The 60,948-nt window shown below is 40.8% G+C and overlaps 5 protein-coding genes across 5 annotated transcripts in view; 3 read left to right on the top strand and 2 right to left on the bottom strand.

Annotated features, from left to right (window-relative positions):
• Window positions 1-4,258: 4,258 nt before the first annotated feature.
• Window positions 4,259-5,827, bottom strand: LOC135715494 (probable cytochrome P450 6a14). The gene is made up of 2 exons (XM_065238759.1): window positions 4,735-5,827; window positions 4,259-4,681 (listed from the first exon to the last, which is right to left on the bottom strand). Exons 1-2 carry the CDS (start codon window positions 5,798-5,800, stop codon window positions 4,260-4,262), a joined length of 1,488 nt encoding a protein of 495 aa, XP_065094831.1. The 5' UTR covers window positions 5,801-5,827; the 3' UTR covers window position 4,259.
• A 3,654-nt stretch (window positions 5,828-9,481) lies between these two features.
• Window positions 9,482-11,078, top strand: LOC135715489 (probable cytochrome P450 6a19). Its single transcript, XM_065238754.1, has 2 exons — window positions 9,482-10,577; window positions 10,637-11,078. The coding sequence occupies exons 1-2, from the start codon at window positions 9,494-9,496 to the stop codon at window positions 11,050-11,052; spliced, it is 1,500 nt and encodes a 499-aa protein (XP_065094826.1). The 5' UTR covers window positions 9,482-9,493; the 3' UTR covers window positions 11,053-11,078.
• A 12,465-nt stretch (window positions 11,079-23,543) lies between these two features.
• On the top strand, window positions 23,544-25,101 carry LOC135715490 (probable cytochrome P450 6a13). The gene is made up of 2 exons (XM_065238755.1): window positions 23,544-24,610; window positions 24,671-25,101. Exons 1-2 carry the CDS (start codon window positions 23,551-23,553, stop codon window positions 25,084-25,086), a joined length of 1,476 nt encoding a protein of 491 aa, XP_065094827.1. The 5' UTR covers window positions 23,544-23,550; the 3' UTR covers window positions 25,087-25,101.
• A 9,995-nt stretch (window positions 25,102-35,096) lies between these two features.
• Window positions 35,097-36,737, bottom strand: LOC135715483 (cytochrome P450 6a8-like). The gene is made up of 2 exons (XM_065238748.1): window positions 35,605-36,737; window positions 35,097-35,542 (listed from the first exon to the last, which is right to left on the bottom strand). The coding sequence occupies exons 1-2, from the start codon at window positions 36,698-36,700 to the stop codon at window positions 35,127-35,129; spliced, it is 1,512 nt and encodes a 503-aa protein (XP_065094820.1). The 5' UTR covers window positions 36,701-36,737; the 3' UTR covers window positions 35,097-35,126.
• Window positions 36,738-60,623: 23,886 nt separating this feature from the next.
• The window catches only part of LOC135715486 (uncharacterized), a 15,129-nt gene continuing 14,804 nt past the window's right edge, over window positions 60,624-60,948 (top strand). The window contains exon 1 of the mRNA XM_065238750.1: window positions 60,624-60,948. This exon is cut by the window's right edge and continues 780 nt beyond it. Within this exon, the coding sequence (XP_065094822.1) occupies window positions 60,636-60,948 (313 nt within the window). The 5' untranslated portion in view covers window positions 60,624-60,635.

The raw sequence follows: 60,948 nt of genomic DNA, 5'->3' as shown, positions 1-60,948 counted from the left end.
TCAGTCATACTATCGGTAATGTAGGATGTGAGGCATAGCAGATTTTTGGTTGTAGAGCGACCGCCAGTAAACCCGTGTTGATCAGCACTCAGATACTGCTTGCTGTGAGAGAGCAACGGTTCCATAATAACAAGCTCGAATAGTTTCGAAACAGCACTCAGCGATGTAATTCCACGATAGTTATCCACGGCTCGTTTGCTTCCCTTTTTGTGGATAGGAAACATGTGTGCAAATTTCCAGGAGGATGGAAATATACCACTGGAGAGGGACATACGGAATAGACGGTGAAGTGGAGTTAACAAGCAAGCAATATGTTTCTTCAAAAACACGGACGGAACTCCATCGGGTTGAGCTGCGTTGCAGCGTTAGAAATCATCTCAACGTTGACATCAATTGCACCCAGCGTTTGACCATTTAGTGGGATGTTCCCGGATGCGAGGGAAACATGGTCGTCAGTTAGTCTCTCATCAGTGAACACACTGGCAAAATTGACAGAAAAAAGGCGGCAAATATCCTGCGGAGTGGAAGCGACTTCACTGTTCAAATCCATTGACGATGGGAGGTCAGATTCTCTGCGTTGCTCGTTCACGTAGTTCCAGAAGGATTTCGGGTGTAGGTAAGGTTAAGCTGAATACCTCGTTGAAATCGCAGAAAGCATCGACGACTGGTTCGCTGATACTCGTGATTAAGCCTCACGTTGTGATGTTTCAGAGGAAGCGTGCGATACTTCGTAAATCTTCTCAATGCTGCTCTCTTGGTAGACTTCAACCTACGCAGCTCAATCGTCTGCCAGGGAGGGTGAAAGTCTTTGCGGTGAATTCTTTTCGGGACGTGTCTGTCAATGACATAAGCCAAGACATGAGAAAAAGTTTGCGCAGCGGCCTCAACGTCGTCATGATCGAGAATGTTCTCCCAGTCCATGTTTGACAACACATCTACAATGCTTCGATGGTCGGCCTTTCGAAAGTCATAAGAAACCGCAGCAGGAAGACTATCGAAATCACGATGAGGGTGGTGCGGAACAAGCTTAACTAGTGGACAAGGTGCTGTGGAAATGAACGGAGCATTGTCCTTAGTGCTCACGAAGCAGAGGTCCAAACTACGGTTGTTCTCGTTGACTACGTAGTTAATTTGAGAAAGCGTTGCTACGCTATAGTTATCGAGAAGGCCGATAGCTCCTGCATGAAATACAGAACGTTCTGGATCTGGATAGAGGAAGCCGCTATGGGATGGTCTCCACGAAATGCCTGCTAGGTTGAAGTCCCCAAAAATGAATAGCTCATCAATTGGAGTCGCTCTTTCCATTACTGTGAAGACTGAATAACAGTGAGTTTCGATGAGTTCAAGATCACGAACTCGATCTGGAGGCATGTACAATGCGCACAAAAATAATGTGCGATCGCCCAGTTTAATGGCTGTCCAAACCTGTTCCACACCGTTCCACGATTCATTTTCGATTGCACTCGCCTCCAATCGGGAACGGACAGCCACAAGAACGCCACCACCAGTAGATTTTCGGCTGTTGTTTGGATTCCGATCGCAACGAAAAACCTCATAATCGGATCCGAACACCTGGCTGGAAAGCGTTCGCGAATCGAGCCACGTCTCGCATAGGACAATCACGATGTCCTGCTTGCGGCTTACAATCGAACGTCTGTTCTCCCTGGAAATCACGGAAGCATCAGGCAGCGAATGAATATTAACAATACCATGCGGATACTCGCCATAGTGACTGGGTTGGAAGACCCCCTCTCCACATCCGACTACAGGTCCGGAACGACTATGGTGAGCGGCGGCAGCAAATGGCGGCAGCACGTTCCGGGCTCCGAGGTACGAGAGATGATTCGGCGTGTGTTAGCAGATATGCAAAATTTTCGAGGGACAATCCATTCGTCCCACATAAATTAGAGATTTTTTGCTTTTTTTCCAAACGTACTGGAAAAAATCTTACCTTAATTCGAAGTGTTTCTGGTTAACTGACAATATGAATACCACATCATTGCGAGAATTTGTATGTACCACTTCAATACTGTTATGCATTTGACCACAAACGTTTGGTTGCTGGGTACATTATCAAAAAACTTTGGGGGGGGGACGTGGCTGGCAGCAAGGCGAGCGAACGTTCAATGAAAATTAAGTCATAAACAACAATAATTTATGATAGTCCTGAAAAGAACCATTTTGTCGTGATGGTTGAGTAAAGCCATAGAAGGTCCCGAAGAAACGTACTCAAATTTTTTGCTCAGCTCTACTATCTTCGGTCCCAAGCTAATCGATGCACCGCTCGAAACATAGGAGAATCCACGAACCCCTCATTTTATCTGTCAAACTTTCATAGCGAATCAAAACAAACATAGTGTAGTACTAGAATTTCAACTAAAATGGGGTACGTTAATCGATTTGCTTGGGACCAATAGGCTAGTCAAGTAGTGAGAAAAATTTTAAAACGTTAGTTTCCACCGGTTGGTAAAGCTGAGCTATTTGGGTGTTCAACACGGATGAGGCCTTGCGAGCTGTATGTTGTTTGGGACGAGGGTGACGCGCTTGGCATAGATGGCCCACAGCGACTCATGAAGAGCTACTGAATCCGATCAGTAGCGGTGCGGCTGCTTTGGTTAATGGACGCTCATGTGGGCTGCAGCTCGCTGCTTGCGGACAGCTTTTCGTTGTACAGTGGCGAACAATGTTCCAATCGATTAGCTTGTTTAGAATTCAAATCCATCCGCTATTGACAGAGTTATAAGTTGTCAAAACCTGACCACTTTTCGTAACGTGGTCGATTTTGATTTTTTGAATGTGCACCCCAATATGTTGCCGAGAGACGTAATCCTACGTGAAAAATCTGCATAAAAGTAATGAAAATTATTTTAAAAAAAGTCTAAAATGTTTACTAAAAGATGGTGCTCTACGATTTTGGTCAATTATAAAGTGTCTATTGTGTCCAATACTAGAAAAAGTTAGCACATGTTCTAAGCTTTCAAACAAAAAGTTTAAAAATCTTAATAACGTTTTTTTTTTTAGTTTTCATCAGTTTTTTTTTATATTTGTGACAAATTATAGCCTTCGGCTAAAAACAACTTAAGTAATGTAAAAAAAAAATTGTACATTTATCTGAAAAGCCAATCCAGTTTCCTACAACTTAGTCTCAGATAACATTTCGATTATTGAGCCGTTTTCGTGCTATGATTTATTGAAAAATATCTATTACGCGATTGTGGATAATTAAGCAATTGTCAAAATGACCGAATTCAAGCACAAACTTGGTAAATTTCCCCTATTGAACAATTATGTTTCATAGAACTCGAAGAGGGTGAAACAACTCGATTCGTCAGTTGGCGTGGATTTGCTCGTCTGTACCAACAGGTCACACGTATCATCAACCTTTACCTTTACCGAACATTTAATTGCAGAGATATGATCAAATCAATTGAATATACCAGACCTTCTCTACACACTGTAAGCGATAAAAAAGTTCATTTTCATCTAATTATATTGAACTAAAAAAAAACTATCATATAAACCACTCACCAAAACTTCCGTGTGATGACAAAAGTACGCAAATGCCACCATGGTAAATTTTTACTTTTCATCATATTTAAGTTCTGCATCCATAATGACACCGAAAAACACTCAACACTTGTACAAAATTTGGATTCAAGCATGCAATAAAAACGTCTTACTTTTTCGGAGAATCAGTGAAACATTTTCACTGTTTCTACATATAAGTTACTTTCACTATGCATAAGCGCTGAAACATCACATCCTATTTTAAACATCGTGGTTCATATTTTTAGCTTTGTCTAGATCATACGAAACAGTTCCAGTAAAAGTTTTGAAAATTTTCGGAATAATCACGATATTAAACAGAACAAACTTTTTCTGAACGATTCACAAAATAGATTTACGTCACATTGTCATCTTAAGGCAGAAAAGCTCCCAACATGTTCTTTTTTTTTTTTTTTTTTTTTCAAGTGGTATGTCATCGATCATCAAACGCAGATTGTTCCGTCGTTTTCATTAACGGCAATTACATTTATTCTCATCGGTACCCACTAAATACACTACACCCAAATCAAACGACAAGCAGCATTTTTCAAAACAACACATTCTTATCTTATACGCAATTTTCATGCCTCCACGTTGCATATCTCTCTCTCTCTTACAAACCCGTAATGGAAACTAACATTCCCCGGTATAGTATACGTTACAACCTGCAATTAGCTCCAGCACCAGATGACACCCACCAGCGGCGCCTCAATTCAACTCACTATCTTCTCCACTTGCAACCACAGTCCACCTTCGGACGAGAGAACCGGGCTTCGGGGGGAGATTTTCACCGGCACCGGCGTCTTGCTGGACAATGTAAAGCGGTAGTCCTTCAGCAGATACGCCAACCCAACCCGAGCCTGCATCATTCCGAAGCGCAAACCGATGCAATTACGGGGACCTTCGCCGAACGGTATGAAGCAGTACGGGTTCCGTTTGGCCACCTGGTCCTTTGTGAAACGATCCGGGTCGTACCGTTCCGGATCGGAGTAGTATTCCGGATCGTGGTGAAGGGCGTAAACGGGGATGATTAGAGTGGTTCCTTGCGGCAGGATGACGCTGCTGTTGGGAAGTTTGTAGTCCTTGGATACGGAACGAGTCAGGCTGGATACCACGGGGTATTTGCGAAGGGATTCTGAAAGCGAAAAGGGTTCAATTGAGGTATTAATTGCAATGAATTTCTCTTACCGTTGATGCACTGGTCGATGTAGTGCATATCCTGCATTGCTTCGTAGGTCAAGGATCCATGCTTCTTGATTGAGTCTAAGACATTTTTGCGTGCCTTGTCTTGAAGTTCGGCACTCTGTGCTAGCTCGTACAAACAATACGACATCGTGGTGGAAGACGTTTCGAAACCAGCCAAGAAAAACACGAACGCCTGGGCAGCAATTTGCTCGATTGTTAAAGCCTCCATTCCATTTGCAGTATCGTCATTCTTTAGCTTCATCAGCAAACTCATAAAGTCGTTGCGTTCAATTTTGTTCTCCTCCCGAAATTTGACAGTGTCTTTCACTGCGTTCATGAAAAACTCCGAAACTTCCGTATCAACAAGAGAGATGCGAAGCGTGCGGGCCAAGGAACGGAACTGCTGCGCTAGCACGGCTTTTATAAACCTTCCGTTGGCAAACGAGAATATCTTCTTGCCCATTCGTCTGAACTGAGCGTCCGGATCGTGCAAACTGTTGCACTCCAACCCAAATGCGCAGCTACCAATCACATCGGTTGTGAATCGTGCAAGAATCTCCTTCATCTCGATTTCACCGTTGGTTGCAACTTCCTTACTCATGAGCTTTTGGAACTCGTCAGCCACTCCAATGATGGTCGGGAACATCATTTTCATCTTCCCCGAAGTGAACGTCGGAGTCAACTTGGCCCGCAGATTCTTCCACTTGGTACCCTCCATCGTGAAGAGATGTGCAGAAAGGGGATCGTCTTTTTCGTTGTAGTAAACCGATCGATCATGGAAGTACTGGAAATCTTTCACCAAAGCAGTCTTGATGAACTCCAAATCCAATGCTATGGCTACCGGGTTGATAAAGAAAAAGATACCACCGACTGGCCCTTGTCCCTTAAGTTCCTGGTAGCAGCTTTGCATTTGGGCCGAAAGATGCTTCGTACGTCCCATTCCACGGATGTTACCCGCCGGGAAGCTTGGTTCCACGTACGGAATTCCTCGATCTTTCCAGTAGGAATACCGCTTGCGCACCCAGACCACCGCCAAGGTCATCGCCAATGCGATTAGATAGAACCACATTTTGATTACACCTGGTTGCTTGTTTACCGGAATTTCAATTTGAACTGATGGCTCTCTCAGGTGAACAAGTGAATATATTGCGCCATCCGTAGAGCTATTACCCTCGCATACCTCTATGATGTCAGTCTGGGTAAGCGTAAATTCGTCATAAAATGATTCCGCGACATTTGGAGATGTACCAAAAGCATTGAGGCGTCCACGCACACACACCCCTTTCGTTAAACTCTTGACGGTGTGGCTGAAAAACATAAGAATGATAACAGAAGTATGCCTCCTCAATCTCGGATAATGGATAATGGTGGTTGACATTTTCCTTCAAAATCTGGTTAAAACCGGTTGAGGTAGGTACTATCAATGAAGGAAAATAATTGCGTCTGTTGAATGAATCAATCCAGGGTGATTTAATGTATAGACTGAAATTTTGCAAATCATTCGACAGGCGAAGTTCGTTATCGTATCGCTGCGATATGAACGAGATCAACTGATGTGTACAGAGGCCGGTTTATTTCCTCAGGCGGTTGAAATTGGTGAGAATTCAAAACTCAAATTAAGACGCCAAGTGCCAGCTTTTGATCAGGGAATGGGATCTGGGATCTGGGATCATAGAAATGGTGAAGGGCCGAATACAGTGCGGAATAAGTAGTATGAATAACGGCGCCGGTGGTGTAGTGGTAAGCGTGATTACCTCTCACCCCAGCAGGCCTGGGTTCAATCCCAGTCGGCGCCGCCGGGATGTTCTGAGGCATAACATCTCTGATCACGCCTTCCTTCGGATGGGAAGTGGGCCTTTACGATACCTTTAAGGAACGGGCAACGTAGGATCTCATAAGAGACGAGCCCAGACAGACAGACAGACAGACAGACAGACAGACAGACAGACAGACAGACAGACAGACAGACAGACAGACAGACAGACAGACAGACAGACAGACAGACAGACAGACAGACAGACAGACAGACAGACAGACAGACAGACAGACAGACAGACAGACAGACAGACAGACAGACAGACAGACAGACAGACAGACAGACAGACAGACAGACAGACAGACAGACAGACAGACAGACAGACAGACAGACAGACAGACAGACAGACAGACAGACAGACAGACAGACAGACAGACAGACAGACAGACAGACAGACAGACAGACAGACAGACAGACAGACAGACAGACAGACAGACAGACAGACAGACAGACAGACAGACAGACAGACAGACAGACAGACAGACAGACAGACAGACAGACAGACAGACAGACAGACAGACAGACAGACAGACAGACAGACAGACAGACAGACAGACAGACAGACAGACAGACAGACAGACAGACAGACAGACAGACAGACAGACAGACAGACAGACAGACAGACAGACAGACAGACAGACAGACAGACAGACAGACAGACAGACAGACAGACAGACAGACAGACAGACAGACAGACAGACAGACAGACAGACAGACAGACAGACAGACAGACAGACAGACAGACAGACAGACAGACAGACAGACAGACAGACAGACAGACAGACAGACAGACAGACAGACAGACAGACAGACAGACAGACAGACAGACAGACAGACAGACAGACAGACAGACAGACAGACAGACAGACAGACAGACAGACAGACAGACAGACAGACAGACAGACAGACAGACAGACAGACAGACAGACAGACAGACAGACAGACAGACAGACAGACAGACAGACAGACAGACAGACAGACAGACAGACAGACAGACAGACAGACAGACAGACAGACAGACAGACAGACAGACAGACAGACAGACAGACAGACAGACAGACAGACAGACAGACAGACAGACAGACAGACAGACAGACAGACAGACAGACAGACAGACAGACAGACAGACAGACAGACAGACAGACAGACAGACAGACAGACAGACAGACAGACAGACAGACAGACAGACAGACAGACAGACAGACAGACAGACAGACAGACAGACAGACAGACAGACAGACAGACAGACAGACAGACAGACAGACAGACAGACAGACAGACAGACAGACAGACAGACAGACAGACAGACAGACAGACAGACAGACAGACAGACAGACAGACAGACAGACAGACAGACAGACAGACAGACAGACAGACAGACAGACAGACAGACAGACAGACAGACAGACAGACAGACAGACAGACAGACAGACAGACAGACAGACAGACAGACAGACAGACAGACAGACAGACAGACAGACAGACAGACAGACAGACAGACAGACAGACAGACAGACAGACAGACAGACAGACAGACAGACAGACAGACAGACAGACAGACAGACAGACAGACAGACAGACAGACAGACAGACAGACAGACAGACAGACAGACAGACAGACAGACAGACAGACAGACAGACAGACAGACAGACAGACAGACAGACAGACAGACAGACAGACAGACAGACAGACAGACAGACAGACAGACAGACAGACAGACAGACAGACAGACAGACAGACAGACAGACAGACAGACAGACAGACAGACAGACAGACAGACAGACAGACAGACAGACAGACAGACAGACAGACAGACAGACAGACAGACAGACAGACAGACAGACAGACAGACAGACAGACAGACAGACAGACAGACAGACAGACAGACAGACAGACAGACAGACAGACAGACAGACAGACAGACAGACAGACAGACAGACAGACAGACAGACAGACAGACAGACAGACAGACAGACAGACAGACAGACAGACAGACAGACAGACAGACAGACAGACAGACAGACAGACAGACAGACAGACAGACAGACAGACAGACAGACAGACAGACAGACAGACAGACAGACAGACAGACAGACAGACAGACAGACAGACAGACAGACAGACAGACAGACAGACAGACAGACAGACAGACAGACAGACAGACAGACAGACAGACAGACAGACAGACAGACAGACAGACAGACAGACAGACAGACAGACAGACAGACAGACAGACAGACAGACAGACAGACAGACAGACAGACAGACAGACAGACAGACAGACAGACAGACAGACAGACAGACAGACAGACAGACAGACAGACAGACAGACAGACAGACAGACAGACAGACAGACAGACAGACAGACAGACAGACAGACAGACAGACAGACAGACAGACAGACAGACAGACAGACAGACAGACAGACAGACAGACAGACAGACAGACAGACAGACAGACAGACAGACAGACAGACAGACAGACAGACAGACAGACAGACAGACATATGTTGAAATACCATGTTTACAACTAAGTTCAATATAATTACTGTTTTCAACTAAGTTCAATATAATTACTGTTTTGTAACGAATAGAAGCCACTTGTTTTCAGCGTGAAATGACGATTCATACCCAACACAAATTGCAAACCCACCATTACAAGGCATGAAATCTCCGTTATCAGTTGAAACTGAGTCACCACCAAACACCTTCCTCCTCCAATGCTTCTGAACTGCGACGGAGTGACACACCCGCCAGATAATAACAATCTCTATTTGGCACTATATGTACAATCAGCGAATAGTTATCTGAAACCCACTTCGGCTTCATATTTCACCCCCACCGACGGGTGTGATAAAAGAGCTCGTTCAATTAGCACATTCGTCACATTAGGACAGCACCAGCGCCGAGTGAGCTACGTTAATCCACAGTCGCAACAGCAAAAGCATGTGGTTCTACCTACTATTGACCGTGGTCACGTTGACCTACTTCTGGGTCAACCGGAGATTTTCCTACTGGAAGCAACGAGGTGTACCGTACATTGAGCCCACCTTCCCGTACGGAAATCTGAATGGCTTGAACAAATACCATTTTGGAAAGATGGCTCAGGAGGTGTACTCAACATTGAAGGCCACTACGGGAGCCAAGTTGGGAGGAATGTTCTTCTTCGTTAACCCGGCGGTGATAATTCTGGATTTGGACTTTGCCAAAGATGTGTTTGTGAAGGACTTTCAATACTTTCACGATCGAGGAGTATACAGCAACGAAAAGGCGGATCCAATTACGACCCATTTGGTCACGATGGAGGGCACCAAGTGGAAGAATCTAAGGACCAAGCTGACGCCAACATTCACTTCCGGTAAGATGAAAATGATGTTCCCTACGATAACCGCAGTAGCTGAAGAGTTCCGGAATTGTATGGAGAACGAGGTGGCAAAGGGAGGTGAAATCGAGATGAAGGATTTTTTGGCACGATTCACGACGGATGTGATTGGAAGCTGTGCTTTTGGGCTGGAGTGTAACAGTTTGAAAGATCCTAAGGCGAAGTTTAGGGAAATGGGAAGAAAAATCTTGAGCACAACTCCGATGGGGTTCCTGCGGAGGATTCTGAGTATAACGTTTAGAGATTTGGCCAAGGTGCTTGGAGTGAGGCTTTCCGATCCGGAGGTGGCTAACTTTTTTATGAATGCAGTGCGAGACACGATCGAGTACCGTGAGCGGACGAATGTCCAGCGAAATGACTTCATGGACTTGCTGATCAAGTTGAAGAATGCGGTGCCCATCGAGGAAGGGGGTTCGAGTCAGCAGGGAGGATTGACGTTCAACGAGATCGCAGCACAATCGTTTGTATTCTTCGTTGCTGGCTTCGAAACGTCCTCCACGGCGATGTCTTTCTGTTTGTATGAGCTGGCCATAAACCAAGAACTTCAGGACAAAGCTCGGCAAAATGTAGAAGAATTGTTTGCCAAACATGGCTCAATGAGCTACGAAGCGGTGCACGAAATGAGATACATCGAAAATTGTATAAATGGTAAGTTGAAAACAGTCATTTCGATATGAAAAAAATAAATTAAATTATCATTTCCGCAGAATCTCTCCGCAAGTACCCGCCTTTGCCAAACATCCTACGGAACGTAACCAAGCCGTACCACGTCCCGGATATGAACGTCACCCTGGAACAAGGCTACCGCGTACTCCTGCCGGTGTATGCCATCCACCACGATTCGCAGTACTATCCGGAACCGGAAAAGTTCGACCCGGATCGGTTCAGCCCGGAAGCAACGACCAAACGTCACCAGATGGCATTCGTTCCCTTCGGTGAAGGTCCCCGAATGTGCATAGGTCTTCGCTTTGGAATGATGCAAGCCCGTGTTGGATTGGCGTACCTGTTGAAATATTTCCGCTTTACCTTGTCGTCGAAAACGCCAAGTCCGTTGAAGATTATGGCAAACAGTACGATTCTCGCTTCCGAAGGGGGGCTGTGGCTGAATATTGAGAAGCTGTAGAATGGATGGGAGTGAGGTGTTGCAATTTTGCGCGATGGGCAATACTAGAGTCATGGGTCAGCATTACTAGATTCATGGGTCGGATGAGTCTAGTACTGCTCAACGGATGCTGACTTGTTCTCGAAATCTTTCAAGTGAAAGGAAGGCTTTTGATAGAGTTTTCAGTTAGGTTGTAAGATACGATAAGGATTATAGTAAGATAATAAACAAAGGTTTACAATTAATATCGGTTGCATTTCCAGTGTTTTTTTTTTTATAAATCTTTCGAATTCCTTGTTTTTGATTTTTTTATTCAGGATGCTTGTTCAACAAAAAAAAAACTAAGTCTCATCATAAAGACAACACAGCTAGAAGACTGGCAAATAATCAGATATTTATTTCTTCCAGCGTGAATGAGTGAGCGATTACAAAGTTGATCGATATAGAGCACTTCCACTTCTTTGCATAATTGATAAATATAGTCAATCATTCACATTTGAGCTACAATTTATCCGCTTTGAATCTCGCAATAAACTTCAAAATGGCGTATTCGAAATGTTTCACCAAACTATAACTTGAACATGTCACTTCGAATAATTTACGCGGTAAAATAAATCATGAAATTTTGGGATAAAAATTTAAAACAATGATTGTTTGCAAAATTGTCCAGCTAGTCAACACACATCTTGCGCTGCAGTGCCGCTTCAAAACAGAATGTAACGGAATGGTAAAGAAGATGACGTTAAGTGGACCTGTCAATTTACAATTTAGGAAATGGACAGTAAAAGCTTAATGTGAACAATAGCACAAAATATATAGTTCGGTGTAGACTTATTTGATAGTTAATAGTTACTCAGTGAATTAAAATTGTTAGTATTATTGAAATGAGTTGTATGATAATTAAGATTCTAATGATCTTATCTATGAACTAATTACTGGCCCTTATAACCGATGTCACTTCACGGTGAAAACGAAGTGAAGTGACCACTTGTCACTAATGGTGAAGTGATTGCCAAGTCAATCAAATGGGAATCACTTCACCGTAAGTGATAAGTTGTACTTGTCGCTTCACTTCGTTTTCACCGGGAAGTGACACTCGTAAGAAGGGCCACTATAAATTAACTGAACATAGATACTAAACGAACAACAAACATACAGACTACAGAGTGAACCGAACACGTTAAAAGGAATAAAATTTGTAAATGAAGTAACGAAGTCATACCTTAATATTAACTAAAAATAAAACACTTCTAGCTAAAATCAAACCTAACGCAAATTTGGAGTTTGCTATATACATCACCGAAATTTTGAAGAGCGATTTTCACTCCTGTGACAACAGTGATTTAAACTTAAATATCAAAAAAATAACCTCATTCAAAAGCTTCTAAAAACTTCAATCTTCGGTTAAATTTTCTAGCTTCACACTTAAAAATTTAAAAAAAAATCATAGAGCGCTCTCAAGTGTATTTTCAATGAAAACACAGAGTACATACATACATTTATTTGTACAACATCACATTTAAGATAAGACATAATCAACAATAGTACGCCACAATACTCGGTTTGCGGCTGCCGCTCTCCATCCTCGGTCATGCCCAATGCTCGCTAGATCACACTCTACCTGGTCCGCCCATCGTGCTCTCTGCGCTCCACGCCTTCTTGTGCCAACCGGATCAGTAGCGAACACCAACTTTGCAGGGTTGTTGTCCGGCATTCTTGCAACATGCCCTGCCCACCGCATCCTTCCGGCTTTGGTCACCTTCTGGATGCTGGGTTCACCGTAGAGTGCAGCGAGCTCGTGGTTCATTCTTCGCCGCCACTCACCGTTCTCCTGCACACCGCCGAAGATTGTCCTTAGCACACGTCGCTCGAAAACTCCGAGTGCTTGCAGGTCCTCCTGGAGCATAGTCCATGTCTCGTGTCCATAGAGGACCACCGCGGTGCACCGGTCTTATTAGCGTTCTGTACATGGTACATTTGGTGCGGGGTGAATCTTTTTTGACCGTAGTTTCTTCTGGAGCCCGTAGTAGGCACGACTTCCACTGATGATGCGCCTTCGTATTTCACGACTCACATTGTTGTCAGCCGTCATTAAGGATCCAAGGTAAACGAATTCCTCCACTACCTCGAAAGTATCCCCGTCTATCGTGACATTACTTCCTAGACGAATCCTGTCATGTTCGGTTCCGCCTACTAACCTGTACTTTGTTTTTGACGCACTCACCACCAGTCCGACCTTTGCTGCTTCGTGTTTTAGGCGGGTGTATAGTTCTGCCACCGTTCCAAATGTTCTTGCGATAATGTCCATGTCGTCCGCAAAGCACACAAATTGACCGGATTTCGTGAAAATCGTACCCCGGCTGTTGAGCCCGGCTCGTCGCATTACACTTTCTAGAGCAATGTTGAAGAGTAGGCATGAGAGTCCGTCACCTTGTCGCAGTCCCCGGCGAGATTCGAATGAACTGGATAGTTCACCCGAAACCCTTACGCAGTTTTGAACACCGTCCATCGTTGCTTTGATAAGTCTGATCAGCTTCCCAGGAAAGCCGTTCTCGTCCATGATTTTCCATAGCTCTGAACGGTCGATACTGTCGTATGCTGCCTTAAAGTCGATGAACAAATGATGCGTTGGGGCCTGGTATTCACGGCATTTCTGGAGGATTTGCCGTACGGTGAAGATCTGGTCCGTTGTCGATCGGCCGTCAATGAAGCCGGCTTGATAACTTCCCACGAACTCGGTCATTTTAGGTGATAGACGACGGAAGATGATCTGGGATAGCACTTTGTTGGCGGCATTCAAAATGGTGATCGCTCTGAAGTTCTCACATTCCAAATGGTCGCCTTTCTTCTGAATGGGGCAGATTACCCCCTCCTTCCACTCCTCCGGTAGCTGTTCTGTTTCCCAGATCCTGACTATCATCCGGTGCAGGCAGGTGGCTGTAGAGTTAATAATATCAGTTATGGCTACCTCCCTGGAGGAGAGCACGAAGAAGAGAGAGAGAGTAGTAACTCGAGAGAGGAAAGAGCTAGGAGAACAACGAAGTAGTATACTGGGGGCAGGAGAGTTGCTATCACCGTGGTGTACGGACGTGTAATAAAGTGTGGATATTGAACGTATAATAATTGTTAGTTGTGATTATTTGAGAAAGCCATTCCCTGTCTTCCCTTTGGATTCTACAATTGGCGCAGCCGGTAGCATCGAAAAAGGTGAGTTTCTTTGGAAAATAGGTTTTTTTTTCCTTTAGATCCATGAAATTGGACTGAGACACTGGAAAGAAAATGGCGGCTTGTAATTGTGCGTCACTAAATTAAACTATTTTGAGTAGGAAATTATAGCGAGCCCGGTTGAAGCTCATAGTTGCGATTGTATAAATGATTGATTGAAAATGAGTGAGTTTTTTTTTTCATGAGTTCATAGTGAAATAGTTCCTAGACCAGTGGTAAAAGCTGTAGACCAGGTAGAACAAAATGAATTTGTGAGTGTGATGACTACAGAAACGAAGAGGAACGAAAAAGTGCCAGCCCATATGACGCGCACGATGATGATTGCTAGTCCAGCGAAGATGGCTGTAGAGCAAGAAAAAGAGAGCGAGAGTCGAAGCGCTCAGATGCGATGATTGCTAGTCCAGTGTTGATGGCTGAAGAGCATAGGAAAAAATGAAGAAGTGCGAGTCCGTACGAAGTGTAGCATCGTGATAATTGCTAGACCAGCGATGATTGCTGTAGAGTAAGAAAAAGAAAACGAGCCCTGTTGAAGCGCTCAGATGTGATGATTGCTAGTCCAGCGATGATTGCTGTAGAGTAAAAAAAAAAAGAGAGTGAGCCCTGTTGCAGCACTCAGATGTGATGATTGCTAGTCCAGCGTTGATGGCTGAAGAGCATGGAAAAAACGAAAGTGTGTATCCGTACGAAGTAGGTACACCATCGTGATGATTGCTAGTCCAGTGAAGATGACTGTAGAGGAAAGAAAACAGAGCGAGCCCTGTTGAAGCGCTCATATGTGATGATTGCTAGTGCAGCGTTGATGGCTGAAGTGTGTGTGGCAAAAAAAAACGAAGAAGTGTGAGTTCGTGCGGAGTGCACCATCATTATGATTGCTAGTCCAGCGATGATGGCTGTAGAGCAAGGAAAATAGAGCGAGTCCTGTTCAAGTGCTCAGATGTGATGATTGCTAGTCCAGCGATGATGGCTGAAGGGCATGAAAAAGTGAAATTTGTGAGAGTTCCTCCTAAGTCTATATATTCATTACTAGAGTTGCGATGTTTTCAAACTCATGTTGGAAATTAGAATCAATAAATGAAAGAGAGTATCCCTATGCAGAACCGCATGATACATAATGCAATGACTGCTGATGACTCAAATACAACCAGATAGCAGTGTGTATAGGAACCCACGAAGCTCATTAAAATTATGCTTGGTATGCGTGTGTGTGTGTGTGAGATAAATGCAAATGTGATGCGTAAATTGATGATTGTGAGTTTAACGACAGGGCAAATACAAATGATTCTGTGACATACATTCAGAGTTGCGTGTGGAAAAGATTGAAATAAAATTATTTGGATGTGTGTGTATTTATGCTGCAGTATCACGCCGTGAGCGTATGCAGGTGAGGAAATACAGAATTAATTCAAACTGAAATATCATCGATGAGGATGGAGTCTACATGTACGGATCTTTTGTTATGATAGATGTATTTATATTGCAAACTTATTATTTTGAGATTAAAAATCACATATACTATGGGAATTTAGGATATCAAGTTAAATCGAGAATTAAATGAACTTTTGTAGTAGTAATTGGTGGCATTATCTGATTCATATTACAGACAAACACAATGGACAAAACATTTTGGCCACTGGAGCCATTCAATGATGCAGTTGATTCCCAAGGCTTACAAAAAGAATGGGAAGAATGGCGTAGAGCTTTCAACCTTTTGTTGGAGTTGAGAAGCGTTTCTTCTCAACACGAAAAATTGATTTTGCTTTTGACTCTCGGTGGTCGGGGACTCCAACGGATTTATTACAATCTTGGGGCCGTACAGAGTGAAATTCATCCGGAACCAGTAAAGGTTCCGTACCTGCCTGTGGAGACTCCTGAATATGACAACGCTATCAAGCGATTGGATAAGTTTTTTGTTGGGAAGCGGAATGATCGAGTACAGCTTGAATTGTTCAGATCATTGAAACAGTCAAGTGACGAGTCATTCAATAATTTTGTTTTGAAACTCCGCATGCAAGCGGCTCGCTGTGATTTCAAAGATCGTGAGGAAACCGAAATCTTGCAGCAAATTACCATGGGTGCCCGAGACGAAAAGGTCAGAGATAAGGGTCTAGAAAACATGATGAACTTGGACGAATTAACCAACTATGCGTTTAACCGGGAAGTATTGGTGAAGCAGAAAGAAAAATCTAAGGCATTCAGAGAGGAAGAAACCAGAAGCACAGTAGCGACAGTGAAGCAAGAGTGGAATCGAGGATCAAATTTCCGGGGAATGAATCGTCGACCCTTTAAATTTGCTTCTGGGCGTAGTGTACCGGGAAGAGGGTACGTTAGAAGTTATGGCTCTGGATGTGGTCGCTGCGGTTCACTCAATCATGATGATGATTCACGTAACTGTTCTGCTAGAAACGCTCGCTGCAATCGATGTGGGAAAACTGGTCATTATGCTAGGAAGTGTAAAGCTACACAAAAGCCGCAGTCGAAGGATCGGTATGTCTGGAAGCGCTCAGTGGAGGAAGCCAATTCTTTGGGTCCGGAAGGTGAATGGATTGAAGATCTGCCTCGTCGTCCAGAATCGGAAGATATCTCTAAGGTAGAGTGATTATTTCTTAATTTTATTCATTTGATATTACTTTGTTTTATTCTTGTTGAAACGTATGTTATTTTGAGGGATCGTAGAATCGTTTTTTTTTTGCTTATATAACTCAATAAAATGACTGATTTTCAAATAACTTCAATAGGTAACAGAGCAACCATCGAATACTGGTGTAATAAAATGTTTCATTGATAAGGTTGCGGTTGACTTTCTTATTGATTCCGGAGCGGCCATTAATACAGTAACTGAGGAAGTCTGGAACTTATTGAAAACGAACGAAGCTGCTATTTTCAAAAAGAAATTTCAATGTGATCGCCAGTTTAAAGCTTATGCGAGTGATCAACCACTCCGCGTTTCGATGATATTTGAAGCATGGATTTCCATAAATTCTTCAAAACCGAAGAGTTACGCAGAATTTTTTGTCATAGAAGGAGCCAGGAAGTGTCTTTTGAGCAAGCACACTGCCGAGACCTTGAAGGTTCTTAAGGTTGGGCTAGACATTCAGCACATTGAACCAGCTACAGAGCCGTTTCCAAAGTTTCCGCATATACAACTGAAGCTTTCAATTGATAAAAGGGTACCTCCCAGGAAAATTGCTTACCTAAGAATACCTGGTCCAATGGAAGAAAAAGTCGATGAGAAAATTTTGGAAATGCTTCGCAGTGACGTTATTGAGCCTGTGGACGGACCACCAGAGTGGATTTCTCCGATGGTGGTTGTTCCTAAGGGATGTAATGATGTTCGACTGTGCATAAATATGAAGTAACCCAATGAAGCGATCCAAAGGGAGCATTACCCCTTGCCGGTGATCGAAACGTTTTTGAATAAGCTCCGAGGATCAACGGTGTTTTCAAGATTGGATATCATGTCTGCATTCCATCATGTTGAGCTGCATCCGGAATCACGAGGAATCACCACGTTTATGACAAGTAGGGGATTGATGCGATTTAAAAGGCTTATGTTTGGCATAAACTGCGCCCCAGAAATTTATCAGAGGATTATGACGGAAATGTTGGCAGGAATTGAAGGTGTAATCGTGTACATTGACGATATTGTAGTATCAGGTAGAACTCGTGAGGAGCACGATTCAAGGCTGGAGGAAGTTTTGTCAGTACTGAAGAACAACAGTGCTAGATTAAACGAGAGCAAGTGCATTATTGGTGTTGAAGAACTTGAGATTCTAGGGTTCAAAGTTAGCTCATCAGGAATAAGTCCGTCAGATGACAAAATCTCTGCCATTAAACATTTTCGGCAACCCGAGACAAAAGAAGAAGTCAGAAGTTTCTTGGGACTTATCAATTTTGTTGGTCATTTCATTCCTAATCTGTCGACACGTACGGAACCCCTGCGACAATTTGTTCGTGGTGATGTTATTGAATTTGGTAACAGTCAGCTGGCAGCCTTCGATGATTTGAGGAACGAGTTGTCTTCCAACGTTCGAAAGTTAGGATTTTATGATCCTAAAGATGTTACTGAGCTTTATGTGGATGCTTCATCTGTGGGTTTGGGATCAGTGTTGGTTCAAAGAGATAAATCAAATATCCCTAGGATCATATCATTTGCTTCAAAAGGTTTGACTGCTACCGAAAGGATTTATCCCCAGACTCAGAGAGAAGCCCTAGCAGTAGTTTGGGCAGTTGAGAAATTTTACCTTTACCTGTTTGGCCTTCGGTTTAAGATTTTCACGGACCACAAGACATTGGAATATATCTATGGAGGAAAGTACCGAGATGGAAGAAGGGCATGTTCAAGAGCGGAAGGTTGGGCGTTGAGGCTACAACCATATGATTTTGAAATAAAACATATTCCTGGTTTCGAAAACATTTCGGACATTCTTTCAAGATTGTGTGATCAATCGAATGATGCTTTTGACGAAGACTCAGAGCATTTTTTGTTAGCGGTTGGAGATGAACTTATGGCTATCACGTTGGATGAAATCAAAGTCGCAACGAAAAATGACCAGGTTCTCCAAGCAGTTATCAATGCTCTTGAGACCGGAAACTGGCCTAATGAACTAATTCGTTATCAGGCCTTTGATAAAGAGCTTGGTGAGAAAGATGGCATTGTTGTTAGGGACGACAGAATAGTGCTTCCGGCCATGTTGAGGCAAAGGGCATTAGAAATCGCTCATAGGGGTCATCCAGGAGTAGTTACAATGCGTAGAATCTTACGAGAGAGAATATGGTGGCCGTGCATGGACAAGGATGTCGGCACTATGATTCAAGAGTGTGCAGGATGTGCAGCCGTAAGTAGACAACATCCACCAGAACCCATGCTGCGGAAAGAGATGCCAGATCGTGCTTGGCAAGAGGTTGCCATTGATTTTTTTTCCGCCAAGGATTGCACAACGTTCCTTGTTCTCGTGGATTATTTCAGCAGATATCTTAAAGTTGTAGAAATGAAAGGTACCAACGCCAGAAAAACTATTGATGCTCTTGAAACAATCTTCAATGAACAATCGTATCCGGAAACTATCCGAAGCGACAACGGACCACCGTTTTCAGGTGAGGAATTTGCAGAGTACTGCCGAAGTAAAAACATCAGGTTGGTCCGTACAATCCCATATTGGCCTCAGATGAATGGGTTAGTAGAAAGGCAGAATCAAGGGATTCTCAGAGCTCTACGGATTGCGAAGGCGACTAATACTGATTGGCGTAGGGCGGTTAAGGATTACGTCCACATGTATAACACGAGTCCTCATTCTATCACAGATAAAGCTCCCATGGAGTTACTCATGGGACGGCCGGTAAAGGATCTATTGCCAAGTTTGAGAACGGATGCAAACTGGAATCGTGAAGAAAGTGTTCGGGAAAATGATGCAATCAAAAAGTTAAAAGGAAAACTTTACGCTGATGGTAGAAGACATGCAAGGACATCCGAAATTAACATTGGTGATGTAGTGATGTTGAGAAACTACGAAACTGGAAAGCTGGAGCCAAAATTTCGTCTTGAGAAGTTCACCGTCATAAAGAAAACCGGAAATGATACTATTGTTGTAAATGAAGATGGTGTAATGTATCGCCGATCTGTTACCCACTTGAAAAAATGGCCTGCTTCGAACGTCGGTGTTCCAGACTCTTTGGCAGGTTCAAACAAGTCTACCGATGAAGGAGAAACATCACAGCCGAGGAGGATTGAAAAACGGGTTGCAGAGGAGTCGGTGGGTGGAGATAAGACATCAGAACAGTTGAAACGTCCTATTCGTAACAGAAAGCTGCCGGAAAGATTTAGATAGAAGATATGTCTATTTTTTTTGTTTTCATTCTGCTTACGATCAATAAATTGTTACAGTTCATATCGGACAAGGTGAGGGATGTAGAGTTAATAATATCAGTTATGGCTACCTCCCTGGAGGAGAGCACGAAGAAGAGAGAGAGAGTAGTAACTCGAGAGAGGAAAGAGCTAGGAGAACAACGAAGTAGTATACTGGGGGCAGGAGAGTTGCTATCACCGTGGTGTACGGACGTGTAATAAAGTGTGGATATTGAACGTATAATAATTGTTAGTTGTGATTATTTGAGAAAGCCATTCCCTGTCTTCCCTTTGGATTCTACAGTGGCCAACTTTTCTGGGCCCATTTTGATGAGTTCGGCTGCGATACCATCCTTACCAGCTGCTTTGTTGTTTTTGAGCTGCTGAATGGAGTCCTTAACTTCCCTCGGCGTGGGAGTTGGGTCAGTTCTGTTCTCTGCTGCACTGACGTAGTCGTTTCCTCCATTTCGCTGGTCTCCCGTGCCTACGTTCTCCTCGCCATTCAGGTGCGCATCGAAGTGCTGCTTCCACCTTTCAATCACCTCACGTCCGTCCGTCAAGAGGCTCCCGTCCTTATCCACATTTCGGCTCGCGGCACGAAGCCGTTGCGGGATGCGTTGAGCTTCTGGTAGACCTTCCGTGTTTCTTGGGAACGACACAGCAGTTCAATTTCCTCGCACTCCGCTTCTTCCAGGCGGCGTTTTTTTCTCCCGAAAGATGCGAGTCTGCTGTTTCCGCTTCTGTTTATACCGTTCCACGTTCTGTCGGGTTCCATGCTGCAGCATTACCGCCCGCGTTGCGTTCTTCTCCTCCAAAATTGCTCTGCACTTCTCGTCGAACCATTCATTCCGTCGACTTCTTTCCACGTACTCTCGGCTGCGTCGGTGATGGCTGCTTTTACTGTACTCCAGCAGTCCTCTAGAGGGGGCACATCGAGCTCGCCCTCCTGACAACGCTGCCTCGAGATTCTGCGCGTATGCTAAGGCGACATCCGATTGCTTCAGTCGCTCTAGGTTGTACCGTGGCGGGCGTCGGTACCGTACATTGTTGATGACGGAAAGTTTTGGGCGCAGTTTGACCATCACCAGGTAGTGGTCAGAGTCGATGTTAGCGCCACGATAGGTCCTGACGTCGATAATGTCGGAGAAGTGCCGTGTATCAATCAGAACGTGGTCGATTTGCGATTCCGTCTGCTGTGGTGATCTCCAGGTTGTAACGATAGGGGAGGCTGTGTTGGAAGAAGGTGCTACGTATGGCCATGTTCTTGGAGGCGGCGAAATCGATGAGTCGTAGGCCGTTCCCGTCCGTCAGCTGGTGGGCGCTGAACTTTCCAATCGTCGGTCTGAATTCCTCCTCCTGGACTACCTGAGCGTTCAGGTCTCCTATGATGATCTTGACGTCGTGGCTTGGGCAGCGATGCCGAATCCGCGGTCCTTCATTAGATTGGCGAGTATTCGGGTGCTCCCGATGAAATTGAGGGATCGACAGTTCCACGTGCCGAGTTTCCAATCGCAAGTCCTATTTCGTCGCTGGGGTCGCTGCCGTTGGTCTCGGTTCGTATTCCTCTGTTGCTGATTTTCCGTTGCAATGTTTTTTTACGGCTGGCTCGCAGGGCCTGACACCAACCCCCTAACTTTCCGGAGGACCAGGGTGCACAGTTGTGCTTAGAGTCCTTCACTGGCACTCGGACGTAGATCAGCCGCATGTGAACAGACGCTGTTGTGAGCCGCTCCTCCTGGAGAACAGACGCTCAGGCTTGCCGAAGCAAACCCCCCCCCCCTTCCCTCTCAACCTATGACCAAAGTTCCCACCGGGGTTGGTTACCCGATCTTCCCTAAGGTTGCTCACAGTTCCCGGCCGGTACCACGGGGAAGTAGGGATAGGAGTTGCTGGGAAGAGGCTAGTGATCTCAATGGGATCTGTATTGCGCATTACCCAGCATTAGCCGACCAATTCACGAAAACACACAGTGTACGGTGCGAAAATTTTAAAATTTGAATTTTGAGATCAATAGCACTAAACAATCTATGTTAAGATGGGATAACTGATTATTCAATTGGATTTAACGTAATAATTCGATATTAAATAGCAATTTAAAAGTCACAAAAGAGCAGTCCAACCCTGTCCATATTTATTATTCAGTTCAAAAGTCATCGCTGAGCGACACTGCCGATAATCGCATATCAGTCCCACCTATGCTTGATTGCCAATTCATATGGAACACTTATGTGAATATGGGCAGTGCAGTCTCTTGTCAATCCTACCTTCTTGTACCCTTCTTATTGTTAAAAAGGAAAAAGATAACAAGTTTTGCTGCATTCAAAGAGCACAGTGCCATATAATTACCTCAGGCGAACGCAAAACCCACATAGCCACGCAACGACGGCATGGGTTGATTTCTTTTCTTCGAGATAACATGTAGGGCAAGAACGTTGGACGGGGTAAGACGCACCACAGCCAGTTCTATATGAAATTCTCAAGCTTCTTGCGAATATTCAGTACAGAAAAGACTTTATAATTGTGAAATGGTTTGTAGCTCCCAAACATACGAATCGTCACAACAATAGATAAACAGAAACATCTCGTTCGGTGGGGCTTTTCACGATCTAATTTTGAAAGTAACAAATTTAAGGATTTTCAAATGTAAAAACGATGATTTCTTGCGTTTGATGAAACTTTTTGCATTCATAAGGTTGCATTTCTATTGATTTATCTGTCTATTAATCATGTTTTTAGATTCTCATGTGATTTGATGTAATGCATTATGGGTTTGTATCGTTTTTTAGCATCATCAGGCCTGTGCTTACCGGACTTGAAGTAAGCTCCTTTGTTTACTGAAACATGACCATGTGCAATACGTTTTGATGAAAAGCAGCTTTTATTTTAAACCAGCGTTAACAACGATCGATACCGCTGCAGGAACCGAGACACCGACTGCTGTTCCAGACTCAGAATCACAGAGGTAATTTCTGAAATCGCTAATACTCTCACCGACCGCTTTGTGCTTACGTCATCGCCAGTTCAAATTCAACCACCTAATTATGAAACAGTGCATGCAGCGATCAATCGCCAACCTCTGCTTATAAGCACAGAAAGCAGCTCGCAATTCCCGGTAACAGGTTCAGGCCTACGCCTGATTTCACTCTACTACCTGATATTCATGCACCGAAGCCTCATACCTGTGTACTACCAAAACGTGGGTGGTATATGCGTGCTAAGACCAACGATTTTTTCTTGGTTGCAGCATCGAGTTACAACAATTACCGCTGTGATCGCAGTCAATCAATTTCAACGAGGCGGAGGACATCTCCTGCTCATGTTGAGCTACGACTTTTATTGCTGGGGTGGCGGTCTTACCCCGTCCTCCCCTACCAACTGCCCTGGTCTCCAAGATGCACTCGACTGCAGCTCAGTCGTACCGTTGCGCTCTGGCAGTGCAAATTGATTAAGCGATGATTATCCTCTACTTGCTCACGGTGATCGCGTTGGCCTACTGTTGGGTCAAACGAAGGTATTCCTACTGGAAGCTACGTGGAGTTCCTTGCGTTGAGCCCTCTTTCCCGCTGGGAAATCTGGGACAGCTCGGCAGAAAGCACGTTGGTCTCATAAATCAGGATGTTTACGAGCAACTTAAAGCCTCCGGCAAAAAGTTCTGCGGAATGTTCTTCTTTCTACGCCCCATGGCACTGGTTTTGGATTTGGACTTTGTTAGGAATGTGATGGTGAAGGATTTCCAGTACTTCCACGATCGAGGATTGTACTACAACGACGAGGTAGAACCGATCAATTCCCATTTGGTTTCACTGGAAGGTACCCGGTGGAAGAATCTGCGGGCGAAACTGACGCCAACGTTCACCACCGGAAAGATGAAGATGATGTTCCCCACGATAACGGCCGTGGCCGACGAGTTTGTCAAGTGTTTAACGACTGCCGCGCTGAACGGGAGGGAGGTTGAAATGAAAGACTTCCTGGCACGGTACACGACAGATGTGATTGGAAATTGTGCTTTTGGTTTGGATTGTAACAGTTTGAAGGATCCTGAAGCGGAGTTTCGAGTGATGGGAAGAAAGGCAGTGATACCGACCAGATCGCAGTTTCTACGACGAATGTTCAGTTCGTCTTTTAGGGCTCTTGCTGGGATGTTAAGAGTTCGGACTATCGATGTAGATGTTTCGGAATTCTTCATGAATGCGGTTCGTCATACCATCGAGTATCGGGAAAAGCACAATGTTCAGAGAAATGATTTCATGAATTTGCTGATGCAGTTGAAGTTAGGACCATCTGAGCAAAACGAATTGACGTTTAATGAAATTGCAGCCCAAGCATTCGTCTTTTTCCTAGCCGGTTTCGAGACGTCATCTAGCACATTGTCCTACTGCCTGTACGAACTGGCTCATAATCCAGGCCTGCAAGACAAAGCTAGGAGAAACGTTGAGGAAATTTTGGCCCAACATGACTCGATGACCTATGAAGCTGTGCATGAGATGAAATATATTGAAAATTGTATAAATGGTATGTCTAGTTGGTATCCAGGCTGGAAATATAACACTGATTGAATTTTTCTGATTACAGAATCGCTTCGCAAGTACCCACCGTTCATGACCATCATCCGGCAGGTCACCGAGAATTATTACGTTCCGGACATGAACGTCACTCTGGAGAAAGGTCACGGGCTCATAATTTCCGTTCATGCAATTCACAATGATCCACGCTACTATCCGGATCCGGATAAGTTCGACCCGGAACGTTTTAGCCCGGAAGAAGTTGCCAAGCGACATCCGATGGCATTTATTCCATTTGGCGAAGGGCCACGAATCTGCATCGGGTTGCGGTTTGGAATGATGCAGGCTTGCATTGGTTTGGCGTACTTGCTCAAACATTTCCGCTTCAGTTTGTCACCGAAGATGGAGCTACCGCTGAAGACGGTGCCAACTACTATCGTTTCCAACTCCGAAGGTGGATTGTGGCTGAACGTGGAACCGTTGTAGGGCAGATGGCATCTAGTTATAATGGAACCGAATGGGAAAGCAATTCCTAGTGATACAGGAAAAATTGGTTCTAGATTGATTTGCAAAATAATGTATGGAATGTACTGGAATAAATTTAAGCGTTATAAACACCACTGCGACCAGAAATTCGATCTTTTGTAGTATATCCCGTGTCCTTAGTTTAGTGCATGTGGTATTACTCCATCACTATTGAGAAATGATGAAGTATTTGGTTTTGATACAGTTGTCATTCATCCCTTCATCGCAAGGAATCGATTCTAATTGTTGTTTATTAATTTATTTGATAAGGCTCAAACGATTAACTTTACAGAGCCAAGGATTCTTGGTCACTATACAATACATCTTAAAACTATAGTCAAAAGGTACAACACAATAAACACTTTATCTTACGCTATCCAAAAAGCCTCCTCCATCAGAACTGGAGCCGCTTCCAGTGGTTACATTGTATGGCAGTAGCGCCAACGAGGGTAAGAGCGCTTCCATTGCAGCAATGAACACAAAACGTGGTCAGCACTCTCACACTCATCACGAGACGGTTGCTTTCCAAAGTCGACGACGCATCGACCGAAAGAACTGCCGATGAAGAACAATGAGGAGGACCACACAATGGTTGCTGCCGACAAAACAGACGATCGCGTGGCACACATCAAGAGTGGCTTGGTTTTGTCGACAGCCGAGTGAACACTCATCGATTCGATTCTAATTGATTTTTTTTTTCTTTTTCTTTCTTTCTTAAAGAGACTTTCAGCCTTGGGCTGGTTCGTCTCTCATTCTAATTGAAAGATCCTGCTATTTAAATCCTTCGAAGAGTAAGAGCACGCTGCGCCTTTGGAGTCAAAATTGGATTCCTTAGCAACAACTTTAAGGAATGATCCGATAATGACCATGCATCTGAACCCTAGTCTTAGCCACTTAAACCTAGGGAACAACGAATATAAGATTAGGAATCACATAGATGAAGACTAACTAACTCATTTTTACTTGTTTCAAAATCATCCTCGGTGGACAAGGCCGAATCTTGTCACTATCAACAAGGCATAAAAAGTAACAAGGACTAAGATGTGTTCCTTTGATTACTTAAAAATCCATTTCCCCTAGTTGGAAGTAGTCAGGACTAGGAATCGGAGGTAGATCTTACATCCCGTTACGTACCACGAAAAGGTGATCCACCCACGTTACGGGACATATATGTAATTGTTTGATGCTTATAATCCAGGGATGAAATTGAAAACGATTTCTGAAATATCAATGATTGAATGAACTCAATCATTAGATAAATAATGCAACACAAAATTTTAAAATAAGGGGCAAAAGTGCAACCTTAGTTGAAAAAAATAAAATATCTTGAAACTCCAAGCATTTGGAATCAAACTAATTCTATACACAAGTTACCTGGTACCCTGGTTAAAGGTTTTCAACTCTTTTACAGAGCTTTGATGAATTTTCAGTTTATTCGGAGCTAGTTATCTCTCAAGTATAAGTTTGGGGTCACCCTTTAAAAAACATGTAATTTTTTTGCTCATATCTCAGCCACTCCTTACTTTCGATCTTCATACGTCATTTGAATGGTATTGACTGAAGTTTAGTTCGTAAGTAACTGGTTTAACATATTTTACAATTGAAGTGCACTAAAACTCCTAAAGTTGCAGCATTTACCAAAATTGAAACTGAATGTTCAAGTCTGATTTTCTAAGAATTGGGCCGGCCAAATTTTAAAATGAAAGTGGAAGTAGAACCCTTATTCTATACCCATCAAAATACGTAACCCTGGTATCCTATAATTATAGTTTTATATCCTATAGTTGAGGGATATGTTGATTGGTTGATTGAAAAGATTGATAACCCATAAAACATTCCAGAAATTTCAGGGATGTTCAGAAAACTACAGAGAATCTCTGAAAACTTTAGAAATATTGCAGAAACTTCATGAAAGTCCGGCGAACTTCAAGGATGTTTAAACATTTTTTCGGCACTTTACACTCATCTCAATGCTTCAAATAAGCACTTGAGGAGAATTAAAAGACCTTCAGAAAAGATCCAAGAATAGCAGAGAGATCAGAAAACCTTTGCCAAGTTCAATTAACATCAATGACATTACGGAAGTTTCAAAGTAGTTCTGAGCAACTCAGGAATATCCGGAAACTTTAAAAAAAAGTTCAGAGAGTTGCTGGAAAATATCGGAATTCAAGGGAAGGTTCATAGCCACCGGAAAAATTCAAGAACATTTTATGGGAAAATCAAAGGACATCAAGGCAGGCTAAAACTGGCTCATTAATATTAGAAAAAAATAACCTTCCACAATTTCCGAGATCTTCAGAGAAATTCCATGAGCTCCAAAGAAGTTTAGAGATTTAAGGCAGATTCTCTTTCCTCAGGAAAGTTCCGAGAACTTTAAGCAAGATCAAGGAACTTCAGAGACCTTCCATTAATTTCAGGAAAATTGCATAAACTATCAAGCAGTTTATGGGAATTTTCAAAAAATCTGGAAATGTTCCTATAATTTCAGGAAATGTGAAGTTATCTCCAGGGATGTTCTTGGAACCCAGCAAACAATTTTAGTTGCAATAGGAATGTGCAGCTAAAATCAGGCTTACTCAGCTTTTGTTTATGTGGAAATTTACGAAAATTTAGAGATTTCAAAAAAATGTTCCACGTGTTTCTCAAACTTCAGGAATATTTCGGTAACTGCAGCGTAGATCAAATAACTTTAAGCTAGTTCAATTATTGTCAGGAAACTTTTAAAGAATATATTCAGCCTAGAGAACATTAGAAAAGTAAAGAGAACTTTAGAGCAGTCCCAATAACTTCAGGGAAGCTTTGAGAACACCAGGAATTTCTAGACTTTCGGAGTAGTTTGAAGCCTACAGAATTAATGTTGATAAATAAAAAGTTTTTTCCTAAAATTTGAAAAAACCGAGAACTCCACAGAAAATCGTAAAATTACATTTATTAAATCGTTTTGATTTCAGAAAAATAACGGGAAACTAATTAAAGCTCTGGGATCTTTAGGAAAATCCATGGAACTCCAGTTATTTATTTTTATAACTTCTGAAACTCCACAGAAGTTCAGATAACTCCAGTTGAGTTTAGAAAAATGCCGAAAACTTTGGAGAAATTTCAAAAACTCCCCAGGAATTCAATGACCGTCAGAATGATACAGAATCATTTTAAGTTATGTTTCGTCAACTTCATGGTAGTTTCAAGTGTTTTTTTTGTCTTGGCTTGTTTTCCTTCGATCTTGTTTTCCGTACTGAGTACCAATGCTACTGATGTCAAGGAGCCAGCTCTCACACCTGGACTCTACAAATCGACCCATCAACTCATGGACTGAAAACCAACGGTTTTACATCACGGTGTTCTCAGAGATTTTATGTCTCAGAAAATCCTGCCGGTACCAGCTGGGATTGTACCCAGGCCCTTTGGAGTGACAGGCAATCACGCTTACCACTACACGATTAGCGCCGCTAGTTTCAAGTGTTGCGGGTACTTCAAGTAAGATCATTGCAGTTCTATTAATCTTCTATTAGCTTTTCAGGAAGTTCAGAAGTTCAGAAAACTTTTAAAAATATTCTGTGAAAACAGAAGTTCAGATAACTCTAAAGAAGTACAGCTCCAAAAGTTTTGGAGAAATCGAAAAAATCAGAGTAAATCAGAGAGCCTCAAAGCAAATATGTTTTTTTTTGACTACTTCATGAACTGTTTGCTAAAATGTATGCAATTCAATTCAATTGCTTTTCAGCTACTTTGAAACTAAAGCTCCACTAAAATGACAAGATTAGATCATTTACACAAGGTTTGACATGTTTTGAAATTATTTTCAATTTTTTTTTTCCTTTGGTTTGTTTTTTTCCGTCGATCTTGTTTTCCGTGCTGAGCACCAATGCTACGGACGTGCCAGGAAGGCAGCTCCCACACCTGGACCCTACCTATCCACCCATAAACTCATGAACCGAGGACCAACGGCTTTACTTCCCATCCGAAGGAAGGCATGATCAGAGATGTTATGCCTCAGAACATCCCGGCGGCGCCGACTGGGATTGAACCCAGGCCTGCTGGGGTGAGAGGTAATCACGCTTACCACTACACCACCGGTGCCATTTAGATTTTTTTTTCAAATTTAATTTAATTTAATGAATTTCAAAGTTTTACCGAACGTTCAGCTGTTCTGATTTTGAAAACGAAAATAAAATCTTAGTGTGCCGAATGCTTCGATAATTCAAGAAAAATGACGAGAAGCTCAGAAAAGATCATGTAGATTAGTAAAATTGAGGATACTTCAGGGAGGTTTAGTGATGTTTAGGGTAGTTTCGTGATTTTCAAGCACGTTCCGTGAGCATCAACCTTTCAAAAACTACAGAAAAATTGCAAGCGCTTCCAACTAAATCAAGGAATATCTAGATATTTACATGGACATAAAAAAGTGAGGGAGTTTTAAGAAACACTGAAAAGTTTAGGGAAGTTTGCAGTTTGGAGATCTACGTAAACTTCAAGACAGCTCCAAGAACTTCAAATAAAATTAAGGGATCTTAATGGTAGCCTTTCCTTGTAAAATTTTTATTGTTAATTTTTCCTAACGACTTTTTCAGCAAAAATATGCGTCATTAAAAGTTCTAAAAGTATCTACAACAAAGTGTTTACGAGAAATGATCGTATGAAAAGATATTCAAAAAAAAATATAGGGGCCACCCTAACCTGCTTGTTTAAATTAATCATAAGTCATGAACCGTAAGAGATAGAAATTTTATGTCTTCAGCCAAATTGCTTCAAATTGATTGTTCTATAACTTTTTATGGCACTTAATTTGTCCATTCCAAATAATAAAAAAGTTTTTATTTTCCATTAACCCATTTGTTCGATCAGCTAATATCACAAACACAAAAAATCGACCTTGTTCTAGAAACTTTTAAAACTTTAAACGACGCATGTTTTTGCTCAAGACACCATATTTCTATCTCTTATGGTTCATGAGTTATGATTTTTGTTTAAACAACCTGGTGGCCACTATAAAATCGGCTTTTAAAGATTTTTTTTTTATATACGTTCATTTTTCGTGAAAAAATACTCCATTCAATTTTAGAACTATTTATTGTGCATATTTTTGCTCAATCAACTAAGTTGTTATTTCTATTATTTGAAAAGTTATGGCTTATGGCTTTGAAAAACATGATTTTTATTTAAAATAAATTTAGTGTTTTAAGCTGCTCTCGCAGTCTTTACACTGAAAACTAATACAAAAGCAATCTATTAAATGGAATTAAAAGATAGAAAATTTGTTTGCTCCATTTAGAGACATTGATTAACAATTGAAAAAAGCTCATTATTCGAAGAAAATCACCTTTAAATTTCTAATAAAAAATTATAGCAAAAATATGCATCGACAAAAATTTTGAAAGTGTCTGCAATAACGTTTTTACGAGAAATGAACTTATGGATCGATATTCAACGAAAACTGAGTTTTTAGGAGCCACCCTAACCTGCTTGTTTAAATTAATCATAAGTCATGAACCATAGGATATAAAAAATTGGTGTCTTGAGCAAAGTTGTTTCGAATTGATGTTTCTACAACTTTTAACCTAAGTTGGTCTATCTCAAATAATAAAAAAGTTTGAATTTTAAATTCACCAATTTCATTAACCACTCTAATTCCACTAATATGAAAAGATTGGCCAAATATTATGAAGAAACTTTTCCAAAGGTACCATATACCTAAAAGTGATGGTTTGGGCGCAAATATGTTTGTCTTCCTAAATACGGCTTTGCAACCATTGTGCAGTGTCAGTAAGAGAGAAATGAATTATGTGTGCATGTAGTTATAAATACTTTTATAACAATTATGGGCGGTAGGATTTGAGGTGAAAAATCAGTCAGTTAGCAGCTCACAATTTACCATGACAGCACTGGTCCATCCTAAGCCTTAAAAACCTCTTCAAAACCATGATAAAACCAAAATTGATACTTGTGAAGTTACCTTCGGCATGTGTTGGGTAATTATACTAGGCAATACTGGGTGTCTTCATAGGAATTTCAAGATAGTTTTGATTGCCTAATTTTATGGAATCTACCAACAGAATGTTGAGAAAGCATTTAAAGGAATTATGAGGCAAATCCGAAAGGACTTCTTAAAACATATGCGACTCATACTGATGTTTGTAAATCAATAGAAGCCTTAATCTGAGGATAGCTTAAAGGAATCATGAAAAACAATCTAATGGAATTCTAAAGAGAATATCAAAAAACTGTTGGGAGCATTCGTAGGAAATTTTGAGGAGAATGTAAATGAAGCTCGGAGGGCTTTCCTAGGAAGTTTTGAGGAGAATCTCAAGTAACCTGAGGAAGAATGCTGAAAGAATGCTGAAGAGAGTTCCTAAGAAATTTACAAGGGGATTCTGACGAAAAGGTTTTCTATGATATGTGATGCAGCCATGGTTTATGTCTAGTTTATTGAAGCAACGTTGCAAATACTCATTTCAGCTAAAACAATGTTTTTTTTTTTAATTATGAAATAATTAGATGCTATGATCATATTTTGAATAGGTAAGATACAAGAAGAGGTTGCAAAGAATGTGTTTGACATATTTAACCTGTTTATTTTACTTCATGAGAGTCACAATCAACGATTTTTCACAAACTCACTCACTCACTCAGCGATCAGATTATCGCTGATTGAGATTCATAGAAAGCAAAATTTACAGTTTTTATGTTTCAAACGCATACTACGTAACCTCTTCTACAAGTAAAACATGTCATCATACCATCTTTTGGTTTTATTATTCTGAAAAAAAAAATAGTTTAGCTGAAATGAGTATTTGCAACCTTGTATTGAAGTACGAGTGAAATTCTGGGAATAAATTTTCACTAATTTCACCAAATTTTATAGAAGCTATTTCAATTTAGAGAGGAAGCAGTTAAAAAAAGTATGCTAAATATAAATTTTTCCGGGAAAATTCTACATATCTAGACAGAGCTGGATTTAGGGCGAAACAGCTTTTGTACACAATGACTCCTCTCGATGATTTCTCGGAAGTCATGGCTCTCCCTGGCAAATCGACATCACCATCTAGTAGAGGAAGACTTCTCCTACACAGCAAAAAATAAATTTTAATATTACATCCAAGAGGATGCACTTCAATCATGTCGAAAATCTCATGTAATTTTTATGGCCACTACAATAAACAAATGCAGTAAAAGCAGCGTAATGTCAGTTTATGCATTGTATTAATGGTAATTTTGTCCTTTTCGGCAATTAATATTAAACCATACTTTTGACATGATTGAAGTGCATCCACTTTGATGTGATATCATTTTTTTTTGCTGTGTACCGAATGGATGTGTTGGTTTGAGTAGGCGTGCCTTGAATTTCGAGAAATTATTGTTTACAAAGGCTGTTACGCCCTAATTCCAGTTCTATATAGATTTATCATTCCCGGGAAATAAACTTGGCGAAGAACTATCAACAAAATAAAAGAAGCTTCGAATGGATGCTGATGGAACCTTTTTGGAGAAGTTGGTAAGATCATTAAAGGGCAGTCAGAAAAATGATCCGGATAAAGTTAGAAGAAACTACCAGAGGAAGCTGACAGTCTCGGGACATCCAAGACGGCAGAAATTTCCGGGGCAAGTCGGAAGAAACTTTCAGAAAAAGTTTAGAGAAACTTTCAGAAGAAGTCAGCAGACATTTCCGTGGAATGTTAGCAGGACCTCTGGTGGGGTCGAAATGAGCTTTCAAGATAAATCTTTAGAATTGGCTTATGTCAGTCAGCAGAAAATTCCAGATAAAGTCTAGAAAAACCGGACACTTACTTCCAGGAGAAGTTGCAGGACTCTTCTGGTGGAAGTCGTAAAAAAAAACATCCTAAAAAACTGCCTATACGGAAAGATGAAAGTAGGTTCAGGTAAACATTCCAAGAACACTAGAATTAATTTCCAGGAGTGGCCATAAGATTCTTTTAGGGGAACATAGAAATTAACTACCAGGATAAGTTGGAAGAATCTTCCGGAGATAGTAAAAAAAAAACATCCGATGGAAATCACAAAAAAACTTCCAAGTACTTAGAAGAAACTCCTGCAAAAAGTCAGCAGAAATCGGAGAAATTTGTCAACAAAAAATCTGTTGAAGTCGGATGAAAGTTCCTGGCGTAGTTGAATTTAAACCTTAAACTGCCCTTCCCTTGCTCGCCAGTACTCCTACACAACAACAACAAAATAATTTTAATATTACATTCAAGAGGCTGCACTTTAATGATGTCGAAAATCTCAGGTAATTTTTATAGCCAAATCAATAAACAAATGCAGTAAAAGCAGCGTTGTCAGTTCATGCAATGTATTAATGATCATTTTGTCCTTTTTGGCAAGTAATATTACACCATATTTTTGACACGAATGTAGTGCATCCACTTTCATGTGATATCAAATTAATTTTTTGCTGCGTTGTGAATATTATAAAGAATCGTCTAGCCAAATTTAAGCGAATTCTTGCAACGATTATTAATGATTCCGAGAGCACTATTGAAAGAATTTCAAGAGTTTTCCTGAGAGAAATCCTAAATCACTGAAGTATTTTATATAATACTAGCTGAGTGTGCCCGGCCTTGCTCGGGATTCAATATTAGCTTGTGTTTATGCGCCAATTAAAAAAAGCATCCTTTATTGTATGTAGCCCCCCTCTTATCTAAGGGGCTACCCCCTATGACCTCCACATGCCAAATTTGGTTCCATTTGCTTGATTAATTCTCGAGTTATGCAGAAATTTCTGTTTCATTTGTATGGGAGCCCCCGACCCTTAAAGAGGGGGGTTGGGGTCTCAAACCATCATAAGAATCTTTCCCTGCCCCAAAAACCCCTGCATACAAATTTTCACGCTGATCGGTTCAGTAGTTTCCGAGTCTATAAGGGTCAGACAGATCGACAGACAGACATACAGAAATTTATTTATATATACACTACCGATCATAAGTTCAAGGACACCCCCAAAAAACCATACAAATATGTTTTGTTCAATTTTCGATCCCCAAAGCTTATTTGAATGTTATGAATGGTGTAGCATTAGGGGGTCCATTAATTATGTCACGCAAATTTGGCCCATGGTCAACCCAATTCTGAGAAAATCAGTCACGATTCTTCAGAGTAAATTTTGAAAAATATTGTAACTTTGGGTGAACTTTAAGCACACAAAATTTGAAAATTATATTGAACAATTTGCCTACGAGGAAAGTTCCATTCAATACCTTTCAAAAGATCTAAAGAGAACGAAAATTGGACGTAACATGACATAGGTATGAACATAACAAATTTGTCATGTTTTTTTGGAGGTGTCCTTAAACTTATGATCGGGAGTGTAAATAGATTTCTTAGAATATTGTCTTCAAAATTTTGACAGTTATTCAGAGATAATTGTGAGATGCTTCAAAGGGAAAGAGAAAACTAATAAACATAGGACGAATTCAAAAATATTGAACTCTTACTTTTTGTAATATTTGAGACCCCCGAATCCAAAATGCTAAAATTTAGACTCCAAAACTTGAAGAAACATTAAGTATATTTTCTAAACCAGGTGCTTGATGAAATGAAATAGGAAAGGAGCGTCATTTGCATGGATTGTCAAAATGCATAGTAAACCGTCAGTAGACGCCGAACATAAGATCCCTTTTTGTTTGTATTATGAACATACTGAACGTGATAGAAATTGTTTAGAAGAGGTTGATCTATAAATTCAATGTTGTTCGTTTTAGAAACTTAAAATCAATCATGAAATGCACACTGTTATGTTATTTGTCTGTAGTGTTTTTGCATGTTATAGAACATCTGTGTGAAAAATAGCCTTGGCAAAATGGTTGATTTCCCCCTCAATACATACATTATTATAGAATTGCCCCCTCTAAAACTTTGATAAAAAGAGAATGTTACTTGTGTTTTCATTGTTATTTAATTAAAACAATAAGGTTACAATTACTAACAAGCAATCAAATTTGAAGCCACCCCATACCTTACTCATTTCATGCTTCAATTATCAAAATCCTATTTCACAACATCTCTGCCTTCAACCACACTCCGTTGGCCGGTCCAAGGATGAAGTTCGTCCTCGAATACTTGACCGGAATCTGCGTTTTGTCGCACACGCTAAACCGGAACCTCCTCAACAGACTGGCCAACCCAACGCGGGCCTGAATCGTTCCGAATCGCATTCCGATGCAAATCCTGGGCCCCTCCCCGAACGGCAAATAACAATATGGATCCCGTTTAACCACCTGTTCCGGTGAAAACCGATCTGGGTCGTATGCCTCTGGATCGGGGAAATGCTCGGCATCATGATGAATCGCGAAGGTGGGGATCATAATCTTGCGACCTTTTTTGATAACCACATTGCTATCCGGCAGACGGTAGTCCTTATCGGCGTTCCGCTCCAAGATGGCCACCGGAGGATGTTTGCGTAGCGTTTCTGCAAATGAAAAATGATGCGCGATAAAACAGTGAGTTGAACTTCGTGATTCTAATACACACCGTTAATACACTGATCGAGATAACCCATATTGGCGGCGGCTTCGTACGTAAGAGCGCCATTGTTCGCAGCAAAGATCTCGAGCACGCACTTGCGAGCTTTTTCCTGGGCCTCCTGATTGAGTGCCAGCTCGTACAGGGTATAGGTCATTGCGGTGGAGGAAGTGTCGTAACCGGCAGTGAAGAATATAAACGCCTGAGCTGCAATCTCTTCGAACGAAATCTTTCCGATTTCTTCACCGGATTCTTCCAATCTACCCGTGTTCTTCAACTTCAACAACAAGTCCATAAAGTCACTCCTAATAACATTATTCTTTTCGCGATATTCAATCGTATCCTTTGTAACCTTCAAGAAGAACGAGGAAACGTCCTCATGAAGTTGCTTCATTCCCAATGCATTTGCGTAGCTTCGGAAAGCCTTCATTAGGTACACCACCAACGGCGAGTGAGGCAGCTTATCGAATGCAATCTTGCCATACTTCCTGAATTCATTATCCGGATCTCGGAAGCTATTGCAATCGATCCCGAAAGCACACGTTCCAATCACATCAATCGTATACCTGGACAGCAGATCATGCATTTCCACCTCATTCCCTCGCTGCACGACCTCCTCCAAGTGATCGCAAAACTGCTGACACACCCCCACCACCAACGGGAAGGTCATCTTGATTCTGCCGCTCGTAAACGTCGGAGATAGCTTGTTCCTTAGCGTTTTCCATTTGTTTCCTTCGATGGCGAACATGTGCGCCGAAAGAGGGTCATCCTTCTCGTTGAAATACACTCCCCGATTAGGGAAAGAGTTGAAATCCTTTACCAGCAGCGTCTTGATCAGTTTCGTGTCTAAAATATACAGCAGCGGGGAAGTCAACATGAACACACCTCCATATGGGACGCCTTTCTGCTTGAAGTAGTCGTAGTGGCGCTGCGTAATTGGCGCAATGTGCTCCACCTTTCCGAGCGTCTTAAAATTCCCATACGGGAACTCCGGTTCGATATACTCCACTCCGCAATCCTTCCAAAAATTGAATCTCTTTTTGATCCAAAGATAACCGGCCAGCAAAGCAAGAGCAACTAGCCAAAACAGCTGAACTAGTGCCATGGCGAGATTTATTCGTCGTTACGCGTCGACAGATCTTGGTGTACTGACTGCTTTTTGCACTCAATCGATTTCTTCGCGAACTGATATTCCTTGTGGGCAGTAAGTGGACTGAGAAAAAAAAAACTGGTGTTCGTGGGCACGACCAAGCGTTGTTGTTTTGTTTTGACGCTCGTATAAGTGATAAGATGCTGCGTTGGTGATGAACAAACGGCACGAGATTGAGGAGAACGGTAAATAGACGTTAAAGGCTTAGGCACATCGTCGAGTCGAGTCGTCTTAAAATGCGAATTTTAATGCTATCAGAGGCCGGTGACTGAGCTATTTATGGAACTAGGTTGAAGAGACAATGTTAGTACCGTCGATAAAGGATAAGTATACCTAGGGGAAATAGTCCTATTATTACGGTACGTTAGAAGCGTTAGAAGCCTATTGTTGTGTATGGAGGCTCCTAACGCTTTTAACGTACCGCAAAAATAGAACGGTTTCCCCTATATGTGGACGATTGCGGTAACAATGAAACGCATTTTGATATAATTTTTTCTCCTTTGGTTTGTTTTTTCCGTGGATCTTGTTTTCCGTGCTGAGCACCAATGCTACCGACGTGCCAGGAAGGCAGCTCCCACGCCTGGACCCTACCTATCGACCCATCAACTCATGAACCGGGGACCAACGGCTTTAATTCCCATCCGAAGGAAGGCGTGATCAGAGATGTTATGCCTCCGAACATCCCGGCGGCGCCGACTGGGATTGAACCCAGGCCTGCTGGGGTGAGAGGTAATCACGCTTACCATTACACCACCGGCGCCGTTATTTTGATTAAAATAAACCATTTAAAAATAGTTCTCTCGATAAAAGGGATTGCTAAAGCGCATCGTTGAAGGTATTTTTTTATGTGTCAATATCAAGTCCCGATACAGTATATTGGAATCAATAATGAAGCCTACTATCACCGTTTCTAATAAAGTGAAAAGGAGGAATCCATGATGAATTATGTTCAAAAACAAAAATACAATTGAGCAGTTACAGTCGAAATAGCGAAAAAATAAACAAGTTATTGATAAGTTTGAACTTCACACAATTGTTCGCTCGGGGCAATTGTCCTGGAATTCGACAATTTCGGCCATTCATATCTAGCTTTTTAAAATGATGTATTTAATATTTTTCGATACATAAGTTTGTCGAAAAAAGTTCAAAATTTGTACTAATAGATTATGTTCTACGATTTTAGCCAATTTTAAAGTGTCCACTGTGTCTATTTAAGAAAAATTAGCATTTTTGATAAACTTTCATTTAAAATGTTTCATCTTTCAAACAAACATGTTTAAAAATCATATTGGGGAAAAGTAGGCTTCGGCAATACCTTAACCTAAAGGGTGATACGGTCAAAATTTGGTCAAGGGAAAACGCGTGTAAATCGGTGAAATCGTTTATTTAAAAAATCAAATTAAATTTCTTTTTCAAGTTCAATTAGTATAAAATTCAGGAAAAATATTCAGTTAGGCTTCCGCTTTTCCAAATCCGAATTGCCGGGCCTTACGCTTGACCCCTGCCATCAGATTTTGTACAGCCACCTTGTCACCTTCTTCGCCGCAGAAAGCCAGTTTGCCTTGAACTGCTGCTCGCCCTTAGCAGTTTTTTTGGTCTTCTTTAGGTTCCGCTTGACAATAGCCCAGTATTTCTCAATTGGGCGGAGCTCTGGCGTGTTGGGAGGGTTCTTGTCCTTGGGAACCACCTGCACGTTGTTGGCGGCGTACCACTCCATGGCCTTTTTACCGTAATGGCAAGATGCCAAATCCGGCCAAAACAGTACGGAACAACCGTGTTTCTTCAGGAAAGGCAGCAGACGTTTATTCAAACACTCTTTCACGTAAATTTCTTGGTTGACAGTCCCGGAAGCTATGAAAATGCTGTTTTTCAAGCCACAGGTACAGATGGCTTGCCAAACCAGATATTTCTTTGCGAACTTTGACAGTTTCATGTGCTTGAAAACATCTGCTACCTTTCCCCTTCCTTTTGCCGTATAAAACTCCTGTCCCGGAAGCTGCTTGTAGTCGGCTTTGACGTAGGTTTCGTCGTCCATTACCACGCAGTCAAACTTCGTCAGCATCGTCGTGTACAGCCTCCGGGATCGCGCTTTGGCCGTCGTATTTTGTTTATCATCGCGATTTGGAGTCACTACCTTCTTGTAAGTCGATAGTCCGGCTCGTTTTTTGGCTCGATGCACGGTTGTAGACGATACACCCAGCTTATTTGCGGCATCTCGGAGAGAGAGGTTAGGGTTTCGCTTGAAACTACCGGCAACTCTCTTTGTCGTCTCAGCGGCTTCCGGTTTTCGATTTCTCCCCGATCCAGACTTCCTGGCTGTCGACAAACGTTCCCCAAACACTTTAATTACATTTGTAACGGTTGATTTGGCAACTTTTAGCGATTTTGCCAACTTTGCGTGCGAGTAGCTCGGATTTTCGCGATGCGCGAGCAAAATTTTGATACGCTGTTCTTCTTGCTTGGACGGCATTTTGACAACTGAAGAGTGAATTCCAAAATCAAAATAGGAGCAACATTCTACACACACACACACACCTTCAAAATGAGGGGTGTTCAGGTTTTTTAAATGCAAAATTGAAAGAAATACGTCAAGTTGATATTGACCAAATTTTGACCGTATCACCCTTTATTATCGTCAGGGGATAACCAACGTCCTTGAGAGCTCAATTATGGCATGTGGATACATTGTGTTTCAGAGCAACTATTGGCCAAATTTGAGTGCTCTAGGACTTTGTTTACCTCCTGACGATAATAGGTAAAGGTATTCCCAAAGTCAACATTTCCCCTAATTGTTCATTTTTAGTTATTGATGTTTTTAACAGTTTTTCTCAATTTTGATGAAAATTTATGATTTTTTTTCTGTAAAACAATCCAGTTTCCTACAATTTCATGTTTCAAATATCATATCGATTTGATTAGTCGTTTTCGTGCTATGATTTATTGAAAAATATCAAATACGCCATTTTGAAAAAAATAGGCGTTAGTCAAAATGGCTGAAATCCAGCACAAACTTGGTGAATTACCTAGCGAACAATTCTCGCGTCACTTTTTTAGTAGACCAATGTTACATATCCGCCATTTTGAGAAAATCTATGTTCGAGTTCGACAGATTTTTATTTTAACTGTTTAGAAACAATACATTTTGCAATGCTAATGCTATTACTGTAGTCATTGAATAATAACGTTGAAAAATCAGTAGAGACGGTAAAACCACAATTTTACTTTGAATTTCGTGCTGCAATATAGAAAACAAAAAACATAGGACGTTTTGACTCGTCAAGTTGTACATGGGACTTATTAAATTGGACGATTTATTTTCCAATGACATAATCCATGAGAGTCACGTTGGACGTTTTGTTCTACATGCTACTAGATTTCCTTTCACAGATTTCAGAATAGAGTACCTAAGCTTAGATTGGTTTTCCATGCCCTGCTTTTAGAAAATGAACACAATTCACCAATGTTAGGCAGTTCAAATGTCCGAAGTAACAACTATACATTCGACAATTGTATGATTATCTTAAATAAATGAAAGTAAATTTGTATGCATGCTTTTGAATCACATATAATAATAGAAGAGCAACCTACTCACTACGGCGAGTATCCACTTGAGATTGTTCATGTCCATTCGCCACCTGATGTTTCCATGACTTCCAGGGAAAACGCCTTACCTCGTGCGACCACCGAATGAATTCTGATGTTCTTGACTACCACCTAGCTGTATCGGACCGGTGCTACGATGTCATCGTTTTTGTCGAGACTTAGCTCGATTCTCGAACGCTTTCCATCCAGGTGTTCGGATCCGAATACGAGGTTTTCCGCTGTGACAGAAATCCGAAAAACAGTCGGAAATCTACTGGAGGTGGTGTTCTCGTGGCAGTTCGTTCCGGGTTAAAGGCGAGAGCTATTGAAAACGTCTTGTGGAACTGTGTGGAACAAGTTTGGGAGGCCGTAGAACTGAGCGATCGCACACTGTACCTATGTGCGGTGTATATTGCACCTGACCGGGTTCGTGACAGCGAACTTATCGATACCCATTGCCGGTCCGTTTTCACCATATGGAGAGTGCGACACTAATTGACGAGATAATCGTTCTGGGTGACTTCCATCTACCCGGCGTTTCCTGGAAACCATCTCACAGCGGATTTCTCTACCCAGACCCTGTACACTCTGTATTTCATACAGGATCAGTTAGCCTTCTCGACTGCTATTGTTGGGAACGCGACGAATTAATTAGTTCTATTCAAAATAATGATTATTGTTTTCACCTCTCTTTGAAATAAAAATAATAAACATATCACCAGCTAGGCGCAGGCAACAAAAGCGCAAGCAATAAATATTTCTCTATGCGCATTACCTGGTAACTTTTAAAGAATGAAGTGATTACCTGCCTAGAAGAAGGAAATGTGTCGTAAATAAAGATTGTTGGAAAAACCCCAGAAGATGGAAATGTGCCATAGAAAAAGATAGCAGAGAATTTACCTACGACACATTATACGAAGGACTAGATCACCCATTAGATTTTACCTGTTAAACTTTTTAGGTTTAAGATTAGCTATATAAGGAAAATGAATTGTTAAATAAAGTTAGTTCGTTGGTAAGGCTCAATCGGTCCATTTGTGAAGTCCGAACAATCCCTTTCGTAAGTATTTTCATCAGGTATCGTTTCAATTCATTCGTCGAAGAAGCACAAGCCTACGTTTTAGTGAGGTCTTAGCCTTTGAGTTGAATTGAAGGTTGATCTTGATGCTAAGATACTTTTTTCAGTTTGTTAAAGTTTCTAATTATTCAGATATAGGAATAAGCTCTCACTTTGGTAGAGCAACTATCCTATAAGTTTAAAAGAACTTTAATATAATTGAGAATTGAAAGTTGTGTCTAAGCAATCCTGACGGATTGAGCGCACCATTAAAAAACCGTTCGCCGCGAACGTCTATCCTTCGCGTTCATTTGTTCAATAAGTGCTGAACAAAGTTTTTCAAAGTCTTCGCGTCGCGAACATTGGTGGCTCCAGAGAGGAACAGAAGAACTCACACGAAAAGTGAATGGTGTAAATGCCAACATTTAAGATCGTTACCTAAAAAGTCACGAGAAATCAAGTGAACAGTTAAAGATCGTTAAGAAAAACGAAGTGAGTGTTGAATTTAAAGAAGTTTAAAGAAAGCAAAATGTCGACCTTCTTCGTTGAAAACAAAAACGGACATTGCCAGTTATGCACAAACAGCGATGAAAAAGAAAATATGGTCGGATGTGATGAGTGTACAAGGTGGTTTCACATTAGTTGCGCAAAGCTCACACGTGAACCAACAAAAGAAGAAAGTTGGATTTGTGTCAAATGTGTATGGATTAAAGAACATGAGTTTAAACAAAAAGAACAACTCCATATACAACAAGGGCAAATTAAAAAATTACAAGAACAAGTTAAAAATCTTACGGAAATTAAACTTGAAAATCCAAAGCCAGAGGATGTTCTCAGCATGCAAGTCGAAGCAATGGCTGGTGTGATAAAAGCGATTCAGAATATGAATCAAGAGCAACAACAAGCAAAGAAGAGAAAACAAGAAGAATCGGAAGATCCTAGCTGGACGGTATTTCTTAAACGTCCAGCACTGATGAGCTTGCCAAAATTCAACGGTTCAGCGAAGAACTGGCCGAAATTTAAAAAGATTTATGACGAAACTACCAACGAAGGAGAATTTACTGATATAGAAAATCTCAACCGATTACAACAAGTACTGGTAGGGAGTGCCGCAAGAAGCGTTCAGCCTCTTATGCTAGACCCAACAAATGTTCCAAGCATCATTGAAAGATTGGAACAAAATTTCGGACGACCAGAGCAAATATACAAGGATTTGCTAAACGAGTTCTTAAAAATCAGGAAAGACCATAAAGATGTAATAATAGAAATTTCTGATGCTTTAGAAAACATGGTCTGCAATCTAGAGGCCATAAATAAGGTCGGATATCTGAATGATCCTCGGTTGGTCGAAGACACTGTACGCAAGTTGCCTTATAACATGCAAGTGCAGTGGGCGGAATTGTTGATAAAAAATGAAAACTCACCCACCCTCAAAGATTTGAGTTTATGGTTGAAGCCACGCGCAACAACTCAGAGATTATTGTACGTACAATCCCATCAGCAAGAAAAACATGAAATGAGAAATAGAGTGAACATGCATCAAGAGAACAAACATGCATGTGTGGTCTGTAAGGACAGTCACAAGTTAATTCATTGCAGTCAATTTAAATCAATGAATAATGAAACACGCTATCAGACCGTAATGAAACACAAGTTATGTTTCAAATGTCTAGGCGATAACCATACAGCAGCTAAATGTTTTTCTAATAGAAAGTGCGGTGAGAATGGTTGCATTGCTAGTCATAACAGTTTACTACATCGAAATAGTTATCAAAAGGGTGTGAAAAAACAGGCATCAAAGAAACAGTCTTCGAATACAAATCCAGAAGAAGGAACATCAAGTCAGCAATCATCAAAGGAACAATCCATAAAATCAAATCCACAAGAAGGGACATCAAATGTTCATCAAGGCCCAAATAATAACATTTACTATCAAATCCTTCCAGTGACGTTATGGAACGAGCAACGCAAGGTTGACACCTGTGCGTTCTTAGATCCAGGATCATCTTTAACTCTGCTTGATGAAAGCATTGCTGAAGAGTTAAGGATTAATGGACGATCTGATCCACTTAAACTAAAGTGGACACAAAACTTCTCCAGAGAAGAGAAGGAAAGCATGCGTGTGCAATTAAGCATTAGTGGAAATTCTCAGAAGAAGTATTCCTTGAAAGACGTGAGGACTGTAAAAAGCTTACATCTACCGTCGCAGTCCGTTGAATTTGATCTGTTGGCCGAAAAATTTGAATATCTACAAGGGCTACCAATTAAAAGTCATGGTAGTGTTCAACCACATATTTTGATTGGATTGAACCACAGTCATCTTATACTTCCTTTCGAGAATAGGACTGGAGGAGAAGACAAGCCCATAGCTATAAAGACTAAATTAGGATGGCTGTTATTCGGAAACCATTTGACGGAGTCAGTCCAAGCAGATCATGTATGCGTAATCCAGCATCAAGAAGAAATGTGTACAATCATGGACAGATACTTTTCACTGGAGGACTTTGGTGTAAAGATTCCTCAAACTCTTCCGCAGTCCAAGGAGGTAATAAAAGCACAAGAGATAATTGATAATACTCTTAAACAGCAATGGCGTTACGTACCATCAGAGTCTAACCCTGCGGATGAAGGAACAAAGGAAACATCAGGAGAATCCAAATGGCTGACAGGACCAACCTTTTTGAAGAGACCTGAACAAAATTGGCCACAATCCAGGTTCATGAGAAATACCGAGGAAGAGATTAAAAATTCAGTTATGTTTCATGGATATGATGATCCAGAGTTTGAATTTATTCAAGAGCATCGTTATTCGAATTGGAACAAATTGGTACATCACATAAGCATTCTAAAAAAGTTCGCAGACTGGATAAAAAATAAAAATAATTTCAACGCACACATCAACTACGGCGATAGAAAAGCAGCCGAACGAGCGATTATACGAAAAGCACAATGGGACGACTTTACCGAGGAAATGGAGGACTTAACAAAAAATGGGCATTTGACAAAATCCAGCAAGTTATCAGAATTAACTCCAATGCTGAACGAATATGGAGTCATGGTATCACGCAGTCGATTACAAAATACCAAGATAGTTCCATTATCAGTAAGGCAACCAGTAATCTTGTCTAACAAAAATCATGTTACAAGATTAATCATGAGGATGTATCATGAAAAATACCTTCATCAAGGAAATAACGTCGTGTTGGGAGCAGTACATCAAAAATATTGGATTTTAAGATCCAGAGTGGTATTAAACAATGTAAAAGCCAATTGCCAACAGTGTAAAAATAGAAAAGCAACACCAATTCCTCCTCAAATGGCAGCCTTGCCAGAATGTCGTCTAAATATTTATGCTCACCCATTTTCACACACTGGTGTGGATTATTTTGGACCTATCGAAGTGATAGTTAAGCGTTCCATTGAAAAAAGATGGGGAGTAATATTTACCTGTTTAACGACACGTGCTACGCATATTGAGTTAGCTGATCGGCTGGATACTGATGCATTCATCATGTGCTTACGAAATTTCCAGAATAGGAGAGGAAAAATCACTCATATTTATAGTGATAACGGCACAAATTTTGTAGGAGCAGAAAAGGAATTAAATTCACTCGTAATAGAAATAAACAACAAAATGAGCAGAGGTGAAGCAGCCGCTATGGAAATATCTTGGTCATTCAATCCACCAGCAGCATCACATTTCGGAGGTGTATGGGAACGTCTCATACAAATAATAAAGAATTGTCTTTATGAAATGTTTCAAGCATATAAAAATCGAAAACTACAGCTAGAAGTACTAAGATCGGCATTAATTCAAGCTGAATTCAAACTCAATTCACGTCCTCTTACTCACATACCTATTGAGAATATTGAAGAAGAAGTGCTAACGCCATTTCACTTTCTTATTGGTAGAGCAGGTGAATACTCACCACCGTATGATCCATCGGCAGGAGAGCTGTCTCGAGATAAATGGAGATTAGTACAACACTATGCACGACATTTTTGGGATAGATGGAGGAAAGAGTACCTACCAACCATAATAAAACGACAAAAATTGACTAGCAAGGCAGAACCAATAAAGGAAGGTGACATCGTGCTGATAACGGATAATAATACACCTCATTACCAGTGGCTTAAGGGACGAGTCATTAAAACGCATACAGCATCAGACGGCCAAGTCCGTTCCGTGGACATTCAAACGGCAAAAGGTGTATATAAAAGACCATCAGTAAAGGTAGCTGTACTGGATGTAAAAGGAGAAGTCATAAAAAAGAACAACACAAGTCAGTTAACAGAAGAACATCAAGTAAATCACCATCGTGAAGAAGGATTTAGACAACAACGGCAACCAAAAGGATCAAAACGGCATTACAATCCGTTTAGTAAGGAGATTATAATTAACCCTGAAAAAAATATTCCAAGCGAACAGGAGGACCTACCGATTGTATCAAAAGCTAAGATCAATTTCGATTCGTGGGGAAAACGTCAAAAAATCGACATCGATAAGGTCAAAGAGATAAGGGACACAATATCCGCAATAAAGCCTTCACGATCTAAAAAACCATGTATAATAAGAGCAACATATTGGCATATCGCAATAATGATGTTTTTATGGTGCTTATGCTGTGCACTCGGATTACAAACTCACGGATTGATTGCGTATAATTGTGCGAGTCCTGAGATAAATATGACTAGCTATTCGCTCACGGACGTGTCATCCTGTTTACCATCATCAAAGAATTTATCAAGCATCGAAATGCCAATCCAAGTATTGCAGCGCAACACAATGAGTACTACAATAGTATATCAATGTAAAGTAATCATCAAGAGATCCATCCTGCATTGTGGAATGCATTCACACACCTCAGACTACGAACGTGGATATTCCTATGTGGTAAAGGAATTCACTGCGGAGGAGTGCAGAAACACACATCTAACGGGATCTGTAACACTAACTCATAACAGCAGAATAGATGAACTGAAGAGAAATACTACCACTAGAGGCAAAACATTGGTCGTAGGAAGTTTATGGGGTAGTTCATGCAGCGGTGGAGAATACAAAACTCCTGAGTACACATGGACAAATGCGTTAGTTTACTTTGAGTATGAGATCGCTCTATACAACTACGAAGCCACAGTAGACAACGAGAATGACCAAATACTTCTACGACATGGAATAGTGTGTCCATATTCGCATGGGAAGTGTTTAGATTCTAAAGACGGATATTCCACTTGGGATATAAGTTTAAACAAAAAAAGCGAAGAATCAGATTTCGAAGTTATCTATGAAGGTCATGTCAACAAAACTATTAACATGGATTCCGACAGAAAAGATCAACAAATTGTGTATACATCGATATCGGATTCGCATTTATTCTCCATAAAAACAAAAAGAAGTACAAAAATCTGTGGTTACACTGGTTATAGTACTGATCATCCCAGGATATTTATTTTGGAATCGGTCGAATTCAAATCACCCTTTCATCGGAGAGCATCAAACGCAAAGAACCATGATCTTTTCACATATTTCAACTCAAAGATTACATTAGTTGAAAATTACATTGGGCAGCAATTAAACGACGTGTATACCACAGTAATGACAGAAATGTGCAAATTAGACAAAGCATTGTTAGAGACAAAGTTAACACTAGCTCGTTTAAATCCAACAGAATTCGTAACCAGCCTAATGAGAAGATCTGGATTTACAGCAGTAGTAGCAGGTGAAGTGCTGCACGTGTTAGAATGCAAGCCGGTCTACGTGAAGCCCTTTGCTATGGATAGATGCTATCAAGAGCTACCGGTCAAACATGGAAATGTAACGATGTTTTTGACACCGGTCACACGTACATTACAGATCAGAGGTACGGAAATCGAATGTACACCATTGCTTCCAGCAAAGTTTCAATTCGGCGGAAGATGGTTTACCATTGGTGGTAGAATAAGAGAAGCAATTCCACCTCAAAAAATTACAACGGTTTTAATAACGAAATGGACTTACACACCGTTACCTAATCTGATGGAAAGCGGTGTATATGACAACGACAGTTTGCAAAAAATGCGTAGCATGATATATGACCAAGGAGATCGGCGAATTGCATCCAATATTGTTCACAAGATATTGACCGGACATAACCCAAGTCGGCAAGGCTTTTACTTCGACGCATTAGTATCGGAAAAAATTATTGACACCGTCATCAATAAATATTGGAGTAAATTAATTTCATGGTCAACATGGCTAGGAAACTTGACTTCAACAGCGATTGGACTCTACGTAATTGGACGGAGCATAAAATTCATCATTGACACGGTAATGCATGGAAGAATTCTCTACGACATCTACGGTTTCGGATGGCAGTTAATAGCATCATTCTGGGATTCAATGACATCATTTTTAACCCACCGGAACACGCTCAGGAATATTCAGAAGACAACGACTAGAGAATATGATGACAAGATGATAAACGAGCCAACCGTTTTCTCCAAGACGACTGCACCATCAGAAGATGAAGCTAATACGGATTCTCCGTATCGAGGACCAATTTACCCACGAATACCAAACAAATGAAGAAGACAAAAACGAGGATGTGGTAACTGCAAAGGAAGCTGAACATAAACATACTTTATTTTTTAATTATAAAATAAATAAATAAATAAAATTAATATCACATACAGTTCAAAAAGAAATTGAAAATCACGATTTGTAGAGAATAAAAGGCATTTATGATTTATGATTAGAAGAAACTATCGTCGCTAATAAATGAGTAAATTAATTGAATTTACGGAGGCCGGAATGTTGGGAACGCGACGAATTAATTAGTTCTATTCAAAATAATGATTATTGTTTTCACCTCTCTTTGAAATAAAAATAATAAACATATCACCAGCTAGGCGCAGGCAACAAAAGCGCAAGCAATAAATATTTCTCTATGCGCATTACCTGGTAACTTTTAAAGAATGAAGTGATTACCTGCCTAGAAGAAGGAAATGTGTCGTAAATAAAGATTGTTGGAAAAACCCCAGAAGATGGAAATGTGCCATAGAAAAAGATAGCAGAGAATTTACCTACGACACATTATACGAAGGACTAGATCACCCATTAGATTTTACCTGTTAAACTTTTTAGGTTTAAGATTAGCTATATAAGGAAAATGAATTGTTAAATAAAGTTAGTTCGTTGGTAAGGCTCAATCGGTCCATTTGTGAAGTCCGAACAATCCCTTTCGTAAGTATTTTCATCAGGTATCGTTTCAATTCATTCGTCGAAGAAGCACAAGCCTACGTTTTAGTGAGGTCTTAGCCTTTGAGTTGAATTGAAGGTTGATCTTGATGCTAAGATACTTTTTTCAGTTTGTTAAAGTTTCTAATTATTCAGATATAGGAATAAGCTCTCACTTTGGTAGAGCAACTATCCTATAAGTTTAAAAGAACTTTAATATAATTGAGAATTGAAAGTTGTGTCTAAGCAATCCTGACGGATTGAGCGCACCATTAAAAAACCGTTCGCCGCGAACGTCTATCCTTCGCGTTCATTTGTTCAATAAGTGCTGAACAAAGTTTTTCAAAGTCTTCGCGTCGCGAACATTGGTGGCTCCAGAGAGGAACAGAAGAACTCACACGAAAAGTGAATGGTGTAAATGCCAACATTTAAGATCGTTACCTAAAAAGTCACGAGAAATCAAGTGAACAGTTAAAGATCGTTAAGAAAAACGAAGTGAGTGTTGAATTTAAAGAAGTTTAAAGAAAGCAAAATGTCGACCTTCTTCGTTGAAAACAAAAACGGACATTGCCAGTTATGCACAAACAGCGATGAAAAAGAAAATATGGTCGGATGTGATGAGTGTACAAGGTGGTTTCACATTAGTTGCGCAAAGCTCACACGTGAACCAACAAAAGAAGAAAGTTGGATTTGTGTCAAATGTGTATGGATTAAAGAACATGAGTTTAAACAAAAAGAACAACTCCATATACAACAAGGGCAAATTAAAAAATTACAAGAACAAGTTAAAAATCTTACGGAAATTAAACTTGAAAATCCAAAGCCAGAGGATGTTCTCAGCATGCAAGTCGAAGCAATGGCTGGTGTGATAAAAGCGATTCAGAATATGAATCAAGAGCAACAACAAGCAAAGAAGAGAAAACAAGAAGAATCGGAAGATCCTAGCTGGACGGTATTTCTTAAACGTCCAGCACTGATGAGCTTGCCAAAATTCAACGGTTCAGCGAAGAACTGGCCGAAATTTAAAAAGATTTATGACGAAACTACCAACGAAGGAGAATTTACTGATATAGAAAATCTCAACCGATTACAACAAGTACTGGTAGGGAGTGCCGCAAGAAGCGTTCAGCCTCTTATGCTAGACCCAACAAATGTTCCAAGCATCATTGAAAGATTGGAACAAAATTTCGGACGACCAGAGCAAATATACAAGGATTTGCTAAACGAGTTCTTAAAAATCAGGAAAGACCATAAAGATGTAATAATAGAAATTTCTGATGCTTTAGAAAACATGGTCTGCAATCTAGAGGCCATAAATAAGGTCGGATATCTGAATGATCCTCGGTTGGTCGAAGACACTGTACGCAAGTTGCCTTATAACATGCAAGTGCAGTGGGCGGAATTGTTGATAAAAAATGAAAACTCACCCACCCTCAAAGATTTGAGTTTATGGTTGAAGCCACGCGCAACAACTCAGAGATTATTGTACGTACAATCCCATCAGCAAGAAAAACATGAAATGAGAAATAGAGTGAACATGCATCAAGAGAACAAACATGCATGTGTGGTCTGTAAGGACAGTCACAAGTTAATTCATTGCAGTCAATTTAAATCAATGAATAATGAAACACGCTATCAGACCGTAATGAAACACAAGTTATGTTTCAAATGTCTAGGCGATAACCATACAGCAGCTAAATGTTTTTCTAATAGAAAGTGCGGTGAGAATGGTTGCATTGCTAGTCATAACAGTTTACTACATCGAAATAGTTATCAAAAGGGTGTGAAAAAACAGGCATCAAAGAAACAGTCTTCGAATACAAATCCAGAAGAAGGAACATCAAGTCAGCAATCATCAAAGGAACAATCCATAAAATCAAATCCACAAGAAGGGACATCAAATGTTCATCAAGGCCCAAATAATAACATTTACTATCAAATCCTTCCAGTGACGTTATGGAACGAGCAACGCAAGGTTGACACCTGTGCGTTCTTAGATCCAGGATCATCTTTAACTCTGCTTGATGAAAGCATTGCTGAAGAGTTAAGGATTAATGGACGATCTGATCCACTTAAACTAAAGTGGACACAAAACTTCTCCAGAGAAGAGAAGGAAAGCATGCGTGTGCAATTAAGCATTAGTGGAAATTCTCAGAAGAAGTATTCCTTGAAAGACGTGAGGACTGTAAAAAGCTTACATCTACCGTCGCAGTCCGTTGAATTTGATCTGTTGGCCGAAAAATTTGAATATCTACAAGGGCTACCAATTAAAAGTCATGGTAGTGTTCAACCACATATTTTGATTGGATTGAACCACAGTCATCTTATACTTCCTTTCGAGAATAGGACTGGAGGAGAAGACAAGCCCATAGCTATAAAGACTAAATTAGGATGGCTGTTATTCGGAAACCATTTGACGGAGTCAGTCCAAGCAGATCATGTATGCGTAATCCAGCATCAAGAAGAAATGTGTACAATCATGGACAGATACTTTTCACTGGAGGACTTTGGTGTAAAGATTCCTCAAACTCTTCCGCAGTCCAAGGAGGTAATAAAAGCACAAGAGATAATTGATAATACTCTTAAACAGCAATGGCGTTACGTACCATCAGAGTCTAACCCTGCGGATGAAGGAACAAAGGAAACATCAGGAGAATCCAAATGGCTGACAGGACCAACCTTTTTGAAGAGACCTGAACAAAATTGGCCACAATCCAGGTTCATGAGAAATACCGAGGAAGAGATTAAAAATTCAGTTATGTTTCATGGATATGATGATCCAGAGTTTGAATTTATTCAAGAGCATCGTTATTCGAATTGGAACAAATTGGTACATCACATAAGCATTCTAAAAAAGTTCGCAGACTGGATAAAAAATAAAAATAATTTCAACGCACACATCAACTACGGCGATAGAAAAGCAGCCGAACGAGCGATTATACGAAAAGCACAATGGGACGACTTTACCGAGGAAATGGAGGACTTAACAAAAAATGGGCATTTGACAAAATCCAGCAAGTTATCAGAATTAACTCCAATGCTGAACGAATATGGAGTCATGGTATCACGCAGTCGATTACAAAATACCAAGATAGTTCCATTATCAGTAAGGCAACCAGTAATCTTGTCTAACAAAAATCATGTTACAAGATTAATCATGAGGATGTATCATGAAAAATACCTTCATCAAGGAAATAACGTCGTGTTGGGAGCAGTACATCAAAAATATTGGATTTTAAGATCCAGAGTGGTATTAAACAATGTAAAAGCCAATTGCCAACAGTGTAAAAATAGAAAAGCAACACCAATTCCTCCTCAAATGGCAGCCTTGCCAGAATGTCGTCTAAATATTTATGCTCACCCATTTTCACACACTGGTGTGGATTATTTTGGACCTATCGAAGTGATAGTTAAGCGTTCCATTGAAAAAAGATGGGGAGTAATATTTACCTGTTTAACGACACGTGCTACGCATATTGAGTTAGCTGATCGGCTGGATACTGATGCATTCATCATGTGCTTACGAAATTTCCAGAATAGGAGAGGAAAAATCACTCATATTTATAGTGATAACGGCACAAATTTTGTAGGAGCAGAAAAGGAATTAAATTCACTCGTAATAGAAATAAACAACAAAATGAGCAGAGGTGAAGCAGCCGCTATGGAAATATCTTGGTCATTCAATCCACCAGCAGCATCACATTTCGGAGGTGTATGGGAACGTCTCATACAAATAATAAAGAATTGTCTTTATGAAATGTTTCAAGCATATAAAAATCGAAAACTACAGCTAGAAGTACTAAGATCGGCATTAATTCAAGCTGAATTCAAACTCAATTCACGTCCTCTTACTCACATACCTATTGAGAATATTGAAGAAGAAGTGCTAACGCCATTTCACTTTCTTATTGGTAGAGCAGGTGAATACTCACCACCGTATGATCCATCGGCAGGAGAGCTGTCTCGAGATAAATGGAGATTAGTACAACACTATGCACGACATTTTTGGGATAGATGGAGGAAAGAGTACCTACCAACCATAATAAAACGACAAAAATTGACTAGCAAGGCAGAACCAATAAAGGAAGGTGACATCGTGCTGATAACGGATAATAATACACCTCATTACCAGTGGCTTAAGGGACGAGTCATTAAAACGCATACAGCATCAGACGGCCAAGTCCGTTCCGTGGACATTCAAACGGCAAAAGGTGTATATAAAAGACCATCAGTAAAGGTAGCTGTACTGGATGTAAAAGGAGAAGTCATAAAAAAGAACAACACAAGTCAGTTAACAGAAGAACATCAAGTAAATCACCATCGTGAAGAAGGATTTAGACAACAACGGCAACCAAAAGGATCAAAACGGCATTACAATCCGTTTAGTAAGGAGATTATAATTAACCCTGAAAAAAATATTCCAAGCGAACAGGAGGACCTACCGATTGTATCAAAAGCTAAGATCAATTTCGATTCGTGGGGAAAACGTCAAAAAATCGACATCGATAAGGTCAAAGAGATAAGGGACACAATATCCGCAATAAAGCCTTCACGATCTAAAAAACCATGTATAATAAGAGCAACATATTGGCATATCGCAATAATGATGTTTTTATGGTGCTTATGCTGTGCACTCGGATTACAAACTCACGGATTGATTGCGTATAATTGTGCGAGTCCTGAGATAAATATGACTAGCTATTCGCTCACGGACGTGTCATCCTGTTTACCATCATCAAAGAATTTATCAAGCATCGAAATGCCAATCCAAGTATTGCAGCGCAACACAATGAGTACTACAATAGTATATCAATGTAAAGTAATCATCAAGAGATCCATCCTGCATTGTGGAATGCATTCACACACCTCAGACTACGAACGTGGATATTCCTATGTGGTAAAGGAATTCACTGCGGAGGAGTGCAGAAACACACATCTAACGGGATCTGTAACACTAACTCATAACAGCAGAATAGATGAACTGAAGAGAAATACTACCACTAGAGGCAAAACATTGGTCGTAGGAAGTTTATGGGGTAGTTCATGCAGCGGTGGAGAATACAAAACTCCTGAGTACACATGGACAAATGCGTTAGTTTACTTTGAGTATGAGATCGCTCTATACAACTACGAAGCCACAGTAGACAACGAGAATGACCAAATACTTCTACGACATGGAATAGTGTGTCCATATTCGCATGGGAAGTGTTTAGATTCTAAAGACGGATATTCCACTTGGGATATAAGTTTAAACAAAAAAAGCGAAGAATCAGATTTCGAAGTTATCTATGAAGGTCATGTCAACAAAACTATTAACATGGATTCCGACAGAAAAGATCAACAAATTGTGTATACATCGATATCGGATTCGCATTTATTCTCCATAAAAACAAAAAGAAGTACAAAAATCTGTGGTTACACTGGTTATAGTACTGATCATCCCAGGATATTTATTTTGGAATCGGTCGAATTCAAATCACCCTTTCATCGGAGAGCATCAAACGCAAAGAACCATGATCTTTTCACATATTTCAACTCAAAGATTACATTAGTTGAAAATTACATTGGGCAGCAATTAAACGACGTGTATACCACAGTAATGACAGAAATGTGCAAATTAGACAAAGCATTGTTAGAGACAAAGTTAACACTAGCTCGTTTAAATCCAACAGAATTCGTAACCAGCCTAATGAGAAGATCTGGATTTACAGCAGTAGTAGCAGGTGAAGTGCTGCACGTGTTAGAATGCAAGCCGGTCTACGTGAAGCCCTTTGCTATGGATAGATGCTATCAAGAGCTACCGGTCAAACATGGAAATGTAACGATGTTTTTGACACCGGTCACACGTACATTACAGATCAGAGGTACGGAAATCGAATGTACACCATTGCTTCCAGCAAAGTTTCAATTCGGCGGAAGATGGTTTACCATTGGTGGTAGAATAAGAGAAGCAATTCCACCTCAAAAAATTACAACGGTTTTAATAACGAAATGGACTTACACACCGTTACCTAATCTGATGGAAAGCGGTGTATATGACAACGACAGTTTGCAAAAAATGCGTAGCATGATATATGACCAAGGAGATCGGCGAATTGCATCCAATATTGTTCACAAGATATTGACCGGACATAACCCAAGTCGGCAAGGCTTTTACTTCGACGCATTAGTATCGGAAAAAATTATTGACACCGTCATCAATAAATATTGGAGTAAATTAATTTCATGGTCAACATGGCTAGGAAACTTGACTTCAACAGCGATTGGACTCTACGTAATTGGACGGAGCATAAAATTCATCATTGACACGGTAATGCATGGAAGAATTCTCTACGACATCTACGGTTTCGGATGGCAGTTAATAGCATCATTCTGGGATTCAATGACATCATTTTTAACCCACCGGAACACGCTCAGGAATATTCAGAAGACAACGACTAGAGAATATGATGACAAGATGATAAACGAGCCAACCGTTTTCTCCAAGACGACTGCACCATCAGAAGATGAAGCTAATACGGATTCTCCGTATCGAGGACCAATTTACCCACGAATACCAAACAAATGAAGAAGACAAAAACGAGGATGTGGTAACTGCAAAGGAAGCTGAACATAAACATACTTTATTTTTTAATTATAAAATAAATAAATAAATAAAATTAATATCACATACAGTTCAAAAAGAAATTGAAAATCACGATTTGTAGAGAATAAAAGGCATTTATGATTTATGATTAGAAGAAACTATCGTCGCTAATAAATGAGTAAATTAATTGAATTTACGGAGGCCGGAATGTTGGGAACGCGACGAATTAATTAGTTCTATTCAAAATAATGATTATTGTTTTCACCTCTCTTTGAAATAAAAATAATAAACATATCACCAGCTAGGCGCAGGCAACAAAAGCGCAAGCAATAAATATTTCTCTATGCGCATTACCTGGTAACTTTTAAAGAATGAAGTGATTACCTGCCTAGAAGAAGGAAATGTGTCGTAAATAAAGATTGTTGGAAAAACCCCAGAAGATGGAAATGTGCCATAGAAAAAGATAGCAGAGAATTTACCTACGACACATTATACGAAGGACTAGATCACCCATTAGATTTTACCTGTTAAACTTTTTAGGTTTAAGATTAGCTATATAAGGAAAATGAATTGTTAAATAAAGTTAGTTCGTTGGTAAGGCTCAATCGGTCCATTTGTGAAGTCCGAACAATCCCTTTCGTAAGTATTTTCATCAGGTATCGTTTCAATTCATTCGTCGAAGAAGCACAAGCCTACGTTTTAGTGAGGTCTTAGCCTTTGAGTTGAATTGAAGGTTGATCTTGATGCTAAGATACTTTTTTCAGTTTGTTAAAGTTTCTAATTATTCAGATATAGGAATAAGCTCTCACTTTGGTAGAGCAACTATCCTATAAGTTTAAAAGAACTTTAATATAATTGAGAATTGAAAGTTGTGTCTAAGCAATCCTGACGGATTGAGCGCACCATTAAAAAACCGTTCGCCGCGAACGTCTATCCTTCGCGTTCATTTGTTCAATAAGTGCTGAACAAAGTTTTTCAAAGTCTTCGCGTCGCGAACAGCTATAGTACAGCAAACCTATCTCAAATAAACCACGTAGTCAACGAAAACAACCGTAGCCTGGACCTCTGCTTCGTTAGCGTTCAGGACACCGCTCCTTTCATCTCCACGGCACCTTCTCCACTAGTAAAGCAAGTACATCATCACCCTCCCTTGGTTGTCACTATTGCTGACAGTCACGATCGGGTCTTTCACGACATTTCCACAACCGTGTCATACGATTTCCGGAAAGCCGATCACCGTAGTATCAACAATCAATACGAAACTAACGATTTTAAATTGACTCACCACTTTAGTAGTCTATTGGTCCCAAGCAAACGATTAACGTACCCTATTCTAGTCGAAATTCTAGTACTACGCAATGTTTGTTTTGATTCGCTATGAAAGTTTGACAGATAAAATCTGTCTCTAGTATAGATTGGGAGGAATCCGGCCTACCTTCTTCAATGGTGTTGAATGGAGCAGTTGCTTCCCCTCCTCAGCAGATCTGTCGCTTGTTTTCTGAGAAGTTCGCCAGTGTTTTCACGAATGAGAGATTAACTGACGAACACGTTACCCTAGCAGCTAGTAATGTTCCACTGTACGGTCAAACACTGGGTGCGATGGATGTCAACGTCGAGATGATTTCCACTGCCGCATCACAGCTCAAGTCGTCCTTCAATCCAGGACCCGACGGCGTTCCATCCGTATTCCTGAAAAAGCATATCACCAGCTTGCTGATGCCCATGCTTCACCTATTACGATTGTCCATCTCGAGTGGTACATTTCCATCTTGTTGGAAATTCGCACATATGTTTCCTATCCACAAAAAGGGCAGCAAACGGGATGTGGACAATTATCGTGGAATTACGTCGTTGAGTGCAGTTTCGAAGTTATTCGAGCTAGTTATCATGGAGCCTCTACTCTCTCATTGTAAGCAGTATCTAAGTGGCTTCACTTCCGGTCGTTCTACTTCCACAAATCTGATGTGTTTGACATCGTATCTTACGGAAAGCATGGCAGACAGGACTCAAACAGACGTCATATACACCGACTTGTCAGCTGCCTTCGATAAGCTAAACCATGCCATCGCGATTGCCAAGTTGCATAGACTTGGGGTCAGCGGCAACCTCTTGCGATGGTTTCGTTCATATCTCACTGATCGGCAACTGATGGTTGCCATTGGTGACAACCGGTTCAATATCTATCTATTTATCTACGTCAAAAATACCTAAAGGAAGTCACCTGGGACCTTTGATTTTCTTACTCTACTTCAATTACGTGAACTTTGTCATCGAAGACCCACGACTATCGCATGCAGACGATCTTAAAATCTACCTACGAATCCGCTCGATTGATGACTGTCACTTCCTTCAACGTCAGTTCGAAGCCTTTGCCAGCTGGTGTAATTTGAACCGAATGGTGGTTAACCCCACTAAGTGTTCAGTGATCACTTTTACTCGGAAGAAAGAACCAATCACATTTGAATACAAACTTATCGGCACTGTAATCGACCGTGTGAACCATGTGAAAGATCTGGATTCTAAACTTACGTACAAGTAGCACATCTCGTACTTTGTCGATAAGGCGTCTAGGACACTGGGATTTATCTTCAGGATAGCAAAGAATTTCTCCGATATCTACTGTTTGAAGTCACTGTACTGTTCCTTGGTGCGATCTATTCTGGAATATTGTTCTGTGGTCTGGAGTCCAAACTACAACAATGGTGCTGAGAGAGTTGAGTCCGTTCAACGCCGTTTTCTTCGATTCGCTCTGCGGAAGCTGCCTTGGAGAGACCCATTTCATCTGCCCAGCTATGAAAGTCGTTGCCAGCTGATTGATCTGGAGGCTCTCCGAACTAGAATTGATTGCAGTGCAATCTTGGTGCAAGTCAACATTAACGTCCAACCCCGTGCGCTACGTAGCAACGTTATGCTGAGATTGCCACTTCAGCGCACAAACTATGGCATGAACGGTGCAATAGGTGGGCTGCAACGAGTGTTCAATCGAGTCTCGGGCATCTTCGATTTCCATATGCCTCGACAGCTGCTACGAAGATACTTCTCGTCGTTCTTTTCTGGCACAGTTAACCGTGAATGATTGTGTGTTTTATTTATGTATTTTATTCTTAGTTTTTATTTTTTGACTTACCTATATCAGTTACTTAAATCATCACTGGGGCTATACACAGCAGACAAATAAATAAATAAATAAATAAATAAACGTCAAACGCTGCATGCAAAAAAAAATAGTTTGCATCGAATAAGTCGATTCTTTTACATTTGTTACTTAGTTACGCGAGAATTTTGTGAAATTTCATGGAACTAGGAGGGGAAATATAAGATCGATTCGTTAGTTGGTGTAGAACTGCTCATTTGCAGTTACAGTTGCATCTTGGGTAAGATAGGGTAAGACGGCAATCATCAGCATAAAGAACAATTTAACCAAAACTGTGCAAAATGTCAGCTATAAATTAAGATAATAGTAATATATTGCCATTCCATAGCAAAACGATGTGGTGGTTCTCAGAATTTCACAAAATATCTGACCGATTTTTTCTATGTTGTAATTAGGAAGACCATTTCTATGTTAGGGTGGTCCAAAAAATCAATTTATTTAAAAATGTACTTTCTTGAAAAATTCATAACATCTGAACCACTGAACCGATTTAAAAGATCAAAATATCAAATGAAAGTTAACTTAAAATATAATAAAACAAATAAAAAATAACTTTTTATTAAAAAGCATTGATTGTATTTGTTTTTTTTTATAGTTTTCATGGTTTATAGACAGAGGGCGCAATATGTTTTATATTTTTCCTTGAAAATTTAGGCTTTTCTACACTAAATTTAACAAAAAAAAAACGTTTTTGTGTTATATATATTTTTTTGAAGTTATCAAGTTTTGGGATTTCACCCAATACTCCTATGCGACTAGACTACCATGTTACAGTCGCTATAAATCAATGGAGACGCATTGAATTGGTGTGACGTCTAGATACCAGAAATCTATATTCGACACCATTTTGAGATCCAATATGGCGGCTCCGTTTTAAGAAAAAGTAGGATATAACGATAAATACCCATTAATATAGGTATTGCTGGAATTGGGATGATGTCTAGAGGCCAAGCTTGCAAATATTCATTTCAGCTAAAATAATGTTTTTCGGAATAATAAAACCAAAAGATGGTATGATGGCATGTTTTACTTGTAACTTAAGTATGCGTTTGAAACATAAAACCTGTAAATTTTGCTTTCTTTGAGTCACAATCAGCGATTTGCGAATCGCTGAGTGAGTGAGTGAGTGAGTGTGTGAAAAATCGCTAATTGTGACTCTCATGAAGTAAAATAAACAGGTTTAATATGTCAAACACATTCTTTGCAACCTCTTCTTGTATCCTACCAATTCAAAATATGATCATGGCATCTAATTATGCCATGATTAAAAAAAAATGTTTTGACTGAAATGAGTATTTGAAACCTTGCTAGAGGCTATATAATAATTTTTTTTTTAATGTGATTTTTCTTTTGTTGGAAAAAGTTTTTGAACGAGGCAATGAATCACTAACGTGTGCCCTTTCTACCACCGCTCGTCACTTTAATGTGTGCACAGGCAACAAAAAGCATATGTATCAATCAATGCTACTCATAATGATGGATTATAACTGATAATGTCGTGTTCAGACTACAGTGTTATCACATGTTACAAGGGTGTTATAATAATTATCAACAAGTAAACGTCATCAACATAGCCTTGTAACAAACACACAAGAAGTGGAATAACCAATGTACAGCTGTTTGGATGTAATATTCATCAACTCTGTATTCGTTTGATTACTAAGTGGTATGAGTCTCCAGTGGGATGCCTTGACCATCATTTTCAAGATCTGACATCTACTAAATTGACCTGAAAAAGAACTGGCATCACTGACAAGTTCGAAATAAGGTGGCTTGCTTAACGCTTCAGTGGCGTCATCAAGGCAAAGGCGAGCACATTCCCTACTAAAACCTTATTTGCGAAGGTGTGTTATGTCTGTTTGTCTTTTTGCAATATACAGTATCCCACCTCCCGCTAACCCAGCTCTCGTTAATCTGACAATTTTATAATCCAATATCATGGTCTCTTACGGAGCTTCTCTTCTTGCAAATTTGCTGATCAGCTGTATTATTCAACAAAACATCAACTCAATTCAACAGAAAAATCTATTTAACTCGCACTGTTGTGAGTGATCTTCCATGGCAGATTATTGAATAACAAACCTTTAAACAACAACAACAACAACAAACACCATCCACAGACGGTTCACAATCACACAGATAAGCCCAAACCGGCTTCCCCATTCACCCCATTATACTTGTTTACACTCATTCGCATGCCGACCCACTTGGATTCAACTAGACATACACAATTTAGCTTGAACGTACTTATCTCAGTGCGCCGAACGAGCTTGTCTCGAACAGTTCAGCACCGGCATGGCTGTGACTGAAGTACTTCTTCTCGCTGCAATCATTTTGACAATCCTATCTCTATTAGTCAAGCATCGGTACGGTTTTTGGCAGCGCCATGGTGCCCTATATCTGCAACCCGAATTCCCGTTCGGCAATTTCAAGGAAATGGGTAAAACCATACACCCGGCTTTCCTAACGCAACGGATCTACAACCAATTCAAGCGCAAGGGACCATTTGTTGGATTGTACATATTCCTGAATCCGGTAATGCTGGTGACCGACTTGCACTTGGCCAAGAAAATCCTGATCAAGGACTTCAACTGCTTCCCGAACCGTG

The sequence above is a fragment of the Ochlerotatus camptorhynchus genome, unplaced genomic scaffold (assembly GCF_037179485.1).
Source record: "Ochlerotatus camptorhynchus isolate MF236.1 unplaced genomic scaffold, CSIRO-AGI_Acam_v1.1 ptg000933l, whole genome shotgun sequence".
NCBI classification, from domain to species: Eukaryota; Metazoa; Arthropoda; class Insecta; order Diptera; family Culicidae; genus Ochlerotatus; species Ochlerotatus camptorhynchus.
Note: the sequence above shows the minus strand (reverse complement) of the source record. Positions and strands in the feature narration are given on the sequence as shown.

Coding starts and splice junctions, on each gene's coding strand:
- LOC135715494 (XM_065238759.1), bottom strand. CDS start 5,800: ATGTGGTTCTATCTAATCGCATTGGCGATGACCTTGGCGGTGGTCTGG. Junction 4,682..4,734: donor CATCGACCAGTGCATCAACG/GTAAGAGAAATT, acceptor TTTCGCTTTCAG/AATCCCTTCGCAAATACCCC.
- LOC135715490 (XM_065238755.1), top strand. CDS start 23,551: ATGATTATCCTCTACTTGCTCACGGTGATCGCGTTGGCCTACTGTTGG. Junction 24,611..24,670: donor TATTGAAAATTGTATAAATG/GTATGTCTAGTT, acceptor TTCTGATTACAG/AATCGCTTCGCAAGTACCCA.
- LOC135715489 (XM_065238754.1), top strand. CDS start 9,494: ATGTGGTTCTACCTACTATTGACCGTGGTCACGTTGACCTACTTCTGG. Junction 10,578..10,636: donor CATCGAAAATTGTATAAATG/GTAAGTTGAAAA, acceptor TCATTTCCGCAG/AATCTCTCCGCAAGTACCCG.
- LOC135715483 (XM_065238748.1), bottom strand. CDS start 36,700: ATGGCACTAGTTCAGCTGTTTTGGCTAGTTGCTCTTGCTTTGCTGGCC. Junction 35,543..35,604: donor TCTCGATCAGTGTATTAACG/GTGTGTATTAGA, acceptor TTTCATTTGCAG/AAACGCTACGCAAACATCCT.